General features: G+C 36.7%; 2 long non-coding RNA genes and 1 pseudogene across 2 annotated transcripts in view; 1 reads left to right on the forward strand and 2 right to left on the reverse strand.

The window, feature by feature from the left end:
- LOC122688430 overlaps window positions 1-10,035 on the reverse strand; it is a 12,638-nt gene extending 2,603 nt beyond the window's left edge. Inside the window, exons 1-2 of the long non-coding RNA XR_006339448.1 lie at window positions 9,964-10,035; window positions 2,118-2,193 (exon numbers count right to left, since the gene is read on the reverse strand). This is a non-coding gene — a long non-coding RNA (uncharacterized LOC122688430). The remainder of the gene's footprint in view (window positions 1-2,117; window positions 2,194-9,963) is intronic.
- Window positions 10,036-15,476: 5,441 nt separating this feature from the next.
- Window positions 15,477-52,836, reverse strand: LOC122688500. The gene is made up of 3 exons (XR_006339495.1): window positions 52,730-52,836; window positions 21,269-21,318; window positions 15,477-15,531 (listed from the first exon to the last, which is right to left on the reverse strand). It is a non-coding gene; the product is annotated as an uncharacterized LOC122688500 (long non-coding RNA).
- Window positions 52,837-52,862: 26 nt separating this feature from the next.
- LOC122688506 lies at window positions 52,863-54,271 on the forward strand (annotated as a pseudogene).
- Window positions 54,272-60,948: the final 6,677 nt, after the last annotated feature.

Below are 60,948 nucleotides of genomic sequence, written 5' to 3' on the forward strand. Positions count from 1 at the left end.
AGAAATCTAATTGTGGATTTAAAAACAAAATATCTGTCTACTGAAATATTAAAATGCAAAATACTCTTCCAGGAACAGAGGAATAAGGAAGTGGATACATAGGAACATGTATGCAGAAATGAGAATAAGACAAAAGTCCTTGCCAACAAAAAAAAGATAATAGGTTGATATAGATGGTGAGGAAAATGATACTTAAAAATAAAGGACAAAACTGTGTCTGCTTTTTACTATTTTTGTGTCTAGCTGAATTTTTAAATTTATCTTTGTATGGTTTAGTACAGACAGAGTCGATAATTTGAATAGGAAAATGTTATATATTATGTCCATTTTAACTAACATCACACTGAAATGTGTAACAGTGGAGTATCCTCCTAGTTTTGACATATAACTACTTCTAAGCTTCAGAAGTAACTGTAGAAAAACAGAAAATAGGAGAATCTTTTTTAGTTGGTGTATTTTTTTTTTTTGCTTTAAAGAGATTTAACTATAATTACAAAAAAGGGGCTTCATTAAATTTTCTCTGATTATATAAACTTCAACTCTGTTTTACATATATATAATGAATACAATACATATATGTATAATTGAATCACTTTGCTATACACTTGAAACTAACAGCATTGTAAATTAACTATACTTCAATAAATAAGTAACATATATTTAAACCTCTCTACGTCAGGCATTATTCTAAGGACCAGGTATACAGCAGTAAACAAAACACCATCCCTACTATCATACAACATCTACTCTAGTTGTGGGGAGATGTACAATAAAAAATAAACATAAATAAAGCAATACAGGGAGTAAATACTGCAACACAGAAAACAGAAAGAAGCAAACAGGGTTAAATAAATGGAGAAAGGTATGTTTCAAACCGTGTAGTTAGATATGGCCTCAGGTGAGGCAGTATTTGAAAAAAAACATGTGTAATCATAGAGCAAGAACTATCTGGGTAAAAAGCATTCCAAGGAAGAAGCATGGCAAATGCGAAGAACTTGATGTGGCACTGTTAATGTTATATCCAACAAACAACGGAAACAGAACCTGAACAACCGAAACACAGCAACTAAGAAAAGGAAAGGGGTAGGAGACATAGTCAGAAAGTTTGAAGGCCAGAACATATATGGCCTTTTAATGGCTATTGTAAGGCCACTGGATTTTACTGTCAGTGAAAAGGAAGGCCACTGATGTAGTTTAAAGAGGGTAACATGATCTCAATGACATTTTGAAAGGATTTCTCTAGATGCGGTCATGGAGAAAACTATAAATTGTAATGAATGGAAACAGGAAGACTAGATGGGAGACTAATGAAATAGTACAAGTAGGAGATGATTGTGAGAAACGCCAGAGTAGGGAGTTGTCTGACTCTAGATATTTACATATAAGAACACATTTCTCCCAAAATGTATAAACATTGTAAAAGAAGATTTTTTTTCTAGCTTTGACTATACACACAAGATCCAAATGCTTTAAAAAGTAAAAATCCAAATCCCCTCTCCCTACCAATTTTTATATTCTTAAAGGATCACAATACTTATTTTGTGGCTACTCTGAAAAAGGAAAGGGTTTTTAGGGCAGTGAAATGACTCTGTAATGGTGAATGTGAGTGACAGTCGCTTAGTTGTGTCCGACTCTTTGCCACCCCGTGGACTATAGCCTACCAGGCTCCTCTGTCCATGGAATTCTCTAGGCAAGAATACTGGAGTGGGTTGCCATATACATGTCATAAATTTGTCTAAACCCACAGAATGTACAATAACAAGAAAAAACTCTAATGTAGACTATGAACTCTGAGGGATAACAATGTATCAGTGTAGATTCATCAACTGCAATAATTGCACCACTCTTGTAGGCAGTGTTGAAAATATGAGAGAATATCTATGTATTGAGGAATGTGGCAAGTGAGAAATCTCTACTTTTCACTCAATTTTTTCAGTAGAGAAAGTGTAGGGTTTTTTTTCAACAAATGGTACTACTCTCAGTGAATTTAAGGTTCTTACCTCGTCATGGAAAGAATTTGAAGATGAAACAGGGAGGTTAAGAAACTAAAATGAAATTTTATTTCAGCAAGAATATGCTCTCAGAAGCTTCCCTGGAGGCTCAACTGTAGAGTCCACCTGCAATGCAGGAGACGTGGGTTCGATCCCTGGGTTAGGAAGATCCTCTGGAGAAGGAAATAGCAACCCACTCCATCTTCTTGCCTGGAAAATCCCATGGACAGAGGAGTCTGGCAGGCTACAGTTCATGGGATCACAAAAGAGTCAGACATGACTTAGCGACAAAAAAACCTAACAACAAACAACGCTCTCAGAGGGAAAGACAGGCACACAGGTCAGCAGGGCTGCCCTGGGTTTCTTTGGCAAGCTGGTTATGTTGTTGTTGTTCAGTCTTGTCTGAAACTCTTTGAGACCTCTTGGACTGCAGCACACCAGGCTCCTCTGTCCTCCACTATCTCCTGGTTATGAAGGGCATACAAATGAAGAGGCAGAATATTCACTGGGGAAGGAGGAGTTTGGGGGTTATATTCCTTGATTTTCATCCCAGCTCCATCTTCCCAAGGGAAGGAGGGATTTTTGTCCTTGTTTAGCTTAGATCAGAGTGACATGGCATAGGTGCATGACGGGTACTTCTTATCTTCAAGGCTAATGTTCTTGTAATGAGAGCATAATGAGCAACAGGTTACATTCCGATGCAGGAGGTTCCCACCTTTTCCCACCTTTCTTTGTCTGCCTCCAAGACACGTATCACCCAAACTGTGTAGTTTCCTGTAAATCTGGAGATTCCTGCTTTTCTTTGCCCATGGATCCCCACTATTTACAAGATGTGTGATTTATTGCCACCTGGCCCTTGCCTGCATTTCTCTGCTCATATCTAGTTACCTGCCTGCTATAACCATACTGGAACCATAGAATATCCATAGGCAAAAGATCAGACTTTGATCCATACTTTGCATCATACATAGAAGCTGAGTCAAATGGATAATAAGACATAAATACATAAAACAAAAGTTCTAGAAAAACATCCTTAATCATCAGGGTAATGTTTTTGCTGTTTGTTGTTGTTTAGTCACTAAGTGGTGCCCAACATTTTTGTGACCCCATGAACTGTAGCCCACTAGGCTCCTCTGTCCACGGGATTTCCCAGGCAAGAATACTGGAGTGGGTTCCCATTTCCTTCTCCAGGGGATCTTCCTCACCCAGGAATCAAACCTGCATTTCCAGCATTGGCATGGGGATTATTTGGATTATTTACCACTGAGCCATCCAGGAAGACCCCATGGTAACTTACTCTAAACTAAAATGTGAAGTGTGATAGAACAAATAATTTCACAGTTTGTATGGAATTACAAAAAAACTTCGAAGAGCCAAAGCAATCTTGAGAAAGAAAAATGGAACTGGAGGAATCACCCTGCCTGACTTCAGGCTCTACTACAAAGCCAGTCATCAAGACAGTATGGTACTGGCACAAAGACAGAAATATAGATCAATGGAACAGAATAGAAAGCCCAGAGATAAATCCACGTACCTATGGACACCTTATCTTTGACAAAGGAGGCAAGAATATCAATGGAGAAAAGACAATCTCTTTAACAAGTGGTGCTGGGAAAACTGGTCAACCACTTGTAAAAGAATGAAACTAGAACATTTTCTAACACCATACACAAAAATACACTCAAAATGGATTAAAGATCTAAATGTAAGACCAGAAACTATAAAATTCCTAGAGGAAACATAGGCAAAACACTCTCTGACATAAATCACAGCAGGATCCTCTATGACCCACCTCCCAGAGTAATGGAAATAAAAGCAAAAATAAACAAATGATGCTATTCTCTCGAAACATCCCACCCTCGCCTTCTCCCACAGAGTCCAAAATTCTGTTCTGTACACTTGTGTCTCTTTTTCTGTTTTGCATATAGGGTTATCGTTACCATCTTTCTAAATTCCATATATATGCGCTAGTATACTGTATTGGTCTTTATCTTTCTGGCTTACTTTGCTCTGTATAATGGGCTCCAGTTTCATCCATCTCATTAGAACTGATTCAAATGAATTTTTTTAATGGCTGAGTAATATTCCATGGTGTATATGTACCATAGCTTGTAATTAGCCTCCAACTAATAAAAATAAATGAAAAAAAATAATAAAATAAATAAACAAATGAGACTTAATTAAACTTAAAAGCTTTTGCACAACAAAGGAAACTATAAGCAAGGTGAAAAGACACCCTTCAGAATGGGAGAAAATAATAGCAAATGAAGCAACTGACAAAGAATTAACCTGAAAAATATACAAGCAACTCCTGTAGCTCAATTCCAGAAAAAAAAGCAATCCAATTAAAAAATGGGCCAAAGAACTAAACAGACATCTCTCCAAAGAAGACATACAGATGGCTAACAAACACATGGAAAGATGCTCAACATCACTCATTATCAGAGAAATGCAAATCAAAACCACAGTGAGGTACCATCTCATGCCGGTCAGAATGGCTGCTATCCAAAAGTCTATAAACAATAAATGCTGGAGAGGGTGTGGAGAAATGGGAACCCTCTTATACTGTTGGTGGGAATGCAAACTAGTACAGCCGCTATGGAGAACAGTGTGGAGATTCCTTAAAAAACTGGAAATAGAACTGCCATATGACCCAGCAATCCCACTGCTGGGTATACACACCAAGGAAACGAGAACTGAAAGAGACACATGTACCCCAATGTTCATCGCAGCACTGTTTACAATAGCCAGGACATGGAAGCAACCTAGACATCCATCGGCAGACAAATGGATAAGAAAGCTGTGGTACATATACACAATGGAATATTACTCAGCTATTAAAAAGAATGCATTTGAATCAGTTCTAATGAGGTGGATGAAACTGGAGCCTATTATACAGAATGAAGTAAGTCAGAAAGTAAAACACGAATACAGTATATTAACACATATAGATGGAATTTAGAAAGATGGTAACAATGACCCTATATGTGAGACAGCAAAAGAGATTTAAAGAACAGACTGCTAGACTCTGTGGGAGAAGGCCAGGGTGGGATGATTTGAGAGAATAGCACTGAAACATGTATATTATCATATGTGAAACAGATCGCCAGTCCAGGTTTGATGCATGAGGCAGGGTGCTCAGGGCTGGTACACTGGGATGACCCTGAGGGATGGGATGGGGAGGGAGGTGGGAGGGAGGGTAAGGATGGGGAACACATGTACACCCATGGCTGATTCATGTCAATGTAAGGCAAAAACCACCACAATATTGTAAAGTAATTAGCCTCCAATTAAAAAAAACCAAACAAACAGTGAATTAGAACTCCTGAATTCCTGTCCCCTAACAGATCAACTACTCCAACCAACTTCATTAGAACTCTGGAAGACAATCAAAGGTTTACAGCAGCCAAACATACGTTAAATTAAGAAAAAACAGCTTTAAATGGTAGGAAAACTCTGTGGTGCTTTTATTTGCCCTTCCCCCGCCACCTCCCTGGCTCAGCAGCAGTCTGGACGATGGAAATCTTACATTTCCAGTGTGAGATCTTAATCCTTGCTGTGGTGGAAGCAAGCTGTCCTGACTCTTACATTACTGCTTATATCTGCTTTAACCTGTCGGTGGCTACATGAAGGACTACCACAAGGCACTAGCCTAGGTCTCGTCTGAGGAACTAACTCAAGCCTGGATAGTAGGGAAACTGCTCAAAACCACTCAAAAACGGACACACTCTGCAGCAAAAGATCACAGCTGAGACACACAGCAGATCACTTGATGTCTAGGAGGAAAAACAGGGAGTTCTTTGGGAAAGCAAGGTACTCAAAAGCACACTAACATGAAGCAATTCACAAAGCCACGTGCATGTCCAGTGCAAGATGAATGCTCCAAAACATCTGAGATAACCCTAAGCGTTTTCCTTTTTCTTTTACATAGGCTCAGTGTAAACTTCTACATAAGCCCAGTGTAACCTAGGTATTAAAGGAACACTCGAGCACAGAAGTAATATGCAAAGACTGGGAGAAGAGGGAGATTTTGTTTGCTGTTTTAGTTCCTGGCATTCAAGGAACTTGTCAAAACAGTAGCTGAACATAAGCTACGAACACACTTCAGTGACCAAAACATGCAAGGGATACAATCTCTGAAAATAGTAAAAATCATTAAACAAATGGATTATTACAGCTTTCAATAATCGCAATAGCAGCAAATCTTAGAAAAAGTGGAGAATCTGATTTCCAGTGCTACTACATTATGGTATTTAAACATCTAGATTTTTTAAAAATCACAACATACAAATAAACAAGAAAGTATGGCCCACTTAAAGGAACAAAATGAAGTGAGAGAAACTATCCCTGAGGAATTCAGGAACACTGGACTTAATAGTCACAGACTTTTAAACAAGTATCTCTCACCAGCAGTGTTTTCAACAGCAATATTTCTACCAAGTCTTGTCAACAAAAGAATGTCAATCGCAATCCAGCTCAACAAGGGTTCGGTCACTAGCCACTATAATCACTGACCTTCAACACATCCTAAAAGGAGTTCATGAAGGAGATCAGGAATGAGGCATTCTGTGCTCTGGGGAAAAAAATATCAGAAGAGACCTTCAGAGAGTTAGTTTCAGAAAAACACTTTAGGGACCCAATTTCTTGCATACTTAATTTCCTTCTCATATCTAATCATTTCTCATACCCAATTTCTTTCACACACATAGAAAAGAACTAAAATCATTAATAGAGACATTTGCTCCTCATGACTAGCAATAACCTTCCAGTGAGATGGATGCTTGATTGCACATACTGCATTCACCAAAATCATATATATACTGATCTCCCTCCTCTCACCTCTGTAGGCAGTTCCTCAAAGCTATTGGAGGGTCTGTCTCCAAGGCTATAGTCTTCATTAAGCCCCAAATAAAACTGAACTCATAACTCTTAGATGGTGCACTTTTTTTTTAATCAATAGTCTGCTTATATGGTTGAGGTAGTCTCAAAACAATACAGGTCTTTTCACCGTGTTCTCAATTCATCCTAAGTCCTCATGGACAGTGTTTAACATGCATAATTCTATCATAGTTCAAGGCAATACAGGCTTTTTTATATCACACTCATTAAAATTATTCAAGCCTTTTGCCCAATGCCCAATTTCAAAGCCAACTTCATTTAAGTAGTTGTTACAGTAACAGCTGACTTCCAAGTGCTAAAATCTGTATCAGATTTTTGTTACTGTTACAGCAAATAACCAAAAATGTAATGATTTTAAAAATACAAATATCTCTCTAACAGTTCTGGAGATCAAAAGTCTAAAATCAAGTGGTGGTAGGGCTGCATTTCTTCCGGAGGCTTAAATATTTATCCTTTTTCCTTGAGCCCACACTGGCTCCTATCCCCTTCCCTCCACCTTCCAAAGGCATCCTTTAAACCTCTGGTTTGGTTGACATAGCTCCTTTTTTCTGACTCTGACCCTTTTGCTCCCTTTTAAAAGATCCCTTGTAATTACATTGGTCCTTCCCACATAATCCAGGATAATTTCCCTATCTCAAGATCATTAACTTATATTTATAAAGTCCCTTTATCCCTGTAAAGTAATATCTACATAAGATCCAGGGATTATGACACAGATATCTTTTGAAGACCATTATTCAGCCTACCACATTTAGCCATCAGGGAAATGCATATCCAAATCACAAGGAGATACCACTTTATACCCATAAGGATGCTATCATCAAAAATACAGATAATAATATTGACAAAAATATGGTGAAATTAGAACTCTTATTCACTGTTAGTAGGAATGTAAAAAAGTGCAGGCCTTTTAGACAACAGTCTGGCAGTTCCTCAAAAGGTTAAACATAAAGTCTCCATATGACCCAGCACTGTACTCCTGGAGATGTGAAAGACTATGTCTACAAAAAAACTTGTAAGCAAGTGTTCACATAAGCATTATTTATAACAGACAAAAGTCAGAAACAACCCAAATGTGGATCAACTGATGAAAGAAGAAACAAGATGTAAAGACCCATACAATAGAATATTATTCAGCAATAAAAGTAATGAAGTACTGATACATGCTGTAACATGAATGAATCTTGATATCATTATGCCAAGTAAAAGAAGCCAGTCACAAAAGACCACATATTGTATGATTCCATATATGATTCCATCTCCAGTATAAACAAATTTATAAAGACAGAAAGTGAATTTGGGTTTGTCTAGGAATGGGTTAGGGTAGAATAGGGAATTACTTTCAATGAGTCTAGGATTTCTTTGGGAGAGCATTAAAATGTTTAAATTTGAATTGTGGTGGTTGTTGCATAACTATCAATAAACTAAAAAACACTGAATTGTTAACTTTAAAATGGGTGATTACTTGGTATATGAATTTTATCTCAATAAAGCTTTTACAAAGAAACTAAATTAAAAAAAACACTTCATTAAAATGTTCACTGAAAGTATTTCAGGATTTTCCCACTCAACAGAGGAACATAAACAATGTGGTCTAATTAAATGGTGCGCAAATATGAGTACATCACTTGGAAAATTCAGAAAAACACAGAGCCTTGAGCTTTTCATTTCACTGATGATAATTAGACTGCTTTAAAGAAATCTATTGTTTAAATAACCTTCATTTCCTCCAAAATCAGCACAAATTGTCATTCACCAACAGCTAGGTAAATTAATATTAGCTTAATATTTTACTGCTGCTATTGATATTCTGCTAGATGCACAATAGAATAATATATGATTAGTATAAATAAATATTTGTTTAATGTCTAAGCAAATGATAACTAATCATTAAAGGGCATACCAATTAATGTCTTGTTATCTCTTTTCAAGGCTTTCTAGGTGGCTCAGATGGTAAAGAATCTGACTGCCAATGCAGGAGACTCAGGTTCGATCCCTGGGTTGGCAAAATCCCCTAGAGAAGGAAATACAGCCCACTCCAGTATTCTTGCCTGGGGAATTCCATGGACAGAAGAGCCTGGCAGACTACAGTCCATGGGGTCACAAAAGAGTTGAACACAGCTTAGTGACTAAACAATAGTAACAACATCCCTTTTCAAAATTTCCTATTAATATTTCCAGCTGAAATTTTAGGTTTAACTGAGATATTAGGATCTTAAAATGCATATCCCAAATAAATAAATCAGTTTGTAGAAATACTAGTACAGATGTGGAAAACTATGGATTATTACATTTTATTTTACATAAAAGTTATCTTTATTTTCCATATCTCTTATTTTGTATCTTTCAGGAAGCTACTCATTAGCAATAAAATGAAACTGAACTATTAGCTATTTATGACTCTTCCTCCTCATGCTTATGTATTGCTTCCACTGTTTCAACTCTATGTTCCAAAAGAAACATCTAGTCTTTATGTTCAATTAAAACCTGCTATTACCTTTACTTCATATCCATTAACTCATTTAAAATACATCAGCTTTCTCATAGTGTTATCAGGCACTTTTTTTCCCCCATACAATATGAGAAAAGCATGACCCCTTCTGTAAAAGAAGTAAACAAGGAGTTAAGTAAACTGCGGTGTGTTTACACAGTGATACGCTGTAGAAGTGACTGCGGTCAGGGAAACAGAGGTTAGAGGTTTAACAAAATAGAAATTCTTCAGCTGTGTCATGAAGAGTGACGAGTTTGCCACTGTGCCAGAGAGGTATGGCAGGGTATGTATCTCAAGCATAAAAACCAGCACAGATAAAGGCAGGGAAATATTGAAATTTATAGAACAGCTTTTTAAATTTATTGTTTAATAGAATTGCATTTTTACTTCTGCTTCCAAGAAGACAGAGCAGAAGCACTTTATCTATTGCTCCTGCTGTGTACAACAAAAATCCTTAAATTATGGACAAAATAAACATAGGAAAACTATGAAATGTGGGGAGAAGGCAGAGACCTTGATTAGAGACCCTTGGTTCGATCCCCTGTTTGGGAAGATCCGCTGGAGAAGGAAATGGAAACCCACTCCAATATTCTTGCCTGGAGAATCTCAAGGACAGAGGAGCCTGGTGGGCTAGAGGCCATGCGGTTGCAAAGAAACAGACATGACTTAGCAATTAAACAACAATATGAACAACTCTACACACATAAATTTGACAACTTACAAGAATTTCTCAAATAACACAAACTAGAATAAGTTATCAAACATGAAATTGATCATTTAACAACCCAATACTTATTACAAATTCATTTTATAATTTTGAAATACCCCAAAAAAGAAATATCCAGGCTCAGATGAATTCAATGGAGAATTCTAACAAATTTTTAAAGAAGAATTAACTCCGGTAATACAAAGCCTCTTCTAGAATATTTATATATTTTTGAAGGGATTTTTGTCATACCAGTATTGTTGTTGTTCAGTTGCTAACTCACATCCAATTCTTTTATCTAGTGCAATATGCAAGAAATGTTTTTTTTTTCCCCCCTTAAAAAGGCATACAGATCAGAAATAAAGAAATAAAAGCATCCCTATTTGCAGGTGTCATGATTGTTTACATAGAAAATCTCAAGGAATGTACCTGCCCCCCAAAAAAATCCTAGAACTAAAAAATGAGTTAAGACACATTGCAGGATACAAGATAGCCATAAAAATAATTGTGTTTCTATACACCAACAAGATTACTTCTCAGACTTCCCAGGAGGTGAGGACAAGGAGACAGCTATGATATCTCCTTATGACTGCTCTCCCTTTGGGGAAAGACCTGCCCAGAGGATGCTGTTCCTGGACACAAAAACACAAAGGAAAGCAAACAAGTGAAGTGAGAGGGGGAAAAGGAGAGAGAGATGGAAAAAAAAGTTTGCAGAGACATATCACTTGGCAACCAACCTTAAGAGAAGATTAATCCTCTGAGTAATCACAGAGACAGAGACAGAAAAGGTAGGGGTGGGGTGTGGGTAGATGGGAATAGATTTGTATTAAGGAAGCTTGCTCTGTACTTTGAAATGCAAACTGAAAAAGAAAGACTAGTATTATTTATTTCACAATCACTCCCTGACTTGAATCAATCCAAGACACAAAACAGCTTTCCTCCCTACTGATTATATCAACTTTTAAAGTGCATTTATTGCTATTTTTTTAATCCAGAAAATATGTATTGAATGTCTGTTATGTGCCGAAAAAGTATTCTTGATAGAGCATTGAACAAAACAGAAATTCTCCACACTCATGCAGCTTAAATTCTAGCTGGAAAGATACAGAAATAAACAAAGCAATAGCTAAACAAATAAGCAAACAGAATGTCACACATGGCATAAATGCTCAAAAAGAGAAATAAAGGAACAATGTACATGGGAAATTAGTATTTTCATTAGGGTAGTCACGGAAAATGACTTATCCTCAAATTAATTCATGCTAATGGTAGGAGATTTTTAACAAATAAAGATGAACAGAATGAAAATCTGAAACTCCCTATTTTATGACCTAAGGTCCCATCACTTCATGGCAAATAGATGGGGAAACAATGACAGACCTTATTTTCATAAGCTCCAAAATCACTGTGAACGGTGACTGCAGCCATGAAATTAAGAGCTGCTTGCTCCTTGGAAGAAAAGCTATGACAATCCTAGACTGTGTATAAAAAGCAGAGACAAAGTTACGGCTTTTCCAGCAGTCATGTATGGTGTGAGAGATGGACCATAAGAAAGGCTGAGCACCAAAGAATTAATGCTTTCAAACTGTGGCTTGGAGAAGACACTTGAGAGTCCCTTGGACTGCAAGGAGATCCAACCAGTCCATCCTAATGGAAATGAGTCCTAAATATTCATTGGAAGTACTGATTCTGAAGCTGAAGCTCCAATACTCTGGCCACCTGATGCAAAGAGCCAACTCCTTGGAAAAGATTCTGATGCTGGGAAAGATTGAAGGCAGGAGGAGAAGGGGGTGACTGAGGATGAGATGGTTGGATGGGATCACCAACAAAATAGACATGGGTTTGATCAAGCTCTGGGAGATAATGAACGACAGGGAAGCCTGGCCTGCTGCAGTCCATGGAGTCACAAAAGTCAGACACAGCTGAGCGACTGAACAACAAAGGATAGAAAACCTGTGCTAATATTTTTCATATACATATATAATTTTTTAATGTGCTACATGGTTTTATTGTTTGAAACATTTGTTCTGTCCATCCTTCAATAAGATGATTCTACTTTTCCACTCACTGTCTTGTTACTTACAGCACAATCCCCAATTGGCAGAGGAGCCTGGAGGGCCACAGTCCATGGGGTCGCAAAGAATTGGACACTAAGGAGCAAATAAGCACAGCACAGTACAGGGTCACAGATCACTTCCTTCCTCACTGTCACCGTTTACTTCCGTCAGCCAGTGAAGTGTGTGCAGTAAAGATTTGTTCTGGTTCTGAGAGATGCTTGAAGAAACCTCACCTGTTTCTGCCAGATTTTTGGTACTATTCTTCTGCCATGAGAATGGCTGAGCACAAATAGAAGCTAATTTTTGTATAATAGGTCCTGAGGTAAAAACCATCTTGAATAGAGTCACAGAAAACAAGTGTTACTAATGGAAAGTGTTGTTACTATATCATGAAAACTAGAGAAAGCTGACTAATAGATATGCACATATAATGTATTTCAGAAATGAAGTTATATAATACACTTTGCTTTATTTAGTAAATTTTCATGAAGCCAAATAGGATGACTAACATATTCTTTTCCAATTATTTCCCTATGTTTTAAATTACAAATAATACAAGCACTTTAGTTTCAAAACTTAACAGACATGAAGTTAAAAGTGAAATTTCATAGTACACTTTCCCAAACTTTGACAATCCCATCGAATCCCCCAGATAATGTTATTAAAAATGTATAGCATATTCCTCTGTGAGTATATGACCCTTCTTCCTGTCTCTTTCACACATGCAAACACACTTGTAAAATAGGATAGTAGCATCAGACATAATATTTTGAGTGTTGTTTTTGTATCTGAGTGTCAATGTGTTTGTGTATTACTGATTATGTCACAATAACCTTTGCAAATCAGTATGACTGTATAAGATATCTCATTACTTTTAGCTGCATTTCATGTTCTGAATGTAACATAATTAATTTAATTACTTTATTATTTATATAAATGTAGAATAGATCTAAATTTTGCAACTGCAAATAAATCTGAAAATGAATTTTTATGTATACTATTTACTAGTGTTAGAAGATAGTCTTCAAGTGGACAAGGACTATATATTTTCTAAAATACTATTTTTTCTGCTTGCATATTATGCTATTGCACATGTAATTTATCAAAAATGCCATCTAAATGATCGTTTATTTTTACAGAGTTTTCCCCAGCATTTTACTAGTGTGCACAAAACTACTATGAGCATTACTGTATTTTAATTACAATGAAATTCTTAATTATCTCATGAATCTAATTACAAATGTCAGCAACATAAAGTTCTAGAATTGTGATCAGCATTGTCATAGTATTTTCTAGTAAGTTATTACCATTGGCACTGGTGAGATCAGCCACTTCAGATATTTGTCAACACCGGTTGTTGCGACTTGATACATGATTAATATGATTTACCTATTTTCCATTTCTGTCATTAGAATAACTATGCTACACTGTCTTTTAAAATACAGGTAGTATATACATTGTGATTATATCTATTTTCACTCAAGTGAAATAACTAGAAAAAGGACAGAACGGGTATATATTCTCTTAGTGGACTGGAACCCATGTGTCAGCAGTGCATGTGGAACACAAAACTTGTCACCCTTTGTTAAAGGCTTAGCACATTTTAAATATTTTTTGCAGCTTTCTTGAGCTATAATTGATGTACAATAAACTTTACATATTTAACTGTACAATTTGATAAGCTGCGACATTTGTACAAACCCAAGTAACCATCACAAGGACTGAAATAATAAACATTACCATCATCTTCACAGTTTCTTTTTGCCCTTTCATAATCCTTCCTTTATCACATCTTCTACCCATTCCCCAGGAAAATACTTACTTTCTTTCTATATTTGTTTCCAACTTCTACAGTTTAATACAAATTGAAAAACATACTATCCATTCTTTTTTGTCCACTGTTTCATTCCTCGCAATTACTTAGAGATTAATTAAATGGTTGGATGCATTAATAATTTGTTCCTTGTCCTTTTTAAATATGAATATATCACTACTTGTTTATCCACTCACTGATTAATGGATATTTGGTTCTATTATTATAAATGAAGTTTCTACAAAATATTTGTATATACAAATATTTTTGTGGTTGCATTTTTCATTTATGCAGAGTAAATAGCTAATAGTTGGGTGATACAGTACTCATGTGTAGCTTTTAACAAATTGCAAACTGTTTTTCAGATTGCCTCATTTTACATTCCATCAGTTGCCAAATCCTCTACTGCAGCCTCAGCTTTGGAATCACCTGAGCTTGTCATGGCAGCCCCACAGTTCGTAAGTCAAGATTCACACCATATAGGAATTAAGGGCCTCTTAGGAAGGAGAAACACAAGGTTGGCTTCATCCGAGCCAAAGGATCTACCATGTTCCCTTTATTACGACCATGCTTCAAGTTGGTACTAGGCAACTTTTGAGAGCTCCTTCTACTGGGAAACTGAAAGGTAAACCTGGAATAGTGTAACCTGTCCTCAACATATATAACATTCCTAGATGCTACCCTCAACAAACAATGGAAACATGGAGATGAAAATTGCAGAAACACAAGTCTGATGTCTTTTTGCTCTCCTCTCTTTCTCTTCTTTCCTTTTACCAAATCACCCATAGGTGGAGAAATGGGCTATTTCACTGCACTTGACCCTGTCCTTCTAACATAACAAGATGCCTTAAGGCTCTGCTGTATAAGGGGAAGCATTCTCCTTATGCCTAATCCAAATCCGATTCTGTGAGGACTCCTATCAGAGACAACCACTACCATGAATTTAGTGTATTTGTTTCCTAACAATGTTTTATACTTAAACATATACATGGGCTTCCCTGGTGGCTCAGACTATAAAGAATCTGTCTGCAATGCGAGAAACCTGGGTTTGATCCCTGAATTGGGAAGATCCCCTGGAGAAGAGAATGGCAACCCACTCTAGTATTTTTGGCTGGAGAATTCCATGGACAGAGAAGCCTGGTGGGCTACATACATATACACATACATGAAAAATACATTAAACAATTGTATGTGGGAATTTTTTTAAATTCTATTAAGATATATTTTGAATATACACAAAGTATATAGAAGTATTTATGTCATTTTTGTTATTTAAATAATTACTAATAGCTAATATAAGTATTTTTATTAATATTTTGTGACATGTTCTAAAGTAAATCACAATATCAATCCCTTTCCTGAAGAAAAGAACCTTAAGTTTTAACCTTTCTTTGAATCCCCACTTCTTATCCCAAACTATGTGAAGTATGCACACATTTGTTATTACTTTTAGAATCAAGTTTTTTTTTAACATGTTTTAAGATATTTTGCTCACCTCTGTTTGTAGAATACCACTCCTTCTGCCTGAGGTTATTTTTTGTGCCTGTATACAGTTTAATCTTATCCATGACAATCTGTGGGGAGATTAAAAGACAAACATTTCAGAAATGTATTCATTTTATTTATGCTTCTGAAAGACAATAGAAAATTCTGACCTATTGTTCCAAAAAATATAAATCATATTGGAATCTTCTTGATGTGAGGTGAAAAGGATAGTTCTGATAAAAAACTTTTTCACTACACATACATTTAGAATGTATTTTGGTTTTGACATTCAGTTAAATCTGAAATATTAACAATAAGTCTAATTAATCAATCAATATTATCTAAAAAGCTAACCACACATTCTTACTTCCCATATTTTTCTAAATATTCCATGATGTTAACAAGCATAAAAGTTTACATTGAAATAGGTAATAAAAATAAAATGTCGAGAATTCTTATCATGGAAATTAAAGGGCAAGAACAATAGCATAGGAAATTTACTTTCAATCCCATAGAAAAATTTCTTTGTCTTAAGACTCGTTTTTTTTTTTTTTTTCACCAAAACAATTTTTATTTCCAGTGTTTAATTGGGTATGCACACAGGCATGACACAGGTTTGGATCCATTAAGTCCTCATGCAGAATTATATTCTTCTCCATAAAGAAGCCAGTTCCATCCAGGTCACTATCTACACACCTATGTTACAACATTTATATCAAATCTGGTAACTTGATCAGTGGGAAGACATGAATCTACCTAATACCCTATGTTATAAATATTCTGAATGCTTAGCTTCTCTTAGCAGTGGAGGGAAATAATTCACAGCATGGTGCCTGGATAAACAGAAATGCCTTAGATCCTAGTGATTTACATCACAGCTTCTTTTTCATTTAAAGGTGATTCTAAGTTTAAAGGATACTGCCAATTTGTTTCCTTTTTAAGAGAGGTCATATTTTATTCTGTCTTAGTAGTGGGCTGTTTGGATTATTGTGTCTGTGTAAAATACCTTAAAAATAGTTTGGACAAAGAAATCCAAGTTCAAAGATACTTTCCCTCAGCACTATGAATATACTATTCCACTGTCTTCTGATATACACTATTGGTGACATAAACCTTACCTTTGTTGGCAAAGTAATGTGTCTGCTTTTTAATATGCTGTCTAGGTTGGTCATAACTTTCCTTCCAAGGAGTAAGCGTCTTTTAATTTCATGGCTGCAATCACCATCTGCAGTGATTTTGGAGCCTCCAAAAATAAAGTCAGCCACTGATTCCACCGTTTCCCCATCTATTTGCCATGAGGTGACAGGACCAGATGCCATGATCTTAGTTTTCTGAATGTTGAGCTTTAAGCCAACTTTTTCTTTCTCCTCTTTCACTTTCACCAAGAGGCTCTTTAGTTCTTCTTCACTTTCTGCCATAAGGGTGGTATCATCTGCATATCTGAGGTTATTGATATTTCTCCAGGCAATCTTGATTCCAGCTTGTGCTTCTTCCAGCCCAGCGTTTCTCATGATGTACTCTGCATATAAGTTAAATAAGCAGGGTGACAATATACAGCCTTGACATACTCCTTTTCCTATTTGGAACAAGTCTGTTGTTCCATGTCCAGTTTTAATTGTTGCTTCCTGACCTGCATACAGGTTTCTCAAGAGGCAGGTCAGGTGGCCTGGTATTCTCATCTCTTTCAGAATTTTCCAGTTTGTTGTGATCCACACAAAGGCTTTGGTGTAGTCAATAAAGCAGAAATAGATGTTTTTCTGGAACTCTCTTGCTCTTTTGATGATCCAGCAGACGTTGGCAATTTGATCTCTGGTTCCTCTGCCTTTTCTAAAACCAGCTTGAACATCTGGAAGTTCACAGTTCACATAATGTTGAAGCCTGACTTAGAGAATCTTGAGCATTACTTTACTAGTGTGTGAGATGAGTGCAATTGTACATAGTTTGAGCATTCTTTGGCATTGCCTTTCTTTGTGATTGTAATGAAAACTGACCTTTTCCAATCCTGTGGCCACTGCTGAGTTTTCCAACTTTGGTAGCATATTGAGTGCAGCACTTTCATAGCATCATCTTTTAGGATTTGAAATAGCTCAACAGGAATTCCATCACCTCCACTAGCTTTCTTCATAGTGATGCTTCCTAAGGCCCAAGACAGAGAACCAGGAAGGGAAGAGAGGCACAGAGAGAACAGAGGGTCCCCTCTAGTCTTTAGCAGGGAAGGTGGGACACCACCCCCCACACACACACCCACCTTAGCATGGGAGGGAAGGTCCCCAGTGCTCAGTTTGCTGGGACTGGGCCTGCACACACTGGCCTGGGTGGAGAATGTCTTTAACTCATGAGGCAGAGGGCAGAGTCCAGAGGTCTCTTTGAGGCAGACTGAGCTCCAGAATCAGTGCTCCTTAGCACGGCACTGGAGCGGCACCTGCGCGGCACTGGAGTGACTTTGAAGAGATACCCCATGCTCAAGGGCAAAGGAGAAGCCCCAGCAAGACAGCAGGAGCGGTGAATTCACGTTTAGAATCAACCCCCATTCCCGCCAGAGACGCTCAGAGGGCTCAAACAAACCTTGCGCGCACCAGGACCCAGAGACCCCACAGAGACTGAGACAGAGCTGTGTTTAAGAGTCTTCTGCGGAGGAACGGGTCAGCAGTGGACTGCCGCAGGGACAGGGGCTCTGGGTGCAGCAGACTTGGGTATGGCATAAGCCCTCTTGGCGGAGGTCGCCATTAACCCCACCATAGGGCTGCCAGAACTTACACAGGACTGGGAAACAGGCTCCTGGAGGGCACAAACAGAACCTTGTGTGCACCAGGACCCAGGAGAAAGGAGCAGTGACCCCACAAGAGGCTGGCCCAGACTTGCCCGGGACTGCCCAAGAGTCTCCAGCGGAGGCGTGGGTCAGGGGTGGCCTGCTGCAGGGCTGGGGGCACTGAGTGTGGCAGCACATGCATGGGACCTTTTGCAGGAGGTCGCCATTATCTTCATTACCTCCATCAGAGTTTGGCCCCAGGTAAATAACAGGGAGGGAACACAGCTCCACCCATCAATGGAAAATTGGATTAAAGATTTACTGAGCATGGCCCCACCCATCAGAACAAGACCCAGTTTCCCTCTCAGTCAGTCTCTCCCATCAGGAGGCTTCCATAAGCCTCTTATCCTTCTCCATCAAAGGGCAGACAGACAGAAAACCACAATCACAGAAACCAAGTACTTTAGTTCTTACACAAATCCACAATGATGTCCCAGCAAGTCCTCTTGACTCTACCTTCAAACTACATCTAAAAGAGGCTGATTTCCTTCACCTTTCTATCTGCTACTCTATGACACAGATTATATGACCCAGATATACGACCCAGATTACTAAAATAGTCTTCAAATTGACCTTGTTTCACTTGACTTCTTTACAACACAACTTTCAAGACAATTATTTAAAAATAAGTCACATCACATCATTTCTCTGTTTAAAGTCCCCCAGTGATTTCCCATCTAATTCAGATATTCAGGTTAAAACCAAATGATTTACACTTATCACCTACTACCTCCTCCTTGATAATTCCTCTCATACCAATCTTTTGTTGTTTCTTAATGCAACAGTTAATTTTCAGTGCAGGCCTTTGCCCTTCATTTTGCTTTTGGCTAGAAGGCTTCCTCTAACCCCAATATTCACATGGTTTACACCCTTTGTTTTTTGATATTTCCTCAAATGTCACTTTCTCAGTGAAGCCTTTTCATTGCAACCTTCTGATTCTGACACTTGAAAAGTGCCTTTTCCACTCCTCTTTAGCACTTATCTCTGTCTAAAATACTACATAGTTTCTCTCTGGTTTAACTTCTCCGCCTCTGTTAAATTGTAAACCACATAAAAGTTGGAGTTTTGGTTTGTTTTATTCATCTGTATCCCAACATCTACAATAGTGCTTGGCCAATAAATAAATAAAACACAAAATGCTCAATAAATATTTACTTTGTTAAGGTACTATTTTCAGAAGATTTCCTTTTGCAGATGAAAAATTTCTGGAACTAGATGCTGGTAATGACTATACAGACATTTTGAATATATTTAATGTGGCTTCTCAGGTGGCTCAGAGGTAAAGAATCTTCCTGCCAAGGCAAGAGATGAGGATTCAATCCCTCGGTCAAGAAGATCCCCCAGAGAAGGAAACAGCAACCCACTCCAGTATTCTTGCCTGAAAAATCCCATGGACAGAGAAGCCTAGTGGGTTACAGTCCATGGGGTCACAAAAGAGTCAGACATGACGTAGCAACTAAACAACAACAATGCTATTGTATTGTACACTACAAAATGGTTAAAGCGATAAATTTTATATGTATTTTACCACATTGAACAAAATGTATATTGCAAAGAAGCCATGACTATCATACATAAATAAAATAACCATATTTCAACAATTTTATTCAACTCATTGATTAGTAAGAGAAAATAAACTGAAAAAGTTATAACTCAAGAAGTTACAATGGTTCAAAAAGCACTTCAGTTTATTTACATATATGCATTCACAAACATACATATACACAAATACATAGATACAATCAATAAATAATTGTTAGCATAAGGTTTTTAGATGGGATGTAAAATTACTTAATACCCAAGAGAATCCAAAATTTATAACCTATTAGGTTTTATGTTTCATTAATTGGAATTTATTTGCATTGCTGCAGAAAGAAAATCTACAAATTATCCTTTCTCTTATAGAGTTGAATATTATCCAAACTGCAAGGGCACTGACAATAACCCCGGATCCTTTTGGAGTTCATACTCTTTAAAACATTTGTATTAAATAAATGCATTTTACCTAAAAAAAAAAAAAAAAAGTAAGGAAGGCTGATCAATTCTTCTGATTTGACATTTCTCCCATGTTAACCAGGGAAGGTTATGTATCTAATCAGATTTGACAATAGTTTTGAGCTAATTAAGAAATATGGAGCATATCAATCAACCTAAATTGTTCTAGCATCCTCCTTTCTGCAAAATACCAATTTATGATTTTCCAAGAGTTCTCTAGGTAATTTCAAAAATAATTTTAGTTGTGAAAAATACTGGGAAAATTTGATTTTATTTGTTTTAATTTAGGGTTGAAACTCAAAACTCAAAAATGAAGAGTTAATCAAAGAAGATTTATAAGTGGGTTATACTGGATTATGACTGACAGGGAAACACTGTTACCTATTTAAATAAAGGAAAAATAAAATATTTTACTGTCATAGAAGAGAGGGACATAATTTTAAGGAAACAGCACATTCACAATCAAAAAAATGTTTTTTTTTAAATAGTTGAGGACATGATATAGTCAACCTAAAAACAAACAATTATATTGGAAACGTACAGAGCCTCTGCTAATGGACACATAGTATAGAAGATAAAGAGTAACTGTACTATTCCATGTTAAGACTCAATAACAAATTTACATTTTAACTGAGAGAAATCATTAACATAATATTTACATTAATATAATAATTAACAGTAAAGGCTTAAAAATCTTTTAAAAAGACAAGAAGTTATCTTTCTCTGTCATTATTGTTCCTAGTTTAATTTCACCCACCTATGTTAACTGTAATATTTCACCAAACTAATAACTTCTCTTTATAGAAAATACTGAGAGGCAGAAAAATGAAAACTGTCATTTACAATATGTTAGCACACAAGCTAACATACCCGTAACTTATAAGTACATATAACACAAACTTTCTATAGACACATTTTCTTAATGTAGCAAAATTGCTGAACTCTGATAAACATTATTCAACAGTATTGTCATATCATAATATATAAGATCAAGAAGCAAAAGGACAAAATCTTAAATTTACCTTTTATATGTAGTCCATATTTCAGTATTGAGTCTTAAGTGGTTATTTTCCTGATAAGGAAAAAATACCTGTTAGTTAATTTTTTTAAAATTAGATAAAGATCTTAAATAAACAAAGAACTCAGCAACTGTTTTCAAGCTAAGAAATGCAAAACAATAATCACTGTTATATAAAAGCCTCGGTCAGTACTGTTATTCAACTTAGTTGAATACAAATTTACATTTTTCATAAGCTTAAACATCATGTAGAAATGTCAGCTTATTTGATCAGCAAGTAGTAGGAGTAGTGCAGATTCATTTACTAGTTACTTTCTGAGGAAACAAACTTAAATTTTATGAAAAATAATTTGAACTTTTGTATTATAGTTAACACTGATAAATCATAGAAAATAGATATAGTTTTTTCCTTAAATCAAAATTAAAAATCAGTGTGATTTGCTAAATATTCACTTTCATTGTGTGACTTAGATTCTTTAAATGTTTCTAAATTAACAATACCTGAAAGAAGGAGTACTATTTTTCCAGGAGAGAGGAACAGATGATTTAAAGTATGAGAAGACAAGTTTATTTTCTATGAATTTAAAAATACATAATGAATGTAAGTAAGTATTTATTTGTTCTTGAAAAATCTATCAGACTAGAACTCTATTAATTGAAGAGACATTATAATGTAACCTATTTACATCTGGCAGAGATAAGAAAACACTTCACACTTGTCAAAGGTATGTAAATATTTTTCTGAATTATAGACACACAAACATAAACACAGATATAAAGAGAACTTACAGCTTCAGTTCTGTAACTTCAGTTGTAGATCAAAAATAAAAAGAAGCACAAAACTCACCAGTTCAGAATTAAGGAGTTGTTCTCATTCCCAAAAGGCACAAAATTTTAAGTGTTTTAAGCTCACAAATAGACAAAGAAACAAAGACTAACAAACCAAGTTCTCTGCTATATATCACCCAAGTGAGGACAGATCATCATCCATAGAACAGGCATCTCACCAAAGAGTCAAATTTCTATCTATTGCTACCCCAAACAGGAAAAGGAGTACGTCAAGGCTGTATATTGTCACCCTGCTTATTTAACTTATATGCAGAGTACATCATGAGAAACGCTGGGCTGGATGAAGCACAAGCTGGAATCAAGATTGCTGGGAGAAATATCAATAGCCTCAGAAATGCAGATGATACCACCCTTATGGCAGAAAGTGAAGAAGAAATAAAGAACCTCTTGATTAAAGTCAAAGAGGAGAGTGAAAAAGTCGGCTTAAAGCTCAACATTCAGAAAACTAAGATCATGACATCTGGTCCCATCATTTCATGGCAAATAGATGAGGAAGCATGGAAACAGTGGCTGACTCTATTTTTTGGGCTCCAAAATCACTGCAGATGGTGATTGCAGCCATGAAATTAAAAGACGCTTACTCCTTGGAAGGAAAGTTATGACCAACCTAGACAGCATATTAAAAAGCAGAGACATTACTTTGCCAACAAAGGTCTGTCTAGTCAAGGCTATGGTTTTTCCAGTAGTCATGTATGGATGTGAGAGTTGGACTATAAAGAAAGCTGAGCACCAAAGAATTGATGCTTTTGAACTGTGGTGTTGGAGAAGACTCTTGAGAGTCCCTTGGACTGCAAGGAGATCCAACCAGTCCATCCTAAAGGAGATCAGTCCTGGGTGTTCATTGGAAGGACTGATGCTGAGTCTGAAACTCCAATACTTTGGCCACCTCATGCGAAGAGTTGACTCACTGGAAAAACCCTGATGCTGGGAGGGACTGGGGGCAGGAGGAGAAGGGGACAACAGAGGATGAGATGGTTGGATGGCATCACCGACTTGATGGACATGGGTTTGGGTAGACTGCAGGAGTTGGTGATGGACAGGGAGGCCTTGTGTGCTGCGGTTCATGGGGTCGCAAAGAGTCAGACACGACTGAGCGACTGAACTGAAAACTGAAATGGGGAAGCAATTAACAACTGTATATGAACTAAAGATAAACACAGCTGAAAGGAAACAAGAGAGAGAAAGAAAGAGACAAGTCAAAGTAGTTAAAATTCATTGCCACTTGAGATTTACTCTAGCAACCAAGAAGACATGGTTGAATTTAAGTAGCCATGAGGTACATGCGTTCTACAATTTAGTTTACTTAGTCCTGCCATGAGTCTACTTGGGCATCTCAATGATCTCCAAACAAACCATAATTTTCAAAAGTTGGAAAATGTGATTCTTATAATACAATATAAAGCAAACACATCAGAGATTTTAAAAATTAGTTAGTAAAGAAGCCAATAAATTTCATGACTGGTTCACAGATCCTTTAAGAAGCTAGGTATACACAAGAATTTAAACAAAGAAATGTTAGAAAAAGATTTCTGCGTTACACATGAAACTTCTTAGATCCAATCTTTAGCCTTACCTATTCTACTGACAGACATTATTTGTTTCTCTCCCAGACAAAAGTCTGTAAGCTAAACTCTTCTCCCTTCAGAATTGAAAACAGCCTAGTCAAGTCCAGCGATACACTGAAAGAACACCAACACTCTTTGTTGACTACTTTGAGTTTGAAATAATTTTTTTGGCAGTTATATATAACCAATCTCTGGATTTTATTAGGCTTCTATTTACTTACAGGAGCCCCAGCTATCTGTGTCTAACTTCTGGCTTGTCATTCACGTAGTTTTAGCTCCTGTTTAGCACTATGTGAGGCGAACTTGATAACCTACAGAAATGGAGCCCTATTTAGCACTGTGAATCCCAAGACCTTATATAGAAGAAAACAGTCCCACAAGAGTTAAAGTATATTTGACACTCCATGATAGTTAAACAGAGTCACGTCTTTTATAGTATGGTCAATTTATCAAATCATAAAAAAATTTGGTTCCAAAGCCAATTAGGTTTGTATTTGGGAAAGCCTGAAGAGTTTGTCTGGTTTAGCACATGGTCTTTTTCATCATTTGGATAATGACAAAACAAAATGAATGTGCTAAAAAACAGCTTCACAGGACAGATTAAAATGAAAGTTAGGAGTTCTGTTACATTCAGGTTGTAAAATTTCATTTCTATAGTAGCATTTTCCTACAGTAATCTAACTTCAGGGCTTTTGCTTAAATGACTATAGCTGCCATAAGATCTCAATGAAGCTTTATGCAAGGACTAGATAAAGTGAAAGAAATTATTCCAGATGATTAGAGTTTTCAAACAGTCCATTCTCAGCATATGATATTCTTTCTTTATCACCATATCATTTATATTGATATTATCACTTCTTTACATATTAAGTAATAATTTAGTTCAATTTAGTTCAATTACAAGACACTAATTACTTATATTAATATTTTCAAGCCTACATTTTATTCTAACACTAGCAAATATTGAACATTATAATGTTTAAAGACCTCTTTGTATTCTGTGTAATGAATTTATTCAATTTCCTCTTATCCTTGGTCTTAATGCGAACATCACTGGAAGTTCTGATGTTTTTACCTTGTTCTCAAAACAGTGGAATTCTATGGGTGTGTCCAACACCCTGATTGCCACCTAATCTGCAATACTTTTTTCACTTTCCAGTTAATAGGCTCTTGCTCTACTTGGTGAATAAATGGAAAATACAATGGTCAGACCCCAACTGTATCACTCCTTTTGGACAGACTCCCATACTTTGACGCTTTCCCTATCTCAATCACTTCTTCAAAGAACATATTTTTCAGAGGCTATGATAACAATTGCTAATATGTTTATTCATTGTCTTTTAAAAAAAAAACTTATTTAAATAAAGTCCTCTTTTAGCTCAACTAATAAACCTTTCATAGAAATTCAGGTTTATTAGTTTCAGAGCTGCTATAACAAATTACCACTAATGGTGGCATACATTGTGAGAAATTGTGAGATTTTGATTCTCACAATTCTGAAGAGTAGAAGGTGTCAGCAGAACCATCTCTGAGGTTCTAAGGAAGATATTTCATGCTTTTATTCTGCTTTTAGTGTTGTCAGCAATTCTTGGTGTTCTTTGGCTTATTGATGTATCATTCTAAGCTCTGCTTCCATCATCACATGGCATTTTCCTGAGTGTCTTCTGTCTTTTCTCCCTTCTTACAAGGATACCAATTGAAAACAATTAGGGCCCACCCTAATTCAGTGTGACCTTATCCTAATGATTATATTTGCAATGATCCTAATTTAAAATAAGATCAACCTCACAGTTATTAGGGATAGGACTTTGACACATATTCTTCAGGGGGGACGTGATTCAACCCACAATCTTCCAATTATTCCCCAATGGTTACAGAGGCTCTAGTGAAAAACACTGGCAAGCATGCAGTTTAAATCATTCATCAACTATACTTCTCATGTTGTAAAGTGATTATTTTTCACATCCTTTTTGTTTGAATGTAGACATGCTTGGCTTTTCCTCTCAACGTTAAAACATAATGGTGAAGGAAAACTACAGGAGCCATGCTGACTTGCCTCATGCATCGTCTGCAAAATTGGCAGCCCAATTCTGACTCCAAAATTTTTCTTTTAGTGTTAGTACTAGAAGCAGAATAAACATGGCTTGATTTGAAGTCCGTATGCTCTGGTTGTGACATTAGAGCATCAGAAAAAATACTGCTGGGAAGCATAAACTAAGAAAATTTAATATGGAAATCACTGATGCAGTCTTAGGAAAGGCACTTTTTCAAACAAAAGATGCATTTTATTGTGCTTTTAACACTCACTACATTTTCAGCATTTTCCATATACATATTAAAAATAATTTAAAGAGTGATTTATATGCAAATATGTGGGTATTAATTATCACATGACTGTAAAGCTATTAGATACTGCTTTAAAGGTTATAGGAAAAACTAATTTGAGCCTAATTCACATTTTTGATATTTTAATAAGAGTTCAGCTTAATTTTACTTTTGCTTTATAAGAAAATAATTTGCTAAGCATATTTAACTTGTGACGAAATTACCCTCCTTATGTGACAAATTGTATACATATTCCAAGTAGCCTGGAAATATTTACATATGAATAATTGATACACTAATTATAAATTATTCTTCAGCTGTCAGTTCAGTCAAGTTTTCTAAGTTCAGTGTACTTCAAGGCTGAATATAGCATGGTTGAGGGTGTTATAAAAAGACATTTCTATATAAGAAAAAGCTTTTTAATTCATAATTTTACTTATTCAAACAAACCTGTCCTTGGAGAAGGGAACAGCAACCCACTCCAGTATTCTTTCCTGGAGAATTCTATGGACAGAGGAGCCTGGTAGGTGCTACAGTCCATGGGGTCGCAAGGAGTTAGACACAACTGAGCAACTAATACCTCACTTAACTTCATTTTATAAGATGAAGAAATTTAGAATATAATGTTTCTTTTACTAGATGTTATTCCAGATTGCTAATTTTTTTACATTCTGAGATACGAAATAAAATTTGAGTGGGTAGATATTAAGATTGATTGTTTCTGCAAATGACTGAAAGATGGTGCCTAGAACACCAAGGGGTTTTCTTTGTACAGTGTGGAACCAAATTTGGCTTTATTTCTTATTATGAAAACAATCATAATCATAAAGTAATGGTACCAGACTGCATTCTTGTAGTACAGTGTGGGTACTAAAGATGTGTATGTCTAACATCACTCAACAGGATTTAGGAGACAGAGGAGTCTCACAGAATCTATTACAAAAATTTACAGAGGAAATATCTTAACACATTCTGATTTTGTAACATGAGTCCTCACGGAGTCAAACAGCTTGTGATGGTTATAGAGAATTCACTCACAAAATGCTGGGAGGGAAACTGAGTTTGTGGTTCAGGTATTTCAGAGAGAAGCAGAGCAGATCACAGACCTGAGGCTCAGACAAATTCCACCGAACTCATGGTTGCTATTTCACTTGACTTTTGCCTATTTCCTCAATTGTGCTTTCAGTATTGTCAAGCCTCAAGATCCATATTAGGCTTAAAAGACTTCAAACAATTTGAGACAATACCAACAACCATCACTATTTTAGATTGGTCATGTATCAGCATGTCATTTTATGTCCATCTCACGTAATTAAATCAAGTTCATTTTAATATGATTATGTCACAGATTTCTCAGATTCCTCATTATACTCTAAAAAGTTGATTAAATGTTTATTACCTGTATTTCCAACTTAGCATTTCTGGTTGAGTGAAGTTCTCCTTTAGACCAGGCTTGATTAATGAGGAGTTTTAACTTATCATTATCTCTTATAGAAAGATCACAGCTACCACCATACTGACTTAAGAGATATTTCTGTGGCCCCTAATGATCTTTCTGAATTATAAAAACAGCTCTTTTGAAAGACTGACCTATTATATAAATTGAAGGAAAATGCTCAGTATTTTTGGTATGTTTTTACTGATATTTGAATATTAAGTGATTGTTCCTTTAGAGGTTATATCACAATAGAGATTACAAAGATTGTGGCATGAGATGACTGCTTCTGAAAACTCTAGATACCTAGAGTACCTAGGGAAAATGGGAAGTGAAAGCTTTTGAAAACCAGGCTCAGAACATAAGAAAAAAAAGAAGACTTAGAGAAAATATATATGAAAGTCTCAAAAGGTTCCTTATTTTCTATAGCCACAAAACAGATACAACTGAATCTGACTGCAAGGGGCACAAAGCTACAGTGCCAATTAAATGTAGAACTTAGTCATGTCTCTTTCCTAACTTACAAGCATGGTATGGAGAACACAGGAGCCTAAGATACAGGGTTATTTTGGTAAAAACATATATAAGACCCAGAAATTTGATTTACTAAATCATTCTAATCTTCCTTACTTATCGAAGCAGCTAATCCACATCTGAGTGAACTAGCTTTACTGTTCACCGAAAATTTTACATCAGGCAGTTGCCCCAAGGATGCCTAATTCTTGCAGAGACTCAACCTCATCATCTCTTACTGTCTCCAAGTTCATAGCAAGATATTTTATCCTATCATAGCCCAAATGGAGAAGTTAAATATCTTCTCTGGGAAAACACAGTCTTTGCCCAAGAGAACTGTAGAAACTTGCTAACAGAAGTATTAGCAAGTAAAGATGCTTGGGGAAATCGAAATACCAGGTTTTCCAGGAATTATAGGAAGTTGGCTCTTAACTGAAGCTAATACTTAAAAACTCCACTATGAATCACTCGTCAGAATTAGTGGCACTGGCTGCTGCCTAGTCGCATCTGTGTGACCCCACAGACAGCAGCCCACCAGGTTCCTCTGTCCCTAAGATTCTCCCAACAAGAGTACTGGAGTGGGTTGCCATTGCCTTCTCTGAGTGGCATTGGAGGTCAGTTAAAAGATGGTGATTTCACCAGTCAGGATGGCTGCTATCCAAAAGTCTACAAGCAATAAATGCTGGAGAGGGTGTGGAGAAAAGGGAACCCTCTTACACTGTTGGTGGGAATGCAAACTAGTACAGCCGCTATGGAGAACAGTGTGGAGATTTCTTTTAAAAACTGGAAATACAACTGCCATATGACCCAGCAATACCACTTCTGGGCATACACACCGAGGAAACCAGATCTGAAAGAGACACGTGCACCCCAATGTTCATCGCAGCACTGTTTATAATAGCCAGGACATGGAAGCAACCTAGATGCCCATCAGCAGACGAATGGATAAGGAAGCTGTGGTACATATACACCATGGAATATTACTCAGCCGTTAAAAAGAATTCATTTGAATCAGTTCTAATGAGATGGATGAAACTGGAGCCCATTATACAGAGTGAAGTAAGCCAGAAAGATAAAGAACATTATAGCATACTAACACATATATATGGAATTTAGAAAGATGGTAATGATAACCCTATATGCAAAACAGAAAAAGAGACACAGATGTACAGAACAGACTTTTAGACTCTGTGGGAGAAGGCGAGGGTGGGATGTTTCAAGAGAACAGCATGTATATTATCTATAGTGAAACAGATCACCAGCCCAGGTTGGATGCATGAGACAAGTGCTTGGGCCTGGTACACTGGGAAGACCCAGAGGAATCAGGTGGAGAGGGAGGTGGGAGGGGGGATCGGGATGGGGAATACATGTAACTCCATGGCTGATTCATGTCAATGTATGACAAAACCCACTTCAATATTGTAAAGTAATTAGCCTCCAACTAATAAAAATACATGAAAAAAAAATTTAAAAAAATTTTTAATTAAAAAAAAAAAAGATGATGATGTAGGCTGAATTATCTCACAAGGCATCCAGTGAAATCACAGTCATCTACTGTGGTACTTTCCTTAGTCTTAGATATATACTTGGTAACTGAAAGAATTCCTAGCTTTATTCTGTGAAGTGTGGGTCATTACAGTAGCAGTGTCAAGAAGAAGCCATCATATCATACCTATGTCTAGATAGTAACTTAAAAGCAACAAACTATTCCAGGAGATTGGCAGAAATCAATGTTATCATCAAATACCTGAAAAGTTTAGTGGTGATGATTCCTATTGCATCCCCACTAATTTACCTTTTGGTTGATACAAAAGCCAGATAGGCCTTGCAAAATGAATGACTATATATTATTGTGAATTTAAGTAAATAATTTCCAAATCAAAACTGTGAAGAAAAAGAAATTTTAGTAGATAAAACCAATATATCTTGACACATCTATGATGCTTTCTTCACACTTCCTATCAATAATGATAATCATGCTCAGATACAGCAGAACACCTTGACTGTCTTATCTCACGGTACCACAGTTCTGCTCCCAGACATCGTAGTCCCAAGGAACACTGTTGTTGTTCAATCGCTCAATCATGTCCCACTCTTTGTGACCCCATGGACTGAGGACGCCAGACTTTCCTGACGTTCACTATCTCCCGGATTGCTCAAACTCACGTCCAGTGAGTTAGTGATGCTATCCAAATATTTCATCCTCCATCACCCTCTTCTCATCTTGCCATCAATCTTTAACAGCATCAGGGTCTTTTCCAATGACTTGGCTCTTCATATCAGGTTGCCAAAGTACTGGAGTTTCAGCTTCAACATCAGTCTTTCCATGAATATTCTGGGTTGATTTCCTTTAGGATTGACTGGTTTGATCTCCTTGCTGTTCAAGGGACTCTCAAGAATCTTCTCCAGCACTACAGTTTGAAAGCATCAGTCCTTAGGTGCTCAACCTTCTTTATGATCCAACTCTCACATCCATACATGACTACTGGAAAAATCAAAGCTTTGATTATATGGATCTTTATTGGCAAAGTGATATCTCTACTTTTTAATATGCTGTGTAGATTTGTCAAAGCTTTTCTTCCAAGGAGCAAGCATCTTTTAATTTCCTGGCTGCAGTCACCATATGCAGTGATTTTGGAGCCCAAGAAAATAAAGTCTGTCACTGTTTCCATTGTTTCCCCATCTATTTGCCATGAAGTGATGGGACAGGATGCCATGATCTTAGTTTTTTGAATGTTGAGTTTTAAGCCAGTTTTTTCACTCTCCTCTTTCACCTTCCTCAAGAGGCTCTTATCTTAGATTGTTGATATTTTTCCTGAAAGTATTGATTCCAGCTTGTGAGTCATCAAACTTGGTACTTCGCATGACATAGGCCAGGGGACAATATACAGCCTTAATGCACTTCTTTCCCAATTTTGAACCAGTCTGTTGTTCCATGTCCAGTTCTAACTTGTTGCTTCTTGTCCTGTATACCAATTTCTCAGGAGGCAGGTAAAGGGGTCTGGTATTTCTATCCCTTTAAGAATTTTCCACAGTTTGTTGTCATACCCACAGTCAAAGGCTTTAGCGTAGTCAATGAAGCAGACGTAGATTTTTTTTTTTTTAATTTCCTTGCTTCTTCTATGAGCCAAAGGATGTTGGCAATTTCATCTCTGGTTTCTCTGCCTTTTCTGTATCTAATTTGTACATCATCAAGTTCTCGGTTCATGTCCTCCTAAAGCCTAGCTAGAAGTATTTTAAGCATAATCTTGCTAGCATGTGGAATGAGTGCAACTGTATGTATACAGTTTGAACATTATTTGGCATTGTCTTTCTTTGGGACTGGAATGAAAATTGACCTTTTCCAGTCCTGTGACCACTGCTCTTTCCAGATTTGCTGGCATATTGAGTGCAGCACTTCAACAGCATCATCTTCTAAGATTTGAAGTAGCTCAGCTGGAATTCCATCATCTCTACTAGCTTTGTTCAAAGTAATGCTTCCTAAGGCCCACTTAACTTCACACTCCAGGATGTCTGGCTCTAAGCGACCAAGCCATTGTGGTTATCTGGATCATTAAGAAAACCCTGACTAACTTGTAATTCCTCAAACTTCCAGGCTGGTTCATTTTACTGATGACATTACACTAATTCAAGCTGGTGGCAGGACATGACAAATTCTCTAGCAGCCTTAGAAAGGCACAGCATACAAGAGGACAGGAGATGAAGCTTGTCAAAGTTAAGGAGTCTGACACCTCTGTACAGTTGTAGGAAAAAGGGGTATATTGGAATACTGCTTCTAAAGTGACAGGCAATTTACACCATATCCTCTGAGGAAAGAAGCATAATGTTTGTCTGGAGTCTTAGGATAATTGGAGAAAACACATACCATTTTGGGGGTTGCTCTTCTGACTCATTCACCAGCCTGTTTAGCAGGGGGTATGAATGGAGAAAGGACTTCAAAGCACATTCAGACAGTTTGCCTCCTCCATTCATGCCTTAATACCTGCCATGCCTAACAGCAATGGAAATGTCGGTGGAAAAGATGCTAAATAAAGTGTCTAGCAGGTTATAGGGGAATCAGAATGTAGAGTTTAGGACTAAGGATATGCCCTCTTCTGCATAGTTCTCAGATTGCTACTGCAACCTCGTAGAGATTCACCCTGGACATTGTGATTAATTCAAGGTAACTGTCCTTTATGACCTGCATATTATCTGATTACTGAGGGACAAAACTGTACATAACCAGCAACAACTCACACTTAAATAAAAATACTTGTTAAAACTTGATTAAGTGTTGCTTTTTATCATCTTCATACATTTTTTTCCCTTCTCCATTACCTTGTTCTGATTGATAGTTCTTTAATTGAAAGGAAATAAAGCAAAAGGAGATCATGAAGGATATTTAACTTTCTGAAACATATAGACGTCCATAAATATTAATTAATATGGTACTGAAACCAAAAAAAAAAAAAAATAGTCTAACAACCCACCAAATAGCAGATGGTGATACAAAAAGCAATTGTAAGTTACTTCAAGTGCCATTTAGAATCAATTTTTTTCCCTTTAGTAACAACCACATACATAGAATTATAATGTCTACAATCACATGTTCATTCATTATTCATTGATATGTGCTAAGTTGTTTCAGTCACATCCGACTCTTTGCGACCCCGTGGACTGTAGCCCACCAGGCTCCTCTGCCCAAGGGATTCTCCAGGCAAGAACAGATATAGATAGAAAGTCTGAATCATAAACAGTAGATGTTTACAATATTGGGTATATAGGTTGGCAAGCTTATAAAAATTAACAGTAACAATAATTAATAATAGTATTACTAATTAAGTTAATTATTAGCTTATTAAATAAATTAATTATTAAATAAGTTAATAATTATCACAGGCATGCCTGTGGCTCAAACAGTAAAGAATCTGCCTGCAATGCGGGAGACCTGGGTTCAATCCCTGGGTCCCCTAGAGAAGGAAATGACAACCCACTTCAGTACTCTTGCCTGGAGAATTCCATGGACAGAGGAGGCTGATGGGCTACCGTCCACAGGGTCACAAAGAGTCAGACATGACTGAATGACTAATACTTTCACTTAAAATTACTTAATAATTAATTCTAATGGAAGATACAAATTATTAATTTTAGTTACCCATAAACATAATGAATTTTGTACAAATCACATAAGAATTTTTCTTTAAAAAATCAAACAAAAGTTTGTTTTTACTGTCTTTATGATGATTAGTTGGATTAATAATACTTGACAAATTTGAACAATATTTAAAACTAATCCAAATTGATTTAACAACCTGAATGTTCTGTCAACCAAGAAGAGAAAGATGTTAAATGATCTCACTTAATTACTTTTCAATGCTTAACCAGTCTTATCTAGTCTTTTACGTCTAAGAGCATAACAAGAATTTTTTAAAGTTTAGTTATTCCCAGCTTGGCTTAAGAGGGGCAGAAACACTAAGCCTCATTTAATGAGGCTTAACCAAGTTTAATGGAGCTTGAAAATTTTCCCGAAGTTTAAGTTTTAATGAATCATAAGACCTCCTCCTATTTAAGATTTTAAAGATGTTCTTAATATATGAAAAGTAATCTAAGTTACTCCCTCACTATCCTTTGTGCTATTATTATGATACAACTTAACCACTATGTGTGATATAACCCCCCACAACAAAATGTTATTGTGTCTGCTTTAAACAGACAATTATATTTTGAAGAAGTTAGGAAAAGTCTTGTATAGCTACTTATTTAACATTTATAATGCCTTTCAATCCTTCCTGTAAATCTACCTTTCCAGCTTGTATTATTTCTGTTTAGAATGAAGAACTGCCTTTAGCACTTATAATGTAGAACTGCTGGCCACAGTTCTATTGGCTTTTGCTTATCTGAAAATGTCTTTATTTCACCTTTACTTTAAATGTTGTTTTTGCTGGATATAAAATCTATATTTATAGTTCCCTTTTGTGTGTGTGTATGTGTGTCTGTGTTTTAAGCTACTTTAAAGATGTCATTCCATAACTTTTGGTATGCTTCATTCATAATGATAAGTCAGCCATCACATTTAATTGTGATTTGCTGTACATAACATTACTTTTTTATCTGGATGCTTTTAGAATTTGTCATAAATTTTCAGCAGTGTTACTAGGATGAAGCTATTTGAGACTTATGGACTGTTTGGGATTTGCTGAACATCATAAGCTTGTGGGTTAATGCCTTTCATGAAACTTGGAAACTGTCTAGCAATTATTTCTTTAAATATTTTCTGTCCTGTTAATTTTTTTCTCTCCTTGGAGGTTCCAATATTAGACCTCTTGCCATTAGATTGACTGTTTGATTTGTTTTGTTTTATCTCATTCTCTTGCATTTCAGGCTTACCTTAACTATTCTTTCTCAGCAAAACTGGTAATGGTGGCGGGGCAGTAGAGACAATTGTTGGACATAGAAATATATTCTTTCACTTGAGTGTCTTCAGGAATACAGTCATTCCTGCCCACTCCTACATCGACCAATAGCTTAGCTGATATCTCCTCAATAAATCCTTATGGTTTTTGGGAGACTTTCTTCTCTCTGCCTGAATCAGACCCAGCAATTGTCCCAGACCTGTTCAGGGACTTACTGCTCACATATTCCTTTCTCTGGTAATCAGTTCGTCAAGACTTCCTTACATCCAGTGTTTTTGAATAGTCCCTTAGATAAGTATAATCTTCTGCTTTATCTAGGTTTCCCTTTGTATTATTAGGGGAGCAAAAGTACTAATCTAAATTTAAATTTTACACCCTAACCAAAAGTGCAATTTCCAGTTATATGAGTCTAAAGAAGTTGAAGTCCAAGAGATTTTTCTTTTGCTAGCTTTGTCTTTCTATTTGAGTCTGTACTGTTGTGATAATCAGTTTCAGTTCAGTTCAGTTGCTCATTTGGTATCCAACTCTTTGCGACCCCATGAACCACAGCATGCCAGGCCTCCTTCTGCCATCACCAACTCCCAGAGATTACCCAAACTCATGTCCATTGAGTCAGTGATGCCATCTACCCATCTCATCTGTCATCCCCTTCTCCTCCTGCCTTCAATCTTTCCCAAAATCAGGGTCTTTTCAAATGAGTCAGCCCTTCGCGTCAGGTGGCCAAGGTATTGGAGTTTCAGCTTCAACATCAGTCCTTCCAATGAACATCCAGGACTGATCTTTAGGATGGACTGGTTGAATCTCCTTGCAGTCCACGGGACTCTCAAGAGTCTTCTCCAACACCACAGTTCAAAAGCATCAATTCTTTGGCACTCAGCTTTCTTTATAGTCCAACTCTCACATCCATACATGACCACTGGAAAAAACATAGCCTTGACTAGAAGGACCTTTGTTGACAAAGTAATGTCTCTGCTTTTTAATATGCTGTCTAGGTTGGTCATAACTCTCCTTCCAAGGAGTAAGCGTCTTTTAATTTCATGGCTGCAATCACCATCTGCAGTGATTTTGGAGCCCCCCAAAACAAAGTCAGCCAGTTTCCACTGTTTCCCTATCTATTTGCCATGAAGTGATGGGACCAGATGCCATGATCTTAGTTTTCTGAATGTTGAGCTTTAAGCCAACGTTTTTACTCTCCTCTTTCACTTTCAGCAAGAGGCTCTTTAGTTCTTCTTCACTTTCGGCCATAAGGGTGGTGTTATCTGCATCTCTGAGGTTATTGATATTTCTCCCAGCAATCTTGATTCCAGCTTGTACTTCATCCAGCTCAGCGTTTCTCATGACGTACTCTGCATATAAGTTAAATAAGCAGGGTGACAATATATACAGCCTTGACATACTCCTTTTCCTATTTGGGACCAGTCTGTTGTTCCATGTCCAGTTTTAATTGTTGCTTCCTGACCTGCGTACAGGTTTCTCAAGAGGCAAGTCAGGTGGTCTGGTATTCCCATCTCTTTCAGAATATTCCACAGTTCATTGTGATCCATACAATCAAAGGATTTGGCATAGTCAATAAAGCAAAATAGATGTTCTTCTGGAACTCTCTTGCTTTTCAATGATCCAGAGGATGTTGGCAATTTGATCTCTGGTTCCTCTGCCTTTTCTAAAACCAGCTTGAACATCTGGAAGTTCACAGTTCAGGTACTGCTGAAGCCTGGCTTGGAGAATTTTGAGGATTACTTTACTAATGTGTGAGATGAGTGCAATCGTGCAGTAGTTAGAGCATTCTTTGGCATTGCCTTTCTTTGGCATTGGAATGAAAACTGACTTTTTCCAGTCCTGTGGCCACTGCTGAGTTTTCCAAATTTGCTGACATATTGAATGCAGCATTTCCACAGCATCATCTTTTAGGATTTGAAATAGCTCAACTGGAATTCCATCACCTCCACTAGCTTTGTTCATAGTGATGCTTCCTAAGGCCCACTTGACTTCACATTCCAGGATGTCTGGCTCTAGGTGAGTTATCACACCATCGTGATTATCTGGGTCATGAAGATCTTTTTTGTAAGGTTCTTCTGTGTATTCTTGCCACCCCTTCTTAATATCTTCTACTTCTGTTAGGTCTATACCATTTCTGTCCTTTATTGAGCCCAGTTTTGCATGAAATGTTCTGACAGAATGTGGTCCACTAGAGAAGGGGATGGCAAACTACTTCAGTATTCTTGTCTTGAGAACCCCATGAACAGTATGTGATAATCAAGTTGCTGGTAATTCTTTATGTTATTTCAAGTTATACTATCTTGGCTCATATCAAAATTGTGCATAAGCACTGCTATTTAGATAAGTTTGGTCTACTGCAACACAGACCAAGAAATGTTTTGCTTTGCTGTTACAATATCAATCAAATAAAAAATATTTTAAAAAATGAAAAACATCTTTCAGAAAAATATTCTTAAGTCAGAGACTGTTTTCTCCTAAGTAACTTAAAAACAATTAATTTTAATAACTCATTCATGTGCTCAGGCTCAGTCACTAAGTCATGTCCAACTCTTTGCTACCCCATGGACTACAGCCCACAGTCTCTGCTGTCCATGGGCTCTTCCAGGCAGGAATACTGAAGTGGGTTGCCATTTCCTCCTCCAGGGGAACTCATTCACATGTACTACCAACAACTGAGGACTTCCCTGGTGGCTCAGTGGTAAAAATCTCCCTGCCGATGCAGGAGATATGGTTTCAATCCCTGGTCCATAAAGATTCCCTGGAACTTGCCTAATGTCTATTTACATCAAAAATGTAACCAACAATGATGCTATATTCATATCTTCGTGTTTAGCATGTTTTAGTACTCTTTAATATAATTATCTTAACAATTTCTACACTACTAAGGAAGCAAATAATAAAAAAATTAAAAGTAGTAGTTGAGTGTTCTCTCTCTATCTTATTTGATCCCAAATAGAAATTCTTGTTCTTGTTTTGAATTTAGCCTGAAAAGCATTAATCATTTCTTAACATCTTCTTCACGATCTATAGCTTTTCACTCCATTCTTGCAGGATATTTTTATTTTATTATAGTTATATAATACTTCTTACATCATTGATTAATGCATATTTAAATCCTGAGCACATAGAAAATCCCTACCTGTAGTCACAAATAATTTTCCTTTTCTTAGCTGAAGTATCTTGAATGTGACACACCTTAATTTTATTTTTTAATTTATTGATTCAAGTTTTATTAATATTTAGAGATGATCATGTGATCCTATCTACTTTTCATTAAATTTAAGAATTTTTTGATAAAATTACCTATTGTCCTACCTAGACATATTGTCTTTTCTAGGAACAAAGAATTCCGAAATCTTAGGCCAAGGTTCTGAAAATCAAGTCCTGTTCTTTGTCTATTTATATATACTAATTTAATCTTCCAAAAGTCACACCTTTCTCCATAAAAAAATGTAAGTATCATTAATTGTATCCCTTTCCCTTGACTATCTATGAAAATGAAACTATGGTAATTAGCTCTAATTTGCAACAGCTCTTTATTAAGCAGTTTCCTTCCTGAGTGAGCGGAGTAGCTCACTGAGACTTTGATCAATACTAAAAACATTTCACTCACTTCTTATTTTTTATTACATAGGTATCCTAGTCACCATTGCCGAAATAAAATATTGTTATCAAAACATAAATTTTGCTTTCCCCTGACACTTTCAAAGAGACTACCAAGACATGACAGATTTAGAACAGAAAAAGAGATGACAAATGCGAGAATACTCAGTAAAAAAACCTATCAAAAAACCATTTGACTGTATGATATGGTCAAAGCAGAGTCTCCAAACCAGTATCCAAACCTATGTCTCACAACTTCATCTTAATTACTTGAGTAGCATTATATTTCAAACAATTAACATTCATTCTCTCCATTATTTCTTACTCTGCACTGTTTATTGACTCTAAGAAACTCTATCAGCCATGCAAGACTGACAGATGAAGTAAGGACTTGCAGAATTTGTTTTCCCATTTTAAAATTTAGTGTAAAATCAGAGCTAGAAAAAGGTAGGTGATATTAGGATGGGAAAGTAATTTGCAGATCAGAGTTCCTAAAGTAGAAAATGAAAAGAAAACTTCCTTGCTGATCCAGCGGTTAAGAATCTGCCTTCCAATGCAGAGTACATGGGTTCAACCCCTGGTTGGGAACTAAGGTCCACATGCCACGGGGCAATGAAGCCCATGCACCACAACTAGATAGAAGCCCATGTGCCACAATGAAAGATCCCACATGCCAAATAGAAGATCCTGTGTGTTGCTACTAAGACCTGACATAAATAAATAAATTTACTTTTTAAAATAATGAAAAAAAGTCTCTATAATGAGGACTACAAAGTTGGTTGGAAAAAATTCAACATCCATTATGTTCAAAAATGAGGAATCCCCACTGACCCTTACTTTTGTATATGTGCTGCCAAAAAGAGCACCTGACCCTTATTTTTGAACTACCAACAGTCTTCTTGAAAATTTTCTAAACTGAACTGAGGTACTAACATAGAACCATGCATGATTCAAAAGATTTTTTTTTTCCCTTGATTGAGATGGCAGTGAACTATTCCAATAGGTGACTTCCTAATAATTCAGAGTAATATTGGACACTGACTGTCATGTGCCTTGGTGTAGTTTTCTTAAGCATCCCTGTATTTATATTTCATTTAGATCCTTGAATTTGCTGGCTTAAAATTATCAACAAATTTGGGGAAAAAATTGACCATAATTTCTTCAACTATTTTTTTCAACTCACTTCCTATGCTTTGAGATCCAATTTCATAGCTTAAGTCACTTAAATTTGTCCCACTGCTCCTTTGTTCATATTTTTAATATCATTTTTCTCTGACTTTCTAAATTTATTTATAATTGTGCCTGGTTTTCATTGCTGCGCAGGTTTTTCTCTAGTTGCAGAGAGCTGGGGCTACTCTCTACTTGCAGTTCACAGGCTTCTCATTGTGGCGGCTTCTGTTGCGGAGGAGCATGGGCTTCAGGGTATGTGGGCTCCAGGAGTGGCGGCACGTGAGCTCAGCTCAGTAGGTAGAGTCTCTGGGCTCTAGATCACAGGCTCACAAGTTGTGTGCACAGGCTTAATTGCTGCACTGCATGTGGGACCTTCCTGGACCAGGGATCAAACCCATGTCTCCTGCATTGGCATGTGAATTCTTTACCACTGAGCTACCAAGGAAGACCTCTCTGATTTTCATTTTGGATAGTTTCCAGTGTATTTTTCATGAAGATCTTTTGTCATTTCTAGACGTTTTCTTAGGCATTAAAAAAAACAGATACAATATCATTGCTTCACCTGCTTGATTTTTTTCCAGCTTGAATATACAGAATAAAGATATACAGAATACATTATAATAACCTTTTAATTGTTCTTGTAACAGATTCTATCATGTGTTAGTTCTGGGCACATTCCTTTTAATTTTTGTCTTCATTATGAGTCATAATTTTCTTTGCCATGTCTGGTAATTTTTACTATATGCCAGACACTGTGAACTTAACCTTTTGTGGTGCTTTATATATTTGTATTCCCCTATATACTCTTGACAGAGAAGGCAATGGCACCCCACTCCAGTACTCTTGCCTGGAAAATCCCATGGATGGAGGAGCCTGGTGGGCTGCAGTCCATGGGGTCGCTAAGAGTCAGACACGACTGAGCGACTCCACTTTCACTTTTCACTTTCATGCACTGGAGAAGGAAATGGCAACCCACTCCAGTGTTCTTGCCTGGAGAATCCCAGGGGCGGGGGAGCCTGGTGGGCTGCCGTGTTTGGGGTTGCACAGAGTCGGACACGACTGAAGCGACTTAGCAGCAGCAGCAGCAGCATATACTCTTGAGATTTTCTGGGGGAACTCTCAGGAACTTTGATTTTTTTCAAGGTACACTTTTAAAATTAATTATCTGGAAATAAAGCAACATTAATCTTGGGCTATCTCCCTACCCCTGAAGCAGTATCCTGCTACTAAGGAATACCCAATGACCCCTAAAACAGGAGGTTTTTTGGATTGTAGAAACACCAACTTTTCCAGCCCCTGTATGAGCTCTCTGGATTGTTCCCTCTGCTCCTTTCAGATGGTCTTTTTCCTAGCCTCAAGTAGTTTCTATCTGACTGAATATATGAATGACACCCTCAGAATCTCCAGAGAACCTCTCTCTACAAAGCTCTTATCTCTCCAGAACTCTGCTGTGGGACATTTCAGCACCTTGGCCTTCACAGGCACTAAGTTCCATCTTCTCAACTCAAGAAATTTACTAGGATCCTCCCTGGGGTCCCCCTTTCTGTGCTGAATTTGGAAAATCTTGGGTGGTAAGTTAAGGCAGTTACAAGACTAACCTTTTATTTCTTCCTCTCTCATGGTTCAAAGATCACTGTCCTTGCATTACCTGGTATCCAATAATAAAGATAAATAAATATATATTTTTTCACATTGTTTTCATGTGAAAGTATATATCTTGTTATGTGACTCCATCTTGGCTGAGGATCATAGTCCCCTGTGAGTTTATTTTGAAACCATCCCATATTCACAATGCATAGTCACTTTAAAACCACAAAAAGAACCAGTTATTGAATAATTTATATTTAAAATATCAGAAACAGGCAACTGGCAAGACTTTTTGGGAAAGGAATTGGGCTTAATGTTTTATAAATATAATAGTTTCATACTGTTTTATAACCATTTAAAATTAATAGCCTCTAAGTAAAGCAGTAAGCAGTAAAAAGACAGTTTTTGTGCCTGGCCTTTGCTATTTTCAATGGTTTCAAATTTTAGCAGAAAGTCTTCATACTTTCAAATAGAACAAATTCCAGTGATGCTTTAAAAAGCATTATAGAATTAGTTGAAGTGTGGTCAAAGAGCTTTAGCTTAAATCTAATTGAAAAATAACTTAAAACTCAATGACATTACTTTTTGCATACATCATTTTAAGTTTCAACTCATGAATTATGTCTAAGATTTTTGCGTATGGGATAATAATAAATAACACTATTAAATGAAATATACAAAGTCATATATAAACCAACATAAATCTTGTTAAATTCAGCTTCCTAAATAGCTGAATTAGAAGTCCACACTTTATATACAGTGAGTAACTACACTGGAAGTTACAATTATGAATGGAATGGATAGGATGATCATTCTGTCTTGGTGACGTGAGTTTAATTTAACTGACTGTCAGAGCCTCAGTTCAGTCCTTGTAAGTGGAATTTTCTTTTAATCACTGGAACAAAATTTATTCATTTTTGTTAAAAAGATAGAACAATGCTTTTACTGGATTTTAAATTTGTAGGCATAGTTCTCAAGTATAAATTATTTTTAAGGGATATGAACATAGTTTCATAATGTTGTTTACATGATTAAATATTAATCAACTAATTTATATTCTAACAGTTCAACCCTTAGTCTCATTCCATTTGTTATACAATAAAGTTCTTGAATTTCTCTCTTAAGCCTCTTTTTTTAAGGTAATAAATCTCAAAGGTAAGTCAAATTAAGTTCTCTATGCTTTTTAACACTATTTGCAAATTGTTATCTTGTGATGTTTTGTATAAATAATGTGCTAAAAAGGAAGGGAAACCATTAACAGGAAACATCAATAAAATTAACTTTCCCAAGCCATAGAAACTAAGACCAATAAATCTATAATAAAGGTATTAAAAATGGCCGGCAATCATTGCTCTAATATTCTCCATCACTTTCTGTCTTTCTAGATATCTTGGGGTAATTTGGCTAATCTTGGGCTAATTCTAAATAGTGTCTTTACCATCTCAGAAAAACTATTTTCTCAGGTTCAGATCTCTATACCACCTTTGAAAATCACAGACATGACATGGTTCTAGAAGCAGTCCAAATCTCTAAGATCATCAGTGTAATATACTCTAACTCTCTTGATTTAAAATAACGTTTCTTCCATCCCTTTGGCATGCAAATGCATATAAGTAAAAACTGATTTGTCTAATAATATGTCTTGGGTTCAAAAAGCACAGATAAATAAAATTCATTTTACTTCATCTTTTGTGCATTCTGTGTGTTTTGTCCCATTTTAAAAATGTTTTTGTAAATATGATGTGAAAAATACATTTAACCAAATTCTGTATTATGAATTATTCATATATAAATTTTTCTGAAATATAAGAGAATAATGAATTTAGGTATAGCATTGTCCTAGCATGCTTGACAATTAATTGTCTACCATGCTTTATTCCATATGCACTGGAAGAGTATGCTGTTTAAGAGAGAAAATAAATTCCTTTAATGTTGGGCTAACTCTTGGTATGCCCACATTTAATATCAGTCATTTGGCTTAAGCTTTGACCCAGTTTAAATGCAAATGTTTAAATGCAAATGTTCCTGAGAAGAGTAAGAAATTCAACTCCTATCACGCATTTATGCCTTATTACATATGGTTTGTAAACATTTGGCTAGAAAGGAATAGTTCAGAATTTGAGAGCACTGTTGTCTGAAATTTTGAAGAGAGAATATATCTGAGAATGGCAAGACTATGAAATTCAAGAACGTAAGGTATTTAATGCCACCAAATTGCTGATTCTATATTTTTATAGTGTATGTTTTTTACCAATATCCCATATTTTTAAAAGGATATTTAAAAATGTAACTCCCACACCTAAAAGTTTTACAATATTTTGATGTTCTATATCTTGCTGTTTCCACTTTACAATTTATAAATTGGTATCATTTCAGAGGAATGTTTTAAGCAATAAATATACTCGTATTTTCAGTAAAAAAAAAAAAATAATTTAAAGCAACACATGAAGCTCTAACACCCTTGCCAAAATTTGCATAATTGAGAAAGTCACCTTCAAGTGTCAAATCAATTTCTCTTATTTTCAAATGAAAATGTTGAAAACATGGAGAACCAATTGTTTACCAATTACAGTCAGAGGTGAATCTAAGATCAGGACAGAGATCTCTTAGTTGCCAGTCCCAGTAACTTATATGTTTGGTATTTGTGAAATGCTTTCATCCACTTCCCTCTAACAGGGCCTCCCATTTTTTCCATGTCTTTGTCCTGTATTCCAAGTGTACTTTCAATGGTAATGTCAGTAGAATATAACAATGTGTAATGTATATAATAACAATAGAGGTTGTTTCAATAATTCTTAAGGGATTATTCTCCTAAATAATACCTGTATTTTTAATGGAGCTTATTAAAGTCAAATACTTAAGCACAGAAGGTCACATTGCAATGAGAGGAAAGCCTGGTACCAAGGAACTCACCTTGTGTCTTTCATCCTCTACCAAAGCATTCACTTGCACTACTGCTAGAAGTATTTTCTGAATATGCTCCATGTTAATCCTCTAATCACAAACTTAGTCAAGATGCTTCCCACTGGCCCTGGGAGAAGGAGAGGACTAGACATGATGGGCTCTGAAGGATACACTGAGAATAAAAATAGTCTTTGCTCAAAATCTGCAAACTTAGATGAAATAATCAAATACAAATCAGATTTTTTAGCAATACAAGAGAATTATTATATATTCCTAAAATAATCCCAAAGTTTTTATAGCAAGATGCAAGAAGAAAAGAAGAGAATCTGGGCCAGGTAATCAAAGCATGAAAAATTATATGTCACAATCTACGTAATAATGTAGACAAACACGAATCTACTGGAAAAATATTTAAGCAGAACTGAGGTCATTAGGACAAAACAAAAGGAATATCCTGAATGCCAAGTCTGAGTGGGCAAAAGAAGGACAGCCTTCTAGAGCGGAAGGCCATAGGAAGGAGATTACAGAATATCATAGGCAAGAATAAACTGGGGCTATGGAACAAAAAATAAGAAACAAGAAAGCCAGAAGCATTGAGTTCCATCATAAAAAAGGAGTCACAACATGTATATTATCAAGTGTGAAACAGATCACCAGTCCAGGTTGGATGCATGAGACAAGTGCTCGGAGCTGGTGCACTGGGATGACCCAAAGGGATGGGATGGGGAGGGAGGTGGGAGGGGGGTTCAGGATGGGGAACACATGTAAATCCATGGCTGATTCATGGCAATGTATGGCAAAAACCACCACAATACTGTAAAGTAATTAGTCTCCAACTAATAAAAATAAATGAAAAAAAAAAAAGAAAGAAAAAAAAAAAGGAGTCTCAATTAGGAGCATGTTCATGTACATGTGCAAGGTATGATGTAGTTACCTGTCTACCAAGCTTCATTTCAGATGCTTAGGAAGAACCTACTATATAAGACAGAAAGAAAAAAATGATTCCTTTATCCATTGACCGATTGCTGATTCCATATTCAACACCTCAAGCATGTGGCTTGAAGTTTTGACTCTCCTTAGAAAAGAAATCTGTTGTTCATTATTTTCACTTCGTCCAGGTGATATTAGGATTTGTGGTAAACCTCCAGTCTTCATACATCTGGAACCTACAAGATAAGTGAACCACTCTGTGGTTTATACACTGATGCTTTCAACATACCTTTCTTCATATTATTGTTGCACTGTATATACATTTCCATCACTCTGAAAGAAACAGTGAATTAATATTATGTGTATTCATGTCTTATTCATCTAATATTCTCATTTAAAATCCTTAAAGGATGGCATCATAACTTTCATTAATTCTTTATCCTCAGAAAATAAAATCTTATATATGGTAGGCATTCAATACTAGCTGATAAGAACTTTACTAAAGATACTTTTGTTAAAGAAAACGTGATTTTCAGCCATATGAACCAAATATTATTAATTTTCCATAGCATACTGAGAAATTTTTTTTAATTTAAATAAGTTACCCTCTGAGTCCATTACCATGTTTTAAATTCCACTGTGCTCACTATAGAATTAGTGTTAAGAATTGGTGCTAAGAATTCAAATTATGTTTCTACTTCTATCTGACTTACCCTTTGTCCTTGAATATCTCAACTCTTTTTTCCTAAATCTAAATTCCAGATAATACTAGTGATTTGTGTGTGTGTGTAATGTAGAGAGGTACCTTTTATCCATTTTTAATAGGGCATCCTATTTGAAAATACTTTTCTAGCAAAGTTATAATTTTTGATGCAATATTGAATGAACTACTATAAATCCTGTCTCAAATATTGCTGTGTAAACATATATATGTAAATATACACACATACAGAGTCTCACCTATTCATCTCTCAGATCAATAGACTCTATTTGGCTGGGGCTTGGGGGACAATTTGTATCAATGGAGTAGAATGAAGCCAAATGTTGTGTCCTTGGTCACAATAGCAAGGTGATTGAAGTAAATGAGTTTACAAATAAATGTGGTTCATAAAAGTGCCTAAGAAGGTTTTGTACAATCATAACATTTTATCAAGATGCCAAAAGTCTTTGCCAGGGAATTCTTGGTTTCATGTAAAAGTTTCTCAACTCTCACAAATATTTCTCTTTTTATCACAGCATTGAAATAAGATATTTTGATGTGGGAAAATTTAGATAAGTCAACGGGCTTCCCTGATAGCCAGTTGGTAAAAAATCTGCCTGCAATGTAGGAGACCCTGGTAGATTCCTGGGTTGGGAAGATCCGCTGAAGAAGGGATAGGCTGCTGCTGCTGCTGCTAAGTCGCTTCAGTCGTGTCTGACTCTGTGTGACCCCATGGACAGCAGCCCACCAGACTCCTCTTTCCATGGGATTCTCCAGGCAAGAATACTAGAGTGGGTTGCCATATCCTTCTCCCAGGAATAGGCTACCCACTCCAATATTCTTGGGTTTCCCTTGTGGCTCAGCTGGTAAAGAACTGGCCTGCAATGCAGGAGACCTGCGTTCAATCCCTGGGTTGGGAAGATCTCCTGGAAAAGGGAAAGGCTACCCACTCCAGTATTCTGGCCTGGGGAATTCCATGGACTGTATAGTCCATGGGGTTACAAAGAGTTGGACACAACTGAGCGAATTTCACTCTCACTTTCAGCTATGACACAGTGATCTTATTTCAATCAACCTATGCTATTTTTTTTAAGCTCCTTTTCTCTCAGTAAGATTTTTTTTTTCTTAAGAATATTTACCAGTGACTAGAAACTAACCTATTCCAGTCTGTATAAACCACACCCTTAGAATCCTATATCTTCTCAGCTTCTTTTGAATAAGTAGCCTACTCCACCACCTTGCCATTTGCCACAGCCAACTGAACTAGAAAGACAGTCAACCAGAACTGGGTCAACTGGAATGCCTCCAAGGAATGTGGAGCCATTAACCAGAGAGACAAGAAGATGCAGTCTCTGCACTGAGAGAGTCTTATGGGGCTGTCTCTGAGCTACCAGAGGAACTTAGAGCAATCTGATACGCAAGAAGAAATATTAAAGAAGCTGATTCAAAAGAGAAGTAGGAATGAGACAAAATATGAACTCAGAAAGAGAAACAAAGCAAAAAATAAGGGTAACAGTTTTCTTAGTGTCTGATTATTTTATCATTCTTGGTTCTTATTCCCCTAACTAAATTCCATTTGGAATTAGATAAAATAGGATCATCATAAACGTTCTTCCTTACCAGAGTCAAATTCAAGCTCTTGTGTGCACTGCCAACAACTAGGACTATATAGATCTCATAGTAAGCACTGAAAATGGCTATTACTTTTTAAAACTATATATAAAACTACACATAACATGTATTTTTTAAAGACATTAGTTTGCTTAGATACTTTGGATCCAAGGAATCAAATAGATAATTTAGGACTCTCACATCTGAGAGAATCATCACTGATAGAGTCTCTGTTATGGGGTATGTGTTGGGTCAATAGTTTTGCATTATCTCATTTTACCCTTCAACAAAATTCTGAATTATGTGCTATTTCCAGCATTTCACAGATGATGAAACTGGGACTTAAATAACTTTCCTAAGGTCATAAAGGCACTAAGTGGTGAAGTCAGAGAACAAATTCAGGTCTCTCCAACTCCAGAACCCATGTTCTTTTCATATTTTATTCATGTAAAGTTGCTCAAATTTATATGCATCCAGTTTTCAACTGAGCTGTTCTTCCAGAGTAATGGTAGATTAAAACACTAAGCTAAAGGCTACTGAAGATGGTTTAAAATACTTGCAATTGTAAACTTGCTAAGTTAATAAAGTGAATAAAGTTGGAATTAAAGGACACATGAAGTCAAAACTAATTAATTTCTCTAGTGTAAGTGAACTAAAATCACTCAGATGCCATAATTTAATACAGGAGTCTATTTTGACCTTGCCTCACAGGGAGTAAGATGACATATTTTCGTATCTTTAATTTCAACAATACTACCTTTTATTAACTAAAGTTGGCAACTTACTTGTTAAAAAAACATGTACTTAGTATTTTATAAACATCTCAGGCACAAATAAATGGAGAAATGTCTTTATGATAGAAAAAATCTGAAAAATGTGATTCATAGAAATGAATAATTTTACAGCATTATTGAAAAGACACTTTTCAGTAGATGTTTCTTATTAACATTAAAATAGGTTTATCTCTCTGTCACCAAAATATTCATGCAAAATTATAAGTACTTCATTATTTTTAATCCACTTTCAAAATTTTATTTTTTAACAGGAGTAACCCACTCCAGTGTTCTTGCCTGGAGAATCCCCTTTTGGACAGAGGAAACTGGCAGGCTACAGCCCATGAGATCGCAAAGAGGAGGACATGAGTGAGTGACTAAGTACAGCACAGTGTGAAACTGCACCCTCAGTTAAGACACTGGCCTAAATTAAGACTCAAATAAAGCACACTCAGTACCTAAGTTTGATATTTACAAAATGAATATATGAGAATATCTTCAACTAAAATAAGTCTATTAAACAATATTATTTGCAATTATCTTTTTTAGTATGTCATCAACAACAAAAAAGAGAAAATTTTTCTAAACACTAGTAATTATGTCGTTTAAATCTTTAAACTGATTAGCAAGTTGTAAATTAAAAATAATTTGCACCATTTTAGGAAAATAATTTTTAAAACACCACTCTTCTGGAAGATTTTGGAATGAAAACTAGAATACAGTTATAAATCTAAAGACTTTGAGACAATAATTTCTTTTACATGACTTTAAGAGTCTCTTTTCTTAGTTATTTTTTGCTTTGTTTTAATGATAAAAGAGACTAAAAAACAGTTTATTCTTTGAGACAGTCTCTGCATATTAAAAAAATTTCAATTACAGAGAAAATATGGAAAGGAAAAAGGTTTTTTAAGCATAGCAATCTTCAAAAATAAAATACACATCTATGGGACCAAAAATGGAATCAGATGTGTAAAGCATGAAGTAGAGTTAAAACTTCAAATCTCCTGGGCTTTGCCTCCAGCAGCAGGCAGAGTAGATAGGGAGAAGCACAAATTTAAAATGCCTCACAGAAGTAGACACTAAATACAGACTCACTATTTGAATTGAGGCCTACAAAGGGGGTCAAAGAAAAACTAACTCTTCGCAAGGAAATGACATATAAAGAGACATACCTAAAAACATGGAGAAGAAATAGAAAAATCTTCCCACTGAGAAAGGTACCCAACCACTTGCTAGATCATGACTTAACCTGAGTTTTCCTAATATCCCCAGAAGGTTAAAGTGCTAACTTTAATCAATAACATAAGACCTGTCTATTAATAGGACTTTAGGGCCAAATGAAACACACAAAACTAGAAGCAAGGGAAACTGTATAGAGAGGGGATGAAAGGAGGCAAATGCCATCCTAGACAGGCCTGCAAACCAAATTCCAAAATAAAAGAGTTTCTATTTGTCTCTTCAGGTATAAAGAAAATATTGGTTTTATAACTATAGCTTTGCAAATGCCTTAATATCTAGTCAGTATTCTCATTTATCTTCTTAAAGTGAACCTAGCAATCTCTAAATGTTTATATTTTCTCCAACATAAATTTTTTAATGAATCTGTTCAGTTATACTACAGATCCAGCATAATTATTTTTGAGATTGCCTTGGATTTGTAAAATAATACAGAGAAACTTAATAATATTTAACACATTGTAAAGTAATTAGCCTCCAACTAATAAAAATAAATGAAAAAATAAATAAAAATAATATTTAACACATTTAGTATGTTGTGTCATTTCACTATGGATGTGATACACTTATTATTTATTCAAAGTTGTTTAATAAACTTAATATAACACATATTAAATACAAATTTATACATTATATATCATACATTTATATACATAAATATCCTATATATCATATATGAGGTGGAGGGCTTCATGATGGAATCAGTATTCTTATAGAAAGAGATGGGCTTCCCATGAGGTGCTTCCTCTGGAGAAGGAAATGACAACCGACTCCAGTATTCTTGCCGGGGAAATCCCATGGACAGAGGAGCCTGGTGGGCTACAGGCCATGGGGCTGCAAAGAGTCAGACACGACTGAGCAACTGAGCGTGCATGCACGTGCGCGCGCGCACACACACACACACACACACGGATATACTGAGGCAGAAGACAGACAGTCCCAGGCTGAGGAGCTGCAGTATGTCACCTATGAACAGATACTCCAAGATGAAGGTAATAGCAGGAGGCTAATAGGAGAGGCTGAGCCCTACCTAGATAAGAGACAAAGACCACATACTTCTCATCCTTGAGGTCAAGGAGATGTTCCTGACTATACATGTCCGGAAAGGCTCCTTGAAGGTCAAAAAGGAAGTGATGTCAACCTACTCGTAGGCCTCTTTGCTGGAATCCTTCTTGGCTAAGAGATGCATCCATAAGCCAAATATGGACTCAGAACCAGGCAAAGCAAGATGACTGGCCAAAGGAAACCCAGGAGAAATGCCTGATAAAAGTGATTCAAATTACTGTAAGGGCACAACACCATGTGTCTATTCATGCATACTCTCTATTTTCCCCAAAGACACTTGTTTCACTCCTTTCTGTCTCTTTGTGGGAATTCATTCTACAAAGTCAGTGGGCCAGGAGTTTTGTCACTGGTCACTGGTCTAGTGGCTAGTATTCAGCACTCTCACTGCCACAACCTGACTTCAATCTCTGGCCAGGAACCAAAATCCTGCTTCAAGCCACTGCAGGCTGAGGCCACCTGAGATCAATACCACAGAGCTTGCTTCCTCTCACGCTGCATATGAGACCCCAGCAAGAAGACAGCCATCTACAAGCCAGAAGAGAGTCCTCAAGGGGGAACCAAATGGGCCTGCACTTTGATCTCAGACTTTCCAACCTACAGAACCGTGAGAAATAAATTCCTACTGTTTAAGTCGATGGTAGGCTGAGCTAATATAAATTTTGATACCAAGAAGGGAGGTACTACTACAACAAATATCTAAAATTGTGGAAGCGGCGTTGGATGTGGGTAATGGGTAAAGACCTGAGGAGTTCTGTGGTACATGCCAAAAAAATTGAGATCACATTAAGAGTGATTCTGAGGAACTCAGGGAAAAAGGAAATAGAGATGGACAGAAATTTTCCATCTTCTTAGAAAAATACATAAATAATCATAAGTAGAATATTAGCAGAAATATGGATATTAAGGCAGGCCACTTTGAGGTCTCAGATGAAAATGAGTAACAGGTTATTAGAAATCAAAGGAATGGTAATACTTGTTACAAAGTGGCAAAGAACTTGCATGAATTGCATTTGTATTTTAGTGTTTTGTGGAAATTATAATTTGCAAATGATGACTGGATAAATATTGGATATTTAGCTGAGGACATTTCTAAGCAAACTGTTGCTTAGAAAGACTTGTTTCCACCTGCCTTCTTATAATACAAGTGAAGAAGAGAGATAAATTGAAGAAAGAACTGTTATACAAAGAAAAACCAGACTTTATAAGATTTGGAAAATTCTCAGGCTGTTCATATTTCAAAAACTGAGCAAGTGTATTCAGAAGACAACACCAAGGATATGGCTGGACTATCACTTGATAGAGACATTACATGCCTGCATGCTAAGTCGCTTCAGTTGTTTCCGACTCTTTTGCAACGCTATGGATTGTAGACTGCCAGGCTCCTCGGTCCATGGGATTTTTCCAGGCAAGAAAACTGGAGTGGATTGCCATTTCCTACTCAAGGATAAAGACATTATGAGAGTATAAGAGCAGAAACACTGCCAGTTTGAACGGAACATAAAGACAGGATAAAATAACCAAAGGCTACTGGACTTCTTAGATTCCACAGGACAGGGCAATAAAGCTATTCATCTGCTGCTGCTGCTGCTGCTAAGTCACTTCAGTCATGTCCAGACTCTGTGCAACCCCACAGACGGCAGCCCACCAGGCTCCTCTGTTCCTGGGGTTCTCCAGGCAAGAATACTGGATCGGGTTGCCATTTCCTTCTCCAGTGCAGGCATGCATGCTAAGTCGCTTCAGTTGTGTCTGACTCTGTGCGACCCCTACAAATATGCATTATTCTTTACGAAAAGAGAAGAATAACATTGGGGGAAAAAAAAACAAACCAAAACAACAACAACATAAACAAGCTTACCGATACAGAGAAGAAGATTGGTGGTTGCCAGAGAGCTAGGGTGATGGGTGATGGTGGACAAAATGCATGAGCTGAGTTAAAAGGTAGAAACCTCTAGCTTAAAATAAATAAGTCATGGAGATGCCATTCACTCATCCTTCAATTTTTTTTTCTGGTTGCTACCACTCCTTTCCTTTTTATTTTTTTTTGAAAATTTAACATTGCTATCTTCCTGAAATATGAATACTTTAATATATTCTATCTTCCATGGTACGCAAGCCCTTCCATGCCTTCTCCCCCAGTAAGTTCTTTTTTTTTTTCTCAATAGACAAAGGGAAAAAAAAAAGCATTTCAGGCTAATGAAGACCTTATTCTTAAAGAAAATATAAGAGCATATATTTACGGTCTCAGATTAGGGAAAAATATTAAGTCAGATCCTCTCCCTAAAATGGAAGTAATGCTAAATTTTTGCATTGTTTCAGACAGGAAATGAACTAAAGTCAAGTACCAATTGGCTGGTTTCTTTTCCTCACCGTTTTGAAATTTAAATTACTACGTCTGAAAGAATCGACTGAAGTTTACTCAGAGAGAAACCATGTCTTATTTTCATCCATTTCTAAATCATTTCGGCCATGAGGTTTTGGAGACTAATAAGTGAATTCTGAACCTCATCTTGCGTTAATTCATACTCTGCGCAGCTCAGACTCCTGACAAAAGTTTCACCTCGGCTGTGGGGCAAATAAGCTTGACTTCCCCCTCTGTTTCAACCTCCTCATCCTTAGGCATACACAAGTTATTACAGCAAGAAAGCAGGTGTATGATAAATCACCCTGGGAGCTTCCGGGTTGGAGAACCGAATAGAGATTCAGAAAGCGGAAGCAGAGTTGGGAGGCCCTAGAAGCTCCTGCCCCTTCCTACACGCCTGGCCCTACATTTCTCTTCACGGGGCTGATCTCCAGCATGCTGAAGGGCTCACCTTCTCTCAGAATAACTTCTTTCTGGAACAGGCATGGCCTCCTTCTCTCCAGCTGAGCGCCGGACCCACTGCCGAACGGATGCGCAGGGAGGCCGCAGAGTCTCCAGTAGCCAGGCCACCTCCCAAGCGGGAGATGCAATTCTCAGTAACTGGTCCAGACGGTCGCCGAGGCCGCGACGCGCCTGCGCAGTGGGCGAAGGCGGCCTTTTGCAGTTCCTGCCGATTCTCGGTGCGATCTGACCTGGAACTAGCTCTGCGTTCTGTGGAAGCACTGAACGTGCCTCAGCTGCCGGAGCTGCTTAAGCTGTATTACCAGAAGCTCTTTCCAAATGCAAGGTACTATCGATGTCTCAAATATGGCAGAGTGATAGAGAATTAATGAGTTACTTTTGACACCACGGATTTTCATTCTCATTAAAGAGGATATTTACGTTTGCTATCACTCCTTCATCAACCAGAGCGATCTGGAAAGGACGATGTAGACAAGTGTTCTAAGTGCTGGGCTCTCATGACGTTGGCAATATGCACCATAGACAGAGCACTGAAAGATTTAAGCATCGTTTCTGGATGTATTCTGCAAGGAGAGGTTTTCATTGCTGGGTCTGGGATTAATCAGAAAATTGTCCTCTGAAATACTTTCTGGGATAGTTGAGTTATTGCAGCTAGTTAAAGGTGGTCAGGGCTTCCCCAGTGAGTCAGCAGTAAAGAATAGGCTTGCAATGCAGGAGAGTTGGGTTCGATCCCTGGGTTGGGAAGATCCCCTAGAGGAAGGCATGGCAACCCACTCCGGTATTCTTGCCTGGAGAACCCCATGGACAGAGGGACCTCGTGGGCTGCAGTCCATGGGGTGGCAAAGAGTCAGACAGGACTGAAGCAGCTTAGCACAGCACAAAGGTTACAAAGTTCACCTAAGTGAAGAAAGCACTCTTTTCTCAGAAAACCTATAAACGTAACTTTTAAAAATACATTGACAGATATGGCTTGGTTGATCAAATATTCTTGAAAACAAGAAAGGTAGAATAAGATTTTAGCCCTTGTTTCTGAAACAATTCATGATGAACTTCAACAGAGCTTCCAAAATCACAGTCACTTGAGGATTGGGAGCCTTTGAAGAAGGTAGCCGGCAGATGTCAGAATAACATTGAAAATGACAAATGTGGACTCTGGCTGAAGTGAGAGATCACGCTCCAGTACTGTTTGCCGCAGTGGGATATCAGTGTTAGCAAAGGAATCAATCATTGACTAAAGAGCCCTTTCAGTGTTCATCCTAATACATATTGCAGTGTGCTTATTGATTTACAGAAAGTAGATCAATTTACAGTTTCCACCATAAGCTCCATCTGCTATGAACGGGATACTGTTTCCACTAGTGAAGAGGAAAAGAAGTAAGCTGAATCTGATATCAAGCATAGAATCAGAGATTATAAGAAAACCAGTCTAGCTCCTTAAGCAAAAGTTTCTGAACAGTTTCTTGAAAGTTTAGATAAGTCTTCCAGAGGAGAAGTTATCTTTCAGAAGAGTGGTTTACAAAAAGACTTCTGAAGATAACAACTCCCTTCAAACCAGTGTGGCTATCTTCTACCTTCAACCAAGAATCGAATACTTCAAGAAACATTTCATAAATAGGACAGAACTATGTATGCATTTTTAATGCTCAAAGCAATTCTTTTTTCTTAAATGATTATGTTGAAAATATTCCTGAGACTACCGAAGGAGAGTATCAGTTTTCCTGGAAGCAGCCATAATAGAAAAGATAATTGGATTGCAGATAAACTTGTAAAATTTAGTATTGTACAAAGATAATTCTAAGATTTCTTATATGAATATAGGGTCCTGCCAGTTGCCATATACAGAGGTAAATGAGCAGTAATATGTTTAAGACTTTAATCTCAGCTCACTGGATACAGCCTCCGTATTTCTGGAGTGAATGTTCTAGGTGAATGAGGGCTTTGTCCTTAAGACTTAGACACTCATTTATATGTGGAAGGTGCATTCAGTCAATCCCTAGTTTTGCTTACTAATATTTTTATTGGCTAGACTATACCCCACTGCCCATATTTTGAATATTATTTTGAACTAAACATCTAAACCTACCAAAACTTCAATTCAAAGATATAAATTACTAGATTACAACATTAGGGGCTAGTCATTTTTTTTACAACTATCACAGCTGTAGCTCCTAACTTCTTCCCTCAGAGAACATTAGATTAGCCTACTATAAAGAAGCAGCTTAGAAAAAATAACCAACTTCATTTCACCAATATAAAACCTGTTGTGTTTGTCAAAACACTTTGACTTTCCATTTATCTAGATACTTAAGTTGAATTTTAAAGGTTTGGTTTCTTCCATGTTATTTTGTGTGATTGATTTTGAAGTGTCAGATTTATTTTGCCTCGGTTTACAACCAGTTTGAACAGAACAGTTGTTCTGGTTTCCATTTTATTTTCTGAGAAACATTGAGAAGTGGGCTATTGGACTAGTGCTTAATAAAAACTGCATTTCCTTTAAGGTTGTTTTTTTCTATAGGCACACAGTCTTTTTCAAATTTTTAAATCTTGTAGCTTATGGAGAACAAAGTCTATCATGCAGTCAACAGTCAACACATTGAAATACCTTGCATTTCTTTCTCCCTATTTTTTTACAGAAACATTAAAGACTGTGTGCAAAAAGCAAATGCTCTGGATTGTGGTCTGTATGTGAGGATCAAGAAAGTACTTCAGTAAGAAACAGCCTAAATCAGAGTTTATTTTGGACAAAACCCAAATCAGTGTGCCCTAGAAGCATTGAGGTTTTTGCCCCACCTAGTGTCTGCTACATGGAATCACTTCTTAGAGATAAAATTTAACATATCACAACTCAAAGATTAGGGAGCTAGCATGAGGCTGGGCACTGACTCAAAGTAGGTACAGTCAAAGAGACGTTGTTTTGTGCTTCTTTGTTACTATCCTGAAAAACAACCATGCTAAAGAAGCTACTATTAGATCTAAAGAATTCATCAAATACTTACAGGGCCAATCAACAGAAGTACTCTTTTATATATCCACTTTAAAAAAATAGGAAGATTTGAGATGATAGAAACCCTGATTTGGTAGAAATAAGAATGGACGGTGATGGCAGGCAAAATGGCAGTAACACCTGGGAATAAGAAAGTTTACACATATCTAAAGATAAATTTACATATGCATAAATGAGGTCATATTGTGCTGGTTTTTTTCCCTTTCTTTCTTTTAGTACAAGTGAAAGATTTTAATATACCCATTTTGAAATTGGACTGAGATAGTGCACAAAAAACAGGTAAAACTATACAGTTGCTATGATGCAACTGGGATATCTGATTACATAACTATGGCTATATATGGAAAGGGGCTTAAAATCACCAAATCAAGAATAATCTTTACTATATATCAATGGAAATTTTTAAAAATCATGCACTTAGCTAAAATGAATATCTAAAAAGTGAAATATTTATATATCACATTCTCATAATATAAACTAGACAGAATTTTAAGTTTATCATAATTATTTGGGTGTTAAGAAGCATACCCAACTCTTAAACCTTTGGAAACAGAAAAATAAAATTAAAAACTAAAAATCAGTGAAAAGGAGAATACTTTATAACTGAACCTAGGGGTTACAGAAAAAAGCAGGATTGAGGAAAAATTGTATCATCACCATATCCTCACAATTGTTATTAATAAAGAAAGATGAAAAACAGAGGAGTTGAAATGTACCTTAAAGTATTAGAAAAAGAATGACAATCCCAAATAGAGAAGAGAACTAGTAAAGGTGAAAAGGACTGATTTGCTTTATTAAGAAACAATAATATAAAACAAAAACATGCCTATTTGTGTCTGGTTGGAGGAGCCAAATGCACTATTATTTCCAAGTTATCCCAGCAAAATTTTCAGTCTTGACTGCCTCGCAAACCCATATCAGAGGCATTTTCACATTTTTAACCATTACCTTTTTCAAATGTATTGATGCTCTAATTTTGAATTGCCAAAGTGTTTCTTACTACCCAAGTTGGGCGCATCTTGATGTTTCACATGTGCTGTGCTGTGCTGACTCACTCAGTCATGTCCTATTCTTTGAGACCCCATAGACTGTAGTCCGCCAGGCTCCTCTGTCCATGGGGATTCTCCAGGCAAGAATATTGGAGTGGGTTGCCATGCCCTCCTCCAGGGGATCTTCCCAACCCAGGGAATGAATCCAGATCTCCCACATTGCAGGTGGATTCTTTACCATCTGAGCCATCAGGGAAGCCCATATTCCTGCACAAAGGTTAGGAGTGATGGCCAAACTTTTTTTGTTTGGGGCTCAAAGCGTATATCTTTGGCTTTGTGAGCTGGTTGGTGTTCAGTCTCACAGTCTCATATCTGTCTCAACCACTCAACCCTGCCACTGTTATTCCAAAGCAGCCATAATCAATATAAAAATGAATAAATAGGACTATGTTCCAATATAAATTTGCTTATAAGAAAAAGAAGAGGGGTATGGGCTGAATTTGGTCTATGGGCTGTGTTTGCTGATCCTGGGTTATAGTTAAACTCTGATTTCAATAAGTGCATAACCACGATTAATATGCATGTGAATATATAAGCAAGTTCAGTTCAAAAAGAAATTCATTTGAGGATATAATAGTGATAATAATAATCACAATTACTGCAATAGTTATCATTCTGGAAGGGCCTTTCCATAGGTCAGGCACTTTGCATAGTGTTTTCCATGTGATTTCTCAATATCCACATCAACCCTGTGAAGTAGGTCCTGTTATCATTGCCCTATGGAAGATGAAAAAACAAGAGTTTAGACACTTAACATTTATTCAGTGTTCTAGTTGAAAGGTAGTAGTTTGGGATTTAAGGTCATCTCTGCTGAGTCCCAGTTGTAAATTGTTGTTGTTCAGCCGCGAAGTCGTGTCCCACTCTTTGTGACTCCATGAAGTGCAGCATGCCAGGCTTTCCTGTCCTCCACTATCTCCCTGAGTTTGCTCAGATTCATATACATTGAGTCAGTGATGCCATCCAACCATCTCATCCTCTGTCACCCACTTCTCTTGCCCAGCAGCAGGGTCTTTACCAATGAATCAGCTCTCCGCATCAAGTTGCCAAAGTATTGGAGCTTCAGCTTCAGCACCAGTCCTTCCAATGAATATTCAGAGTGGATTTCCTTTAGGATTGACTGGTTTGATCTCCTTTCTGTCCAAGGGAACTTCAAGAGTCTTCCCTCATACCGCAGTTCGAAAGCATCAATTCTTCAGTGCTCAGCCGAAACTCCATAATAGCTTAAAGAAACACTTGGAATTCAGGCTGTCATATACCTGGCAAGTTAGGGTTTCCTGGGTGCAGGGAACTATCTCTCAATGTTCATTTTTCTACAAAGGAATTTCACTCCACTTCCTAGGAAGGAGCACTTCGTTTCATCCTTCTTTCCACCTTATTTCAGCGTTGAGTTCTCCCTATAATAGAAGAAATGACCCTTCCAATTAAAGTCTGTACTTTCCTGAATTACATAATTATGGCGTTAGGACTGAACCATTATAATTTAAGCAGCATGAACCCAATTCTTTCACTTTTTGGAGAGAGCTATGTGCAGGCAAAGCTAATGCTTACACTTGTAAATTCCATGGAGTAAACTGAAGAAGCAGGGCTTCTTTCAGGTCCAGATTATCCAGCTGTGATGAGACGGATCAGAGACTTGAAGATCTCAAATTCTAGGTTCAAAATAAAGATAGAAAGACTCTGCTATACTTTTCAATCCAGCTTTACTGGAAAAATTCTGAGCCTATTTTAATATTTACTGGCTCGTTGTCTGACAAATTGGTTAAGTTCCCAAAGATGGGAAGAGCGATTAATTAGGCTCCCTCAAGCTCTTGACAATAGAAACCATAGAAATTACAGTTTCTGAGGTTGCTTAAGAACAAGTCCAGACTCTCTGGAGTGTTATCTACATAGAGTATACCCAAAGGCAGAGTAACTCTAAAGGCTGCTGAATTTCTCTCCATTTAACAACTCTTTGAGTTTCTTAAATGATTGCCTATAATGAAGCTAAGTAGAAAATGAACAAATTAAAGTCTGATCATGAAACGGGCTATAACTGAACCTAATGAGACAGTGTGAAATTGCAAAAAACTGTGGAATGAATTACAAGGGTCAGTGGTCACCACCACTTAAATGAACTGTTTGACATGATGAAGTTCAACTGCAAAGAGATGACTGATATAAAGACAAGTAAGTAAAAGGGAGGATAACCACCAATTTTCTGTTTTCATGGAGTTTTAATGTTCATCCTTAATGTAAGAAGAATTTAATTCAGACACAAGAGTAATCTTTCATTTAAAAAATGGTGGCAAGGCCAATAAGTTACTGGGATGAGGAAAAGAACTCATTTGTCTATGACATTTTAAATGTCATATGTTTTCTTCTTTTAGAGTCTAGATTCTAGAAGTCTTATCTAAGCCTATGACTTGAGTGACTCACCAGGGCTATGTTTTCATGCAATCAGACAGACATAACAGATTCTCTTGGCATCATCTAGTGACATTGCAGCCTGTCAGTTTACACTTCACAGCTACTGGGAAAGCAAAATGTTGGGTTGTGAAAATTCTCCCTGAGTAAGGTGCAATAGAGGGGAGACGGATGTCTGGCAGGTAGAAGGTATATTTTCTTAAATTACTTTGAGGACTAAAACGTGTTAATCACACATCATTTAAGAGGCACAGTCACAAGCTAATTTGGAATTATCCCTGGTTTATCTACACAGCATCAGTAATAATACAGGTTTTCTTCCCAGTCTGTTGTATTTAAGTATAAGATTATACCAAGATATGAATTCTCTCTACTGTTATTTAAATATAAATTCAATCAGCCTTGGAAAGCTTCTGACCAATAGGTACATACATAGATATACAATAAATGGAAAAAGATAAACATGTATTAGTTGGATACAATGGAGAAATTGAGTTTCAAGTTATGAGTAAATTAATGAAAGATCGAACTATAATGTACAGTCAATGTGTGTAGAATTGTACAGAATATTTGTACTGTACAAATTGTACAAATATTTGTATAGAATATTTGTATTGTATTCAAATATACTATTTTAAATGTAAATTATGGTTAGGATATGAATAAATGGAGTAATTAACCCAGAGTAAAGTGTAAACATTGCTTCTAACTTGTTAGAAAACTTTGTTTTGAACAATATAATTCTGGAATGCTTTTTATATAGTCAAGTTTATATATCAAAATGATATACGTATGCTTGGATTTATGTGATTAACTCTCAGGAGCTATTGTTTTTTTTTTCCCTCTGATAATCTTAAACAGTGGAATAAAAATTGGTACTTTATAGAGTAAACACATATATAAATCAGTGTCTACATATTTTTACATACACATTGCCCCTCTCCCTTCTCCCTCTATCTATCTTTTACTCCTCCAGAGGTAACCTAGTTTTGAAAAACTAAGATACTTTAGTGAAGCCACTTAGAACATCTCTGAAAATAAAACAAAACTGGATGACTTTAACTTTTCAATGCTGCAAGAATTACTTCGTCTCTGTCCTCAGCAATAGCAAAATAATTAACTCTTTGAGGTGAATCAATATCAGTGCTTTGCTCCTTTGCCAACCTTAAAATAAAAAAAAAAAATTATGGACATACTATAGGGATATTACATTCCTATCACTGCTGTAGCAAATTGTCACAAACATAGTAGCTTAGGGTGACTGTTACATTATGGGAGGGGTCAGATATCTTAAAATCCAAGTGTCATAGGAGCTGCACTTTTTCTGGAGGCTCTAGAGAAGAATCTGTTTCCTTGCCTTTTCCAGCTTCTAGAAGCCTCCTGCACTTTTTGGCTCATGGTCCCTCTTCTATCTTCCAAAACTATCGCTGACTCTGACATCCCTGCCTCTGTCTTATAAGAATCCCTATGAGTATACTGCACCCACTCAGATAATCCAGAATACTCTCCCTTTTCACAAGATCCTTAACTTAACCACATTTGCAAAGTCTCCTATGTCAGGTAAAGTAACATTGACATTCTGAGCATTGGGATGTGCACATCTTTGGCAAAAGAGGAAGAAGACAGAGGTCTGTCTACTATAGTAACATTTAGAACCCTGACGCTAAATCTAATGTGGTTTGGGAAGAGAAACAAGGTAATAGAAATGGTAAAAGGAAAAGGCCCTTTAGGAAACAATTTGCATTCCTTCCT

The sequence above is a fragment of the Cervus elaphus genome, chromosome 33 (assembly GCF_910594005.1).
Source record: "Cervus elaphus chromosome 33, mCerEla1.1, whole genome shotgun sequence".
NCBI classification, from domain to species: domain Eukaryota; kingdom Metazoa; phylum Chordata; class Mammalia; order Artiodactyla; family Cervidae; genus Cervus; species Cervus elaphus.